Source organism: Ovis aries, chromosome X, assembly GCF_016772045.2.
Source record: "Ovis aries strain OAR_USU_Benz2616 breed Rambouillet chromosome X, ARS-UI_Ramb_v3.0, whole genome shotgun sequence".
Classification (NCBI taxonomy): Eukaryota; Metazoa; Chordata; class Mammalia; order Artiodactyla; family Bovidae; genus Ovis; species Ovis aries.
The window spans coordinates 14,535,217-14,596,164 of NC_056080.1; the positions used below are offsets into that span (position 1 = coordinate 14,535,217).

Consider the following 60,948-nt stretch of genomic DNA (forward strand, 5'->3'; position numbering starts at 1 on the left):
TTGATAGAACAGAATTTTAGAGTAACTTATTAAAAGGACTATGAGGACTGAATGGTGGATGTGGTACTCATGGGTTGGGGGGGAGATTCTCTCAGGACCAGTAACATCTGGTCATTTAAATCTCACTTTTAATGGGGACATTTGAATGGTAAACTAGAGAATGTGGCAGCCAGAGAGAATGTGAAGACTAGCAAGGTCATTGACAGTCTGTCAAGATATCATTGAGGACAGACTGAGTGAGAGTTGAGCTCATAGGGAAGGATATCCAGTACTTCATTGCTGGGTCAAGTCAACCTAGGGGGAAAGTTCTCAATGGCTACTGAAAGGTTGCTGCTGAACCACGAAAGACAGCAGGATTCTTGGCCTCCAGAGGAGAAAAATTCAATCCGGGTCCAGAGACAAGGCTTGATCACTCAGAGCTTTTATATAATGAAGTTTTATTAAAGTATAAAAGAGAGAAGGCTTCTGATATAGACATCAGAAGGGGGCAGAAAGAGTGCTCCCTTGCTAGTGTTAGCAATGGAGTTATATACCTTTTAATTAGTTATTACAGTGAATCAAAAGAATGTCTGGAGGTTGTAAAGACCTTACTAGACCCACTCCCATAATTTATGTTTTAAGATAACAGGATTAGCCAGAAGGTTTTTTCCAGAAACTGTCCTCAAGCAGGATACATTATTGTTATATAATCCTAAGGAATGTAGAGGGAAAAAAAAGTTTGTCCTTTCCTCCTCCTCGAGAATTCCAGACCCCCTCTCTCCTTGGGGACCCCCAGACTTCTTGTCAACCTGCCTAGGAATTGACACTCTCACTACCAAAAGGCTCTGTTCTCACCTCTGACCATTTGACATATTGATCACATATTGAAGGAGAAAATTGCTGGTATACATAGGAATGACAAGAAGCTGGATATATTAAATAGGACATTGGGTGGCATAATGCAGATCCGAAGACGTTTCAGCAGACTAGATTTTCAGTTGTTTCATTATATGGTACCTGTCTTTTGAATTCCTCTAACATGCCATTAAGTTCTCAATGAAAGTGTTATGAATGAACAACAATAGAAAGTATCTAAGAAGATGAGGTTAGTCGTGGAAACTACTAGTTGGCCACCAAGATTTGTCCTTCTTACCTTACACAGAAATGGAGTTGTGGCTGGACACATGATAACTCAACTAGGCTATATTTCCCAGCTTCCCTTGCAGTTAGGTTTGGTCATATAATTGAGTTTTCACTCATTAAATCTTGGCATAGAAGATAAATGCTACTTTCATGTCTGTCTTAAGATGTTGAGGTATCTCCTATGTATTCTCCTACCTTTTCCCAGTGGCTGAAACTGGAATAGACTTGACAGTGGCCCAGCATCAAGAATGCAGTTGAAGACAATGCCCTGAGACAACAGCTGAGCTACAATGTGGAGGGGGCCTGAGTCCCTGGATGACCATATTGAGCAAAGGTTGTCTGATGACTTGGATTGCTCACTTCATAGCTGTTTAGTTCAGTCACTCAGTCGTGTCCAACTCTTCACGACCCCATGGACTGCAGCATGCCAGGCTTCCCTGTCTATCACCATCTCCCAGAGCTTGCTCAAACTCATGTCCATTTAGTCAGTGATGCCATCCAACCATCTCATCCTCTGTCATCCTTCTCCTCCTGCCTTCAATCTTTCCCAGCATCAGGGTCTTTTCTAATGAGTCAGCTGTTTACATCAGGTAGCCAATGTATTTGGAGAAGGCACTGGCGACCCACTCCAGTACTCTTGCCTAGAAAATCCCATGGATGGAGGAGCCTGATGGGCTGCAGTCCATGGGGTCGCTAAGAGTCAGACACAACTGAGCGACTTCCCTTTCACTCTTCACTTTCATGCATTGGAGAAGGAAATGGCAACCCACTCCAGTGTTCTTGCCTGGAGAATCCCAGGGACGGGGAGCTTGGTGGGCTGCCGTCTATGGGGTCACATAGAGTCGGACACGACTGAAGCGACTTAGCAGCAGCAGCAGCCAATGTATTGGAGCTTCAGCATCAGTCCTTCCAATTAATGTTTAGGATTGATTTCCTTTAGGATTGATTAGTTTGATCTCCTTGCTGTCCAAGGGACGCTCAAGAGTCTTCTCCAACACTACAGTTGAAAAGCATCAATTCTTCAGCATTCAGCTTTCTTTATGGTCCAATTCTCAAATCCATACATGACTGCTGGAAAAGCCATAGCTTTGACTATAAGGACCTTTGTTGGCAAAGTAATGTCTCTGCTTTTCATAGCTGTTACACGATATATTGATATAAGCCATTGTATGAAGGCTCTCCTTGTTATGGTTTCTTAGTCTTCACAATGTTCAAGGTGAGAGTGAAACTGCCTAGTATATAAGCAGGGATACATGGGTAAATGTCACAGAGTGACCTTTTGTCAAAAGAAAAATTTAATGGCCACACAAATACAGAACAGAGGAAATCTATATTAACAGCCCCATGTTTGAAAACAGACTTGATGGTTTTATGTTGATGGCTGCTGCTGCTAAGTCTCTTCAGTCATGTCCAACTCTGTGCGACCCCATAGACGGCAGCCCACCAGGATCCCCCATCCCTGGGATTCTCCAGGCAAGAACACTGGAGTGGGTTGCCATTTCCTTCTCCAATGCATGAAAGTGAAAGGGAAGTCGTTCAGTCGTGTCCAACTCTTCGCAACCCCATGGAATGCAGCCTACCAGGCTCCTCCGTCCATGGGATTTTCCAGGCAAGAGTACTGGAGTGGGGTGCCATTGCCTCCTCTGTAGGTTGATGGGAAGATTAATATAACTCAGTGGGCTACGACTGTATAGAGGGGAAAGGGAGGATGTGGAAATGAATGCAGTTCTACAAGGGTGCCATGCAAGATGAAGGCAGTAATGGTCAGATTGAGGTCTTTCTGCCCTTCACAGTGGCAGTTCACAATTCACAGTGTAGACTCATGTTTCGTTGACACAGCTCCTCTGGTACCTTATGGGAATTTGATTATACCTTAGTGTTCCATGGATGCTAGTGAATATGGTTTAAAATATTATTTCTGCATTTAATTTTCTGGTAGACTATATCTGAATCAGGCAATCTGAATGCTTCCAACACAGTATATTCAGAGGAGATGAATTAGAATGATGGACAAAGTTTAAATTATGTTCTATTAGGAGTATTCGTTGGACTTAAGTGGGAAGGCAGTGGTCCACAATAATGAAGAGAAGCCTCAGAGAGACAAAATAGTGGATATCCTCAAATATTGGGGGAACTTTTAGAAGAAGGATGAGATGCATTCTGAATGGGATCTGAAAATCCAGAAATTGAAACTGTACTAAAAAAAAATCATCCCATATAAACCTGATGTATAAACACCTGGATATTTTTTAAAAGTTAATTAAGCAATTCCCATTTAGATTGAAGAATTATCCCCTCTGTAAAAAAAGATCTACCTAAGTGTTCTTTAACAGTAAGTTGTTTTTCAATTGCTAAATTGTGTCTGACTGTTTGTGACCCCATGGACTGCAGCATACCAGGCTTCCCTGTCCTTCACCATCTCCTGGAGCTTGCTCAAACTCACGTCCATTGACTCAGTGGTGCCATTCAACCGTCTCATTCTTGGTCATCTCATTCTCCTCCTGCCTTCAATCTTTCCCAGCATCAGGGTCTTTTCTAATGAGTGAGCTCCTCACATCAGGTGGCCAACGTATTGGAGCTTCAGCTTCAGCATCAGTCCTTCCAATGAATATTCAGGATTGATTTCCTTCAGGATTGACTGGTTTGATCTCCTTGCAGTCCAAGGGACTCTCAAGAGTCTTCTCCAACACCACAGTTCAAAAGCATCAATTCTTCAGCACTCAGCTTTCCTTATGGTCCAACTCTCACATCCATACATGACTACTGGAAAAACCATAGCTTTGACTATATGGATGTTTGTTGGCAAAGTAATGTCTCTGCTTTTTAATACACTGTCTAGGTTTGTCATAGCTTTTCTTCCAAGGAGCAAGCATCTTTTAATTTCATGGCTACAGTCACCAACTGCAGTGATTTGGGAGCCCAAGAAAATAAAGTCTCTCACTGTTTCCATTGTTTCCCCATCTATTTGCCATGAAGTGATGGGCCGGATGCCATGATCTTCATTTTTTGAATGTTGAGTTTTAAGCCAGCTTTTTCACTCTCCTCTTTCACTTTCATCAAGAGGCTCTTTATTTCCTCTCCTCTTTCTGCCATAAGGGTGGTGTCATCTGCATATCCGAGGTTATTGATGTTTCTCCCTGCAATCTTAATTCCAGTCTGTGCTTCATCCAGCCCAGCATGTCACATGATATACTCTGCATATAAGTTAAATAAGCAAGGTGACAACATACAGCCTTGATGTACTCCTTTCCCAATTTGGAACCAGTCTGTTGTTCCATGTCCAGTTCTAAATGTTGCTTCTTGACCTGCATACAGGTTTCTCAGGAGGCAGGTAAGATGGTCTGGTATTCCCATCTCCTTAAGAATTTTCCACAGTTTTGTAATCCACACAAAGGCTTTAGCATAGTCAGTGAAGCAGAAATACATGTTTTTCTGCAACTCTCTTGCTTTTTCGATGATCCAATGGATGTTGGCAATTTGATCTCTGGTTCCTCTGCCTTTTCTAAATCCAGCTTGAACATCTGGAATTTCTCAGTTCACATACTGTTGAAGCCTAGCTTATAGAATTTTGAGGATTAATTTGCTAGGGTGTTAAATGAGTGCAACTGTGTGGTAGTTTGAGCATTCTTTGGCATTGCCTTTCTTTGGGATTGGAATGAACATTGACCTTTTCCAGTCCTGGAGAACTGCTGAGTTCTCCCAATTTGCTGGCGTATTGAGTGCAGCACCTTAACGGCATCATCTTTTAGGATTTGAACTAGCTTAGCTGGAATTCAAGCACCTCCACTAGCTTTGTTCATAGTGATGCTTCCTAAGGCCCACTTGACTTCACATTCCAGGATGTCTGTCTCTAGGTGAGTGATCACACCATCATGATTATCTGGGTCATTAAGATCTTTTTTGTACCGTTTTCTATACAATTCTTGTCACCTTTTCTTAATATCTTCTGCTTCTGTTAGGTTCATACCATTTCTGTCCTTTATGATGCCTTTCTTTTCATGAAATGTTCCCTTGGTATCTCTCATTTTCTTGACAAGATCTCTAGTCTTTCCTATTCTATTGGTTTCCTCCATGTCTTTGCATTATTCATGTAAGAAGGCTTTCTTATCTCTCCTTGCTATTCCTTGGAACTCTGGATTCAGATGGGTGTATCTTTTCCTTTTCTCCATTGCCTATAGATTTTCTTCTTTTCTCAATATTCATAAGGCCTCCTCAGACAACCATTTTGCCTTTTTGCATTTATTTTTCTTGGGGATGGTTTTGATGACCACCTCTTGTACAATGTCACAAACCTCCATCCATAGTTCTTCAGGCACTCAATCAGATCTAATCCCTTGAATCAATTTCAGTGTGTCACTTCCACTGTATAATTGTAAGGGATTTGATTTAGGTCATACCTGAATGGTCTAGTGGTTTTCCCTACTTTCTTCCATTTAATTTTGAATTTGGCAATAAGGAGTTCATTATCTGAGCCACAGTTAGCTCCCAGTCTTGTTTTTACTGACTGTATAGAGCCTCTCCATCTTCGACCGCAAAGAATATAATCAATGTGATTTCGGTATTAACTATGTGGTGACGCCCATGTGTAGAGTCATCTCCTTTGTTGTTGGAAGAGGGTGTTTGCTATGACCAGTGCATTCTCTTGGCAGAATTCAGTTTTCCTTTGCCCTGCTTCGTTTTGTACTCTAAGGCCAAACTTGCCTGTTACTCCAGGTATCTCTTGACTTCCTACTTTCGCATTCCAGTCCTCAGTGATGAATAGAACATCTTTTTTTGGTGTTAGTTCTAGGTCTTCACAGAACTGATTAACTTTGGCTTCTTCGGCATTGGTGGTAGGGGCATAGACTTGAATTAACTGTGATGTTGAATGGCTTGCCTTGGAAATGAACCGAGATCATTCTATCATTTTTGAGGTTGCACCCAAGTACTGTATTTTGGACTGTTTTGTTGATTATGAGGGCTACTCCACTTCTTCTAAGGGATTCTTGCTAGTTAAATTAGCCCATTTCCTTCCATTTTAGTTCACTGAATCCTAAGATGTTGATGTTTATTGTTGCTTTCTCCTGTTTGACCACTTCCAACTTTCCTGATTCATGGGCCTAAATTTCCAGGTTCCTGTGCAATACTGTTCTTTGCAGCATCAGATTTTACTTTCATCACCAAAAAGTGTGTGAGTCACTCAGTTGTGTCTGTATGCAACCCCTTGGACCCTAGCCCTCCAGGCTCTTCTATCCATGGGGTTTTCCAAGCAAGAATACTGCAGTGGGTTGCCATTCCCTTCTCCAGGGGGATCTTCCCAACCCAGGAATCAAGCCCGAGTCTCCTGCACTGCAAGCAGATTGTTTACCATCTGAGCCACCAAGGAAGCCTTCATCACCAGACACATCCACAAGTGAGCAATGTTTCTGCTTTGGCCCAGCTGCTTCAGTCTCTCTGGGGCTATTAGTAGTTATCCTTCGCTCTTCCCCAGTAGCAGTGTACACCTTCTGACCTGGCAGACTCATCTTTCAGTGTCATATCTTTATGTCTTTTTATACAGTTCGTGATGTTCTCACAGCAAGTATACTGGGGTGGTTTGCTGTTCTGTCCTCCAGTAGATCATGTTTTGTATATATACATTAATATACATTATTTGTTTTTCTCTTTCTGACTTCACTGTGTATGACAGACTATAGCTTCATCCACATCTCTACAAATGACCCAATTTCATTCCTTTTAATGGCTGAGTACTATTCCATTGTATATATGTACCAGATCTTCTGTATCCATTCATCTGTCAGTGGACATTTGGTTGCTTCTATATCTTGGCTATTGTGAATAGTGCTGCAGTGAACATTGGGGTACATGTATCTTTTTGTTTTTTTTTTCTTAAATAAATTTATGTATTTTAATTGGAGGTTAATTACTTTACAATATTGTATTGGTTTTGCCATACATCAACATGTATCCACCACAGGTATACACATGTTCCCCATCCTGAACCCCCCTCCCTCTTCCCTCCCTGTACCATCCCTCTGGGTCATCCTAGTGCACCAGCCCCAAGCATCCAGTATCATGCATTGAACCTGGGCTGGTGACTCATTTCATATATGATATTATACATGTTTCAATGCCATTCTCCCAAATCATCCCACCCTCTCCCTCTCCCACAGAGTCCAAAAGACTGTTCTATACATATGTGTCTCATTTGCTGTCTTACATACAGGGTTATCGTTACCATCTTTCTAAATTCCATATATATGTGTTAGTATACTGTATTGGTGTTTTTCTTTCTGGCTTACTTCACTCTGTATAGTAGGTTCCAGTTTCATCCACCTCATTAGAACTGATTCAAATGTATTCTTTTTAATGGCTGAGCAATACTCCATTGCATATATGTACCACAGCTTTCTTACCCATTCATCTGCTGATGGACATCTAGGTTGCTTCCATGTCCTGGCTGTTATAAACAGTGCTGCGATGAACATTGGGGTACACGTGTCTCTTTCACTTCTGGTTTCCTTGGTGTGTATGCCCAACAGTGGGATTGCTGGGTCATAAGGCAGTTCTATTTGCAATTTTTAAGGACTCTCCACACTGTTCTCCATAATGGCTGTACTAGTTTGCATTCCCACCAACAGTGTAAGAGGGTTCCCTTTTCTCCACACCCTCTCCAGCATTTACTGCTTGTAGACTTTTGGATCGCAGCCATTCTGACTGGCGTGAAATGGTACCTCATTGTGGTTTTGATTTGCATTTCTCTGATAATGAGTGATGTTGAGCATCTTTTCATGTCTTTGTTAGTCATCTGTATGTGTTCTTTGGAGAAATGTCTATTTAGTTCTTTGGCCCATTTTTTGATTGGGTCATTTATTTTTCTGGAATTGAGCTGCAGGAGTTGCTTTTATATTTTTGAGATTAGTTGTTTGTCAGTTGCTTCATTTGCTATTATTTTCTCCCATTCTGAAGGCTGTCTTTTCACCTTGCTTATAGTTTCCTTTGTTGTACAGAAGCTTTTAAGTTTAATTAGGTCCCATTTGTTTATTTTTGCTTTTATTTCCAATATTCTTGGAGGTGGGTCATAGAGGATCCTGCTGTGATGTATGTAGGAAAGTGTTTTGCCTATGTTCTCTTATAGGAGTTTTATAGTTTCCGGTCTTACATTTAGATCTTTAATACATTTTGAGTTTATTTTTGTGTATGATGTTAGAAAGTGTTCTAGTTTCATTCTTTTACAAGTGGTTGACCAATTTTCCCAGCACCACTTGTTAAAGAGATTGTCTTTAATCCATTGTATATCCTTGCCTCCTTTGTCACAGATAAGGTGTCCATAGGTGCATGGATATATCTCTGGGCTTTCTATTTTGTTCCATTGATCTATATTTCTGTCTTTGTGCCAGTACCATACTGTCTTGATGACTGTGGCTTTGTAGTAGAGCCTGAAGTCAAGCAGGTTGATTCCTCCAGTTCCATTCTTCTTTCTCAAGATTGCTTTGGCTATTCGAGTTTTTTTTGTATTTCCATACAAATTGTGAAATTATTTGTTCTAGCTCTGTGAAAAATACCGTTGGTAGCTTGATAGGAATTGCACTGAATCTATAGATTGCTTTGGGTAGTACATTCATTTTCACTATATTGATTCTTCCAATCCATGAACATGGTATATTTCTCCATCTATCAATGTCCTCTCTAATTTCTTTCACCAGTGTTTTATAGTTTTCTATATATAGGTCTTTAGTTTCTTTAGGTATATTCCTAAGTATTTTATTCTTTTTGTTGCAATGGTGAATGGAATTGTTTCCTTAATTTCTCTATTTTCTCATTATTAGTGTATAGGAATGTAAGGGATTTCTGTGTGTTGATTTTATATCCTGCAACTTTACTATATTCATTGATTAGCTCTAGTAATTTTCTGGTGGAGTGTTTAGAGTTTTCTATGTGGAGGATCATGTCATCTGCAAACAGTGAGAGTTTTACTTCTTCTTTTCCAATCTGGATTCCTTTTTTTTTTTTTTCCTTCTCTGATTGATGTGGCTAAAACTTCCAAAACTATGTTGAATAGTAGTGGTGAGAGTGGGCACCCTTGTCTTATTCCTGATTTTAGGGGAAATGCTGTGCTAGGGTTCCCTTTAAAGTATGGTTCATTTTCTCTATCTTCCCTGGGGGTGCCAAGAGGTGTGTAGCTTGTAGTCCATCCCTACAGCTGTTATGAGTCTCTGGAGAGATTTTGGAAGTCCAAAAGGAGGACTTATTTATCTTAAAGGGACTTATGGACTTCAATAGTCTTCTCACATCAGGTGGGGAAGGCTTCAGCCCACTGTGTGAAAGTATCCACAAACCTCAGAAGATATTTTTATCCTGATTGTGAGGAATTTGGGTGAAACTGCCAGTCTTCCCCTAGTTGCCCCTTGGCGTAACTAGGGGAATCGTTGTGAGTAACAAAAGGAGGATTGGATGGGTCTGTGCCAGGCACATTAATCACAGGCAAGCATTGCTTGTTTTATTGTTCTTTTGAGCCCCTTCCCTGTAAAAGCCTTTTGCATCAAATCCCATAGTGCATCCTTCCCATAGTGGTTGGCATCATGTAAACTCTTAGTGAGTTTCCATTATTGGGCCTCAGGGATTAGAACCTTTTCCTCCTTTTTATCCAGCTCCCTTCTCATAGCCCCATTTCTCAGCATTTTCTTGTTCTGATGGGGAATACTGGGGAAAGCTTGGGAATTCAGGGGGACCAATCTTTAGAGCCATAACCTGTTCAGGGTCCTGCAGTGGAGCTGCCTGGTTTGCAGTTTGATCAGCTTTGCTATTCCCTTGGCTCACAAAAGACCCATCCCTCTGATGGCCCCTGCAGTGGATTCCTGTTACCTGGGTTGAAAGCTTACTCTAAAAGAGCCAGAACCAAATCTTTATGATTTATGGGGGAATTTCTAGTGGTTAAGATTCTTTCCATGCTAAAGCTGAAGCTCCAGTACTTTGGCCACCTCGTCCGAAGAGTTGACTCATTGGAAAAGACTCTGATCCTGGGAGGGATTGGGGGCAGGAGGAGAAGGGGACGACCAAGGATGAGATGGCTGGATGGCATCACGGACTCAATGGACGTGAGTCTGAGTGAACTCCGGGAGATGGTGTTGGACAGGGAGGCCTGGCGTGCTGTGATTCGTGGGGTTGCAAAGGGTCGGACATGACTGAGCAACTGAACTGAACTGAAGATTCTTTCCAAATGGCAGCACGAGCATGTAGCATGTGGAACCCACATTTAGAGTCAGTAAAAATCTTTAATTTCTTTTCCTTCCCTAATTGCAAAGTTCTCACTAATGCAATTAGCAATGCAGTTAGTTCAGCCTTCTGGGCCGAAATCTGGGGTGGCAGGGCCTTGACTTCTATAAATTCATCTAGACCAACTATGGCATACCCCTCCTTTTGGGTTTCCATTTGTACAAAATGGCTCCCATCAGTAAATCATGCAACCTCAGGGCTGTCAAGTCTCCTCTAGAAGATCAGACCTGCTGGAGTGAGTTCATTTTAGGGTCTCTATACACTGATACAAGAAGTCTCCACTCTTGACTGCTACAAGCAGAGTTGCTGGGTTCAGGGTTTGGGTTACCTTTAAGGTAATGTCGGGGGTGTCCATTAGGAGAGCCTGATATCTTGCTGACTTTCCTCCAGTCAACCAATGATGTCCTTTAACTTCCATCACCTAATGAGGGTTCAGTTCAGTTCAGTCACTCACTTGTGTCCAACTGTTTGCGACCCTATAGACCACAGCACGCCAGGCCTCCCCGTCCATCACCAGTTCCTGGAGTTTACCCAGACTCATGTCCATTGAGTCGATGATGCCATCTAACCATCTCATCTTCTGTTGCCCCTTCTCTTCCTGCCTTCAATCTTTCCCAATCTTTCAAATGAGTCAGCTCTTTGCATCAGGTGGCCAAAGTATTGGAGTTTCAGCTTCAACATCAGTCCTTCCAATGAACACTTAGGACCGATCTCCTTTAGGATGGGCTGGTTGGATCTCCTTGCAGTCCAAGGGACTCTCAAGAGTCTTCTCCAACACCACAGTTCAAAAGCATCAATTCTTCTACACTCAGCTTTCTTTATGGTCCAACTCTCACATCCATACATGACCACTGGAAAAACCATAGCCTTGACTAGACGGACCTTTGTTGGCAAAGTAATGTCTCTGCTTTTTAATATGCTGTCTAGGTTGGTCATAACTTTCCTTCCAAGGAGTAAGCATAATGAGAGTTAACACATCTAAGTGTTGGCCCAGGGTGAGCTTAGAAGCCTCATTATTCTATAGTGCTGTGTCTGCTACTGCCTGCAGGCAGCTTGGCCATCTCAGGACCACTGAGGCCACTTGTTTTGAAAAGCAAGCCACTGGTCTCTGAGCCAGTCCCAGGTTTGGCTCAGGACACCTAGTGCTATCCCTGACTTCTCATGAACATATAGGGTAAAGGGCTCATCCACATTTGAAAGCCCCAGTGCTGCTGCTCTACTCAGCTCAGTCTTTAGAATCTCAAAGGCCAGCTGGTGGTTCCTATTCCATTGAAGGAGTTCCCTTTCTCCTCCCTTTAGAGCCTCATAGAGGGGTTTTGCTATAAGGTCATAATTTAGAATCCAGATACGACAGAACCCAGCCATCCCGAGAAAGCCTCAGAGTTGCCTCTTTGTGGTTGGAGATGGTAATGCACTAATTGCTATTTTTCGATCCATGGCATGTGCCACTGGGCCCCAAACACATCCTTAATATTAAACTCATTGCTGTGAGATCTGAGCCTTGGTTGGAGAAACTTTATATCCCCTTTTTGCCAGAAAATTTAGGACTGTAACAGTATTTTAATCTTAATCTTTTTTGGTCTCAATACTTATCAGTAAGTCATCAACATATGGTAGCAGAGTTCCTGTCTCAAGGCTCAGTTCCTTTGCTAATGCATCTCCAAAAAGATGGGGGCTGTCCTGAAAACCTTGCAGAAACACTGTCCATGTTTATTGGTATCATGTCCATGGACACTGATATCATGTCCATGGTATCGGGATCCCCCCATTCAAAGACAAAAAGATATTGAGAATCTGGATGTAGGGGAACACAGAAAAATGTGTCTTTGAGGTCCAAAACAGAAATACTGGGTGCTCTCTGGCTTTTGCGTGATGAGGGTGTGTGGGTTTGGCACCATTGGGTGAATATGAATGATGGCTTCATTCACTGCTCGTCTTGAACAGCTCTTACTCACTATTGGGCCTCTGAACGGGGAGGCTCGGGCTGTTGTGAGGGGATTGTCAGGGCCTAATGAGACTGGGTTTTAGGAATTGGCCGAGCAGCTGATATATTCCCCTCAGGGCCTCAGGCTTTAAAGGATATTGTCTCTGCGTATTTTCCCCAAAGGCTTAACCTTATTATGGGATCACATTTGGCCCCTCCTGGTACCAGGGTATCTCAGACTGCAGGATCTACCTGTTCTCTAATTTCTTGGGGGATGTTTTGGGGAATATTTTGATGCCCAACAGGTGCATCATCCAGGGTTACTAATAGATGTATTCTCTGCTCAGATTCTTTACCTCCTTGGACTTCACCCTGTCCTAAGAATATACTAGCTCCTGATTCATTTATCAGATCTTTCCTGAGGAGGGGATAGGGCATTCTGGCATGTACAAAAAGGAGTAGGTAAACAATAATGGACCCAATTCTGCAAGCAAGGGGAGATGTAAATCGTCTTCCTTTGGCTGTTTATTGGCTCCCATCACAGTGCAGCCATGGTTGGAGAGGGGAGCCAGCTGGCCAAGTCAGAACAGAGCAGTTGGCTCCAGTGTCAACAGCCATTTGGTGGTATGGATGGGTGGCCCATGGGCCATCTGCGTGTTCCCTGGCCTTACTCAGTATACACTCCTTTTTATCCAGGGAGACCCAAGGCTCTGCTGGAGTAGTGAGGATGGATGAGTGGGATCAGGAACTGGGTAGGCACTCAGGCCCCATCAATTGCTGTGTGGGCCTCTCTAATCCAAGAGTTTCACAAGGAACTGGGGCCATTAGGGTTGCCCCACAAGCGGGCGCTCAGGACATTCCTGCTCCAGGGTCCCTCCTTCCAACAAAAGGTCACACAGGTTTGGGGCAAGCTGGGTTTTCTGCTGTCTGTCCGGCCTTCTCAGCATTCTAGGGTCCCCTCGAGGTGGTGGCTGGATCAGAGCACCCAAAAGCTGCCTCTTATCCTTCTTGGCCTCTGTCGTGATCCATGTGTGGGTTGGAAAAGAATTTCCAGACAAGAGACAAGATGAAAGAGAATAGTTTATTAGAGCAGGATAAAAGTCTTGCTGTCGTTTGCTGATTACATGTGACACATATTCTTTCCTTATACTGGGAAGGAGAGGAACAGGACAAACACCTTTCCTTATATGGGGTAGAAAAGGTACACGCCATGCTGCCCAGGAGGGCTCAGAAATTCTGCAACAGTTGCAACGTGGTGGGAAGGGCAAGCAGTGGTGCTTTCTGGTCCCATATTCTGAGGCCCTTCAGGCTTATCTTGGTTTTTTGTCCCTTGGGCACCAACAGCCTCTTCTGTCAAGTCTTGGTTGTTAGAGACCTTGAAGGCCTCCTCTACCAAATTGACAGTGGGGCTTGGGGCCCAGCCTCAAGCTTCTGTAATTCTCTCCGGCTAGCAGAAGTAGCCTGGTGATAAATGCCTGACCGATAGTGTCCTCCCTTCTGTGGATTCACGGTCTGTTTTGGTGGACTTCCTGAATGCCTCTGTCACCCAGCTCAGGAAGGCTGCCAGGTTTTCATCTTTTTCCTACATAACCTCTTGGACTTTATCGTAATTTTCAGGCTTCCATACACCTTTTCACTCCTTCTGGTGGAAAAGTAATGTCTCATCCTAGCCTGGCCTACATGATCTTCACAGACCCAGTGTGGGTCATGTTCTGGGGTTGCATCCCCACCCATCTGATCAATTTGGTGGTGTGGATGGGTGTCCTGTAGGCCATTGATGTGTTCCCTGGCCTTTCTCAGTATATACTCCTTTTCATCCAGGGTGCAACGATGGGCCAGAATAACCATGATGTCCTGCCAGGGGAGAGAGAATGCCAGCCTCAGCCTGATAAATTTATCCCTAAACTTGTCTCATTCTCAGAGAACCTGGCAAACGTCTTCCTACACAGTAACTCAGTTAGTTTGGAATCTCTCTTTGGGATGTTCCAGCAGCCCCTTGAAGCACCCCAAAGTGAACTGGAAGTCAAGAGAATTTAAATTAGAATTTTATATTTGGAAAGTTTCTTAACAATTTTAAAAAGTTTTAAAACACCCAGTTAAATAGGATCAAAGGTTTCTAGGAAATAATACTTTGAGCTAAGGTGGGGGAAAAAAAATCAAAAGTAAATATAGATCAGTTAGAAGAAACAGGAATTCACAGAATAGTTATTTTTCCTTAATAGTTTTATTTATTTACTTATTTTTGACTCTGCTGGTCTTCATTGCTATGCGGGCTTTGCTCTAGTTACGCTGAATGGGGGCTACTCTGTAGTTGGTGGTGCACAGGCTTCTCATTGCTGTGGCTTCTTTTATTGCAGCACACAAGCTCTAGGGTGTTCAGGCTTCAGTAGTGGGGGTGTGTAGACTCAGCAGTTGTGGCTCCTGGCCTCTAGAGAACAAGAAAATACTCGAAGTGAATGGACACAGTTGCTACATGGCATGTAGGCTCTTCCTGGATCAGGGATCGAACCTGTGTCTCCTGTATTGACAGGTGAGTTCTTTACCATTGAGCCACCAGGGAAGCCCCCCCAATTCAGTCTTACATCATCCTATTCTTAATGAAATCCATTTATCTAATGTAATTAAATCCACATGTTGAAAAGTCCTAACCTCATACAAAATTCTTTTCTCAATGTTATTCTTCAATAACATTCTGCACATTTCTATAACCGTACTTCTTCCCTCATTCTTTCCCCATTCAGAAATAGCCAGCTATAGGACAAAATCAAGCTGTTTCCTTTCAAATATATAAGTATCTGATCTCAGAGAGACAACACTAAAGTTCCTGAGGCAACATAGGAATTCCCAGCCAAGCCATTGAACCTGGGGAGACAGGATACAAACCAGGAATGCTAGCCCAGAGAGCACCAGGGGATTGACGCTACAAGGAAAGAGAACCTGGTTCTTTCACCTTATGAAAGCAGGAATGGTTCAAGGAAGGAAAACATTCAAAAGAGGTAAGACATTTATCATTACAAACACATCACAATGTATGGGAGAGCACGCCAAAAGCTATTTACTGAACACAGAAACATGGAGAAAATTCACACCCAGTGACCAGTGCTGGCATCCTCAATGAGGAGGAGAGCTGTAAGTCAGAAGGTAGACAAAGACATTCATTTGGAGAGGAGTGGGAGGTCTTGAGCGATGAGGAGGGCAGTAAATCAGAAACTAGGAAGAGGTACTCATTTGGAAATGAGAGGAGGTCTTGAGTGATGAGGAGTGCAACTAGAAACTAGTCCGAGATACTTAGTTGGAGAGGACAGGGGCAGGGGGTCCTCACTTAGGAGAAGCTCAGTAAGTTAGAAACTAGCCTGAGATACTCACTTGGAGAGGAAAGAGGGTCTTGAGTGAGGAAGAGCCCATAGGATATTGGGCAGATACTCAGGACAAGAGGTTCCTGATGAGGAGGAGCACAGTGAGTCAAACTAGGCGGAGATTCCACAGGAATGGCGTTCCTGATTGACAAGGAGGGCAGTATGCAAAAGTAGCAAGATGTGAGAGGATCTGAGTAAGCAGGGGCACATTGGTCAGACACTGGGTAGAGATACACACTGGGAGAGAAGTCTTGAGTGAATAGTAGCAGAGTCAGTTAAGTAGGCAGCGATGCTCACTTGGAGAGGAGTGGAGGGACCTGAGTAAGGAGGAGGGAAGGCAGTCAGAAGAGAGATGCTAACTTGAGTCAAGTGGAGGTCCTGAGTGAGGGGAAGCACAGTAAGTCGAAACTAGGCAGATACATGAATTCAACAGGAGTGGACTTGCAGATTTAGAAGGACAACAGTAGAGCAGAGATAGCAAGATGTACTTACTTGGAGAGGAGTGAGGGATTCTTAGTGATGAGCACGTAGATCACATACTGGGTACAGATACTCACTTGGAGAGGAGTGGAGGGTTCTGAGTGAGGAGGAGTGAAAAGATCAGAAACAAGTCAAAAATAAGCACAGTAAGTCGAAAACTAGGAAAGGTACAAAAGCATATAAAATTGAGAAGGGAATATAGGAAGTAAGAAACGAGGAAGAGTGCTCAAATGGAAAACAGTGGGTGTTATGAATGAGGACCAGGACATAGGACAGAAACTGGTCAGAGATACTCATTTGGAGAAAAGTGAAGATCCATGTGAGTAGTAGCACACTGGGTTAGAAGCTAGGCAGAGATACTTCTATGGAGAGGACTGGAGAGTCCTGAGTGGGGAGGAGTATAGAGGTCAGAACATGGACAGACAGGTGAGTGGCCCTGAGATAGCAGCAAAGTCAGCTACAAACTGAGCAGAGAACTCACATGCAGAGGAGTGCAGGGTCCTGAGTAGGGGGACGCATAATTCAAAACTGGATGAGATGCTCACTTCTCTCTTGGAGAGAAGTAGAGATTCTGAGTGAGCAGGAGCACAGTAATTCAGAAACCAGGCAGAAATGCCAAATTCTACAGGTGGGTAGATCCTGACTGAGAAGGAGGAAGTCAGTCAGAAACTAGGAAGAGGTGCTCACTTGGAAAGCAGTGAATGATGGTCAGGCCATAGGTCAGAATCTGGGCAGAGATGCTCACTTGGACAAAAGTGGAGGTCCGGTGTGAGTAGTAGATAGCCAGAGATACTGACAAGGAGAGGAGTGGAGGGTCTTGAGTGAGGAGGAGCACATAGTTCAGATAATGGGAAGAGATACTCACTTGCTTCGAAATGGAGATCCCAAGTGAGCAGGAGAACACTAGGTCAGAAACTAGGGAGAGATACCAAATTCTACAGCTGTGTAGTTCCTGATTGAGAGGGAGGGAAGTCAGTCAGAAACTGAGACAAGGTTCTCAATTGGAAAGGAGTGGGTGTTGTGAAAGGAATCAAGAGAGAGACCAGAACGTGGGCAGAGATACTCGGAGAAAAGTGGAGTTCCTGTGTGTGTAGCAGCACAATCAGTTAGAAGCTAGGCACAGATACTAACATGGAGAGGACTGGAGGGTCTTGAGTGAAGAGGAGGGCATAGTTGAGAAACTGGGTAGGGATACTCACTTGGAGAATAGAAGTCCTGAGGGAAAAAGATCACATAGGTCAGGAACTGGGTGATACTCACTTGGAGAGGAAAAGATGGCCCAGAGTAAGGAGGACAACATGGGTCAGAATACAGGCAGAGATACTCACACCAGACCTCCACGGCTCTCCAAGTGAGTAGTTGTAAACTAATGTAGAAGCTAGGCACAGATACTAACATGGAGAGGACTGGAGGGTCTTGAGTAAGGAGGAAGGTAAGAAAATGGGCAGGGATACTCAGCTTGGAGACGAGAGGAGGTCCTGAGTGAGGAGGAGAACATGGTTCAGAAAATAGGCATAGATATTCAGTTGGAAAATAGTTGAGGTCCTGTGTGAGCAGCAGCGCACTAATTTAGAAACTAGGCAGAGAGAGCAACAGGGAGAGGATGGAGGGTCTTGAGTGAGGAGTTGCACATAGGTGAGAAACGGCTGGGACACTCACCTGGAGAAGAGAGGAATTCCTGAGGGAAGAGGACGGTACAGGTGTGAAACTGCGTAGAGATACTCACTCGGAGAGGAGAGGAGGTCCTCAGTGAGGAGGAGCACATAGGTCGGAACATGGCCAGACAGCCTCACGTGGAAGGGTGAGCAGTAGCACAATCAGTCAGAAACTAGGCAGTGATACACTGGGCAGGTGCGAAGGGCCCTGAGTGAGGAGGAGCACAGAGGTCAAATCTGGGAAGAGGTCCTCACGTGGGAGAACAGAGATCCTGAGTGATCTGAAGAACAGTAAGTCAGAAATTAGGGGGAAACTCAAACTCTATGGCTGCATAGTTCCTGATAGAGAAGGAGGGACGTAAGTCAGAAACTGGGAAGAGGCTCTCCCTTGGAAAGGAGTGGGTCACGTGAAAGAGGACAGGCCACACATCAGAAAGTGGCCGGATACACGCACTTGGAAAACGGGTGTGGTCCTGTGTGAGTAGAGCAGGAAGATAGGCACAGATGCTAGGATGGGCCAGAGGGGTACTGAGTGAGGATTTGGGCATCAGTGAGAAAGTGGACAGATACACTCACTTGGTGAACGGTGGGGGTCTGTGTGAGTCATAGTGCACTAAGTTAAACACTGGGCAGAGATGCTACATGGAGAGGACTGGGAGACTGGAGTGATAGGAGTGAACAGGTGAGGAACTGGGCAGAGATGCTCACTTGGAGAGGAGATGAAGTCCTGAGTGAAGAGGATCACATTGGTGACAATGCGTAGAGAGAGTCCAGAGTCCCTTGCAGAGGCGAGGTGGTCCTGAGTGAATGGAGCACATGGGGCAGAAAGTTAAGAGCTGTTGACTCAGAAAGAGGTGGTGTTGAGGAAGGAGGCGTGCAGGCAGTTACAACTAGGTGGTGATACTGGTTGGAGATGACTGTAGGCCATGAGTGAGAGGAGAACATAGATCAAGTCCAGGAGAGAGACTCACATAGAGAGAATGCAGATCCTGAGACACCAGAAGACCAGTAAGTTAGAATTTAGGCAGAGATTCTAAATTCTACAGGTGTGTCGTTCCTCCCCCCTAAGGAGGGAAGTAAGTCAGGAACAAGGAAGAGGTTGTCACTCGGAAGGGAGTGGTGGTTGTGAAAAGGTGAAGCCATAGGTCAGAAAGTGGGCAGATATACTAACCTGGAGATCAGTCCTGTGTGAGAAGTAGAGCCCTAAGGTAGAAGCCAGGCACATATACTAACATGGGGAGGGCGGAGGAGCGGGTAGGTGAGAGACTGGGCAAGGACACTTAACTTGGAGATAGAGGAGGTCCAGAGGGAGGAAGATCACATAGGTGAGAAACTGGGGAGAAATACTTACTTAGAAGCAAGTAAAGGTCCAGGGTGAGTAGTAACACATTCAGTTAGAACCAGGCACTTATTTATACAGATTGGAGAGATATAAAGGGCCCAAACTGAGGAGGAGCAAAAGTTCAAATCTGAGAAGAGAAACTAACATGAGAGAATGGAGATCCTTGGTCAGCAGGATTACAGTAAGTCAGAAATTAGGTACCAGTAATAAAATCTACAGGTGGGTAGTTCCTGATTGAGAAGGACGAACATAATTTTGAAACAAGGAAAAGATTCTCCTTGGAAAGGAGTGGGGGTTATGAAAAAGGATCAAGCCATACATCAGAAAGTGGGCAGATATACTCACTTGAAAACAGTTGTGGTCCTGTGTGAGTAGTAGCACATTAAGTCAGAAGCTAGGCACAGATACTAACAGGGAGATGACTGGAGCATCTTGAGTAAGGAGGACCGCAAAGGTGAGAAACTGGATGGGCCAACTTACTTGGAGAGGAGAGGAAGGGCTGAGTGAGGAGGATCATATAGGTGAGATGCTAAGTAGAGATAGTGTCTTGGAGAATAGAGGAGGTCCTGGGTGAGGAGGAGAACATAAGACACAAAATGGGTAGAGAGACTGACATGGAATGAAGTGCTGCTCTTGAGACGGAGTAGCACAGTCAGTTAGAAACTAAGCAGAGATACTCACTCGAGAGGAGGAAGGGTCCTGAGTGAGGAAAAGCTCAGATCAAAACTGGAAGAAATATTCACTTGGAGAGAAGTGGAGATCTAAGTGAGCGGGAGCACAGTAACTCAGAAAGTGGGCAGAGGTACAAAATTCTACAGCTGAGTAGTTCCTGACTGCGAAGGAGGGAAGTAAATCAGAAACTTAAGAACAGGCTCTCCTTGGCGAGGCATGGATGTTGTAAATAGGACAGGCCATAGGTGAAAAAGTGTGCAGATTTACACACATAGAGAAAGTGGAGGTCCTGTGTTAGTAGCAGTGCAATGAGTTAAAGCTTGGAAGACATAGTAACATGGAGAGGATGGAGAGTCTTAAGAATGGTGCTGCACATAGGTAAGATACTGGGCAGGGATACTCACCTGGAGACGAAGTCCTGAGGCAGGAGGACACATAGGTGAGAATGCGGCAGAGATACTTCTTGGGAGAAAAAGAAGTCTAGTAAAGAGGAGGCCATAGGTCAGAATATGGGCAAATATATTCATTTTGAGAGTAGATGTGTGTGTGATACTAAGTTAGAAGGTAGGCGCAGATACTAACTTGGAGAGGACTGGACGGTCTTGAGTGATGAGGAGCATATAGGTGAGAAATTTAGCAGGGATACTCACTTGGAGAGGAGAGGAAGTCCTATGGGAAGAGGATCATACAGATGAGAAATGGGGCAAGATAAAGGCTCAGAAAGAAGAGGTCTTGACATAGGAGTAGCGCAGTCAGTTAGAAACTAAGCAGATATACTCATGGGAGAGGAGTGAAGGGTCCTGAGTGAGACAGAGTGTTAGGTCAAAACGGATAGAGATCCCAAGTGAGCAGGAGCACAGTAAGTCAGAAACTAGGCTGAGATACAAAATTCTATAGGTGTGCAGTTCCTGATTAACAAGGAGGGAACGAAGTCAGAAACTAGGAAGAGGTTCTCACTTGGAAAGGTGTGAGTGTTGTATAACTCGGCAGATATACGCCTTGGAAAACAGTGGAGGTCCTGTGTGAGTGGTATCACACTAAGTTAGAAGTGAGGCAGAGATGCTAACACCGAGAGGACTGGAGCATCCTGAATGAGAAGGAGTGCTTGAATAAAATATTGGGCAGGGATCCTCCCTTGGACAGGAGAGGAAGTTTCCCGAGTCAGGAGGATCACATAGATGAGACACTAAGCAGAGATAGTCACTTGGAGAATAGAGGAGGTCCGGAGTGAGGAGGAGAACATAGGACAGAAAATGGGCAGAGAGATCAACAAGGAATGAAGTGCTGCTCTTGAGACAGGAGTAGCACAGTCAATTAGAAACTGAGCAGAGATACTCACTTTGAGAGGAGGGAAGGGTCGTGAGCGAGGAAGAGGGTTATGTCTAAACTGGAAGAGATGCTCACTTGGAGAAGTAGAGATTCTGAGTGAGTAGGAGCACAGTAAGTCGGAATTAGATGGAGATACAAAATTCCGCAGGTGAGTATTTCCTGACTCAGAAGGAGGGAAACACGTCAGAAATTAAGAACAGGGTCTGCTTGGAGAGGAGTGGGTGTTGTAAAGAGGACAGCCTTAGGTCAGAAAGTGTGCAGATTTACTCCCATAGAGAAAGTGAGGTCCTGTGTGAGCAGTAGAGCAATAATTTAAAGCTTGGAAGAAACAGTAACATGGAGAGGATGGAGGGTCCTGAGACCAGTGTTGCACATAGGTAAGAAACTGGGCAGGGATACTCACCTGGAGATGAAGAAAGTCCTGGGGAGGAGGAACACATAGGTCAGAATGTGGACAAATATACTCCCTTCGAGAAAAGTGGAGACCATATGTGTCTAGTAGCACACCAAGTTAGAAGGTAGGCACAGACACTAACATGGAGAGGACTGGGGCATCTTGAGTGAGGAGGAGCATGTAGGTGAGAAAGTGGATAGGGCTACTCACTGGGAGAGGAGAGGAGCTCCTGGGGAGGAGGATCACACAGGTGAGGAACGGGGCAGAGATAATGACTCAGAAAGAAGTGGTTTCATGACATAGGAGTAGTGCAGTCAGTAAGATCCTAAGCAGAGATACTCATTGGAGAGGAGTGAAGGGTCCTGAGTGCGGTACAGTATTAGCTCCAAACTGGAGCGAGATGGAGATCCCAAGTGAGCAGGCAAACAGTAAGTTAGAAAGTATGGGGAGATACACAATTTTGTAGTTATATTCTTCCTGATTAAGAAGGAGCAAAGCAAGTCAGAAACTAAGATGTTCTCATTGGAAAGGAGTGGGTGATGTGAAAGAGGACAGGCCATAGGTCAGAAAGTTTGCAGATATACTCAACTGGAGAGGAGTGGATGGAAGTCCCATGTGAGTCCTAGCAAACTAAGTTAGACGCTTCACATAGATACTAACATGGAGAGAACTGGAGGCTCTGGTGTGAGTGCACACTCACTTGAAGACAAGAGGAAGTCCTGAGGAGGAGGGTCACAAAGGAGAAAACCTGGGCAGAGATATTTACCTGGAGAGGAGTGAGGAGGAGCACATAGATCAGAAAATAGGCAGAGATATTCACTTGGAGAATAGTGGCGGTCTTGTTTGAGTAGTAGCGCACTAAGTTTGAAGCTAGGCACAGATACTAACAGGGAGAAGACTGGAGGGTCTTGAGTGAGGAGGAGTATGAAATTGGGCAGGGATACTCACTTGGCCAGGAGAGGAAGTCCTGAGGGAGCAGGACCACATCAGTAAGAAACTGGGCAAAGAGAGTCCCTTGCAAAGGCGAAGTGGTCCTGAGTGAATGAAGCACATGGGGCAGAAAGTTAAGAGCTGTTGACTCAGAAAGAAGAGGTGGTCTTGAGGAAGGAGGCGTGCAGGCAGTTACAACTAGGTGGTGATACTGGTTGGAGATGACTGTAGGCCATGAGTGAGGAGGAGAACATAGATCAAGTCCAGGAGAGACTCACATAGAGAGAATGCAGATCCTGAGACACCAGAAGACCAGTAAGTTAGAATTTAGGCAGAGATTCTAAATTCTACAGGTGTGTCGTTCCTCCCCCCTAAGGAGGAAGTAAGTCAGGAACAAGGAAGAGGTTGTCACTCGGAAGGGAGTGGTGGTTGTGAAAAGGTGAAGCCATAGGTCAGAAAGTGGGCAGATATACTAACCTGGAGATCAGTCCTGTGTGAGAAGTAGAGCCCTAAGGTAGAAGCCAGGCACATATACTAACATGGGGAGGGCGGAGGAGCGGGTAGGTGAGAGACTGGGCAAGGACACTTAACTTGGAGATAGAGGAGGTCCAGAGGAGGAAGATCACATAGGTGAGAAACTGGGGAGAAATACTTACTTAGAAGCAAGTAAAGGTCCAGGGTGAGTAGTAACACATTCAGTTAGAACCAGGCACTTATTTATACAGATTGGAGAGATATAAAGGGCCCAAACTGAGGAGGAGCAAAAGTTCAAATCTGAGAAGAGAAACTAACATGAGAGAATGGAGATCCTTGGTCAGCAGGATTACAGTAAGTCAGAAATTAGGTACCAGTAATAAAATCTACAGGTGGGTAGTTCCTGATTGAGAAGGACGAACATAATTTTGAAACAAGGAAAAGATTCTCCTTGGAAAGGAGTGGGGTTATGAAAAGGATCAAGCCATACATCAGAAAGTGGGCAGATATACTCACTTGAAAACAGTTGTGGTCCTGTGTGAGTAGTAGCACATTAAGTCAGAAGCTAGGCACAGATACTAACAGGGAGATGACTGGAGCATCTTGAGTAAGGAGGACCGCAAAGGTGAGAAACTGGATGGGCCAACTTACTTGGAGAGGAGAGGAAGGGCTGAGTGAGGAGGATCATATAGGTGAGATGCTAAGTAGAGATAGTGTCTTGGAGAATAGAGGAGGTCCTGGGTGAGGAGGAGAACATAAGACACAAAATGGGTAGAGAGACTGACATGGAATGAAGTGCTGCTCTTGAGACGGGAGTAGCACAGTCAGTTAGAAACTAAGCAGAGATACTCACTCGAGAGGAGGAAGGGTCCTGAGTGAGGAAAAGCTCAGATCAAAACTGGAAGAAATATTCACTTGGAGAGAAGTGGAGATCTAAGTGAGCGGGAGCACAGTAACTCAGAAAGTGGGCAGAGGTACAAAATTCTACAGCTGAGTAGTTCCTGACTGCGAAGGAGGAAGTAAATCAGAAACTTAAGAACAGGCTCTCCTTGGCGAGGCATGGATGTTGTAAATAGGACAGGCCATAGGTGAAAAAGTGTGCAGATTTACACACATAGAGAAAGTGGAGGTCCTGTGTTAGTAGCAGTGCAATGAGTTAAAGCTTGGAAGACATAGTAACATGGAGAGGATGGAGAGTCTTAAGAATGGTGCTGCACATAGGTAAGATACTGGGCAGGGATACTCACCTGGAGACGAAGTCCTGAGGCAGGAGGACACATAGGTGAGAATGCGGCAGAGATACTTCTTGGGAGAAAAAGAAGTCTAGTAAAGAGGAGGCCATAGGTCAGAATATGGGCAAATATATTCATTTTGAGAGTAGATGTGTGTGTGATACTAAGTTAGAAGGTAGGCGCAGATACTAACTTGGAGAGGACTGGACGGTCTTGAGTGATGAGGAGCATATAGGTGAGAAATTTAGCAGGGATACTCACTTGGAGAGGAGAGGAAGTCCTATGGGAAGAGGATCATACAGATGAGAAATGGGGCAAGATAAAGGCTCAGAAAGAAGAGGTCTTGACATAGGAGTAGCGCAGTCAGTTAGAAACTAAGCAGATATACTCATGGGAGAGGAGTGAAGGGTCCTGAGTGAGACAGAGTGTTAGGTCAAAACGGATAGAGATCCCAAGTGAGCAGGAGCACAGTAAGTCAGAAACTAGGCTGAGATACAAAATTCTATAGGTGTGCAGTTCCTGATTAACAAGGAGGGAACGAAGTCAGAAACTAGGAAGAGGTTCTCACTTGGAAAGGTGTGAGTGTTGTATAACTCGGCAGATATACGCCTTGGAAAACAGTGGAGGTCCTGTGTGAGTGGTATCACACTAAGTTAGAAGTGAGGCAGAGATGCTAACACCGAGAGGACTGGAGCATCCTGAATGAGAAGGAGTGCTTGAATAAAATATTGGGCAGGGATCCTCCCTTGGACAGGAGAGGAAGTTTCGAGTCAGGAGGATCACATAGATGAGACACTAAGCAGAGATAGTCACTTGGAGAATAGAGGAGGTCCGGAGTGAGGAGGAGAACATAGGACAGAAAATGGGCAGAGAGATCAACAAGGAATGAAGTGCTGCTCTTGAGACAGGAGTAGCACAGTCAATTAGAAACTGAGCAGAGATACTCACTTTGAGAGGAGGGAAGGGTCGTGAGCGAGGAAGAGGGTTATGTCTAAACTGGAAGAGATGCTCACTTGGAGAGAAGTAGAGATTCTGAGTGAGTAGGAGCACAGTAAGTCGGAATTAGATGGAGATACAAAATTCCGCAGGTGAGTATTTCCTGACTCAGAAGGAGGAAACACGTCAGAAATTAAGAACAGGGTCTGCTTGGAGAGGAGTGGGTGTTGTAAAGAGGACAGCCTTAGGTCAGAAAGTGTGCAGATTTACTCCCATAGAGAAAGTGAGGTCCTGTGTGAGCAGTAGAGCAATAATTTAAAGCTTGGAAGAAACAGTAACATGGAGAGGATGGAGGGTCCTGAGACCAGTGTTGCACATAGGTAAGAAACTGGGCAGGGATACTCACCTGGAGATGAAGAAAGTCCTGGGGAGGAGGAACACATAGGTCAGAATGTGGACAAATATACTCCCTTCGAGAAAAGTGGAGACCATATGTGTCTAGTAGCACACCAAGTTAGAAGGTAGGCACAGACACTAACATGGAGAGGACTGGGGCATCTTGAGTGAGGAGGAGCATGTAGGTGAGAAAGTGGATAGGGCTACTCACTGGGAGAGGAGAGGAGCTCCTGGGGAGGAGGATCACACAGGTGAGGAACGGGGCAGAGATAATGACTCAGAAAGAAGTGGTTTCATGACATAGGAGTAGTGCAGTCAGTAAGATCCTAAGCAGAGATACTCATTGGAGAGGAGTGAAGGGTCCTGAGTGCGGTACAGTATTAGCTCCAAACTGGAGCGAGATGGAGATCCCAAGTGAGCAGGCAAACAGTAAGTTAGAAAGTATGGGAGATACACAATTTTGTAGTTATATTCTTCCTGATTAAGAAGGAGCAAAGCAAGTCAGAAACTAAGATGTTCTCATTGGAAAGGAGTGGGTGATGTGAAAGAGGACAGGCCATAGGTCAGAAAGTTTGCAGATATACTCAACTGGAGAGGAGTGGATGGAAGTCCCATGTGAGTCCTAGCAAACTAAGTTAGACGCTTCACATAGATACTAACATGGAGAGAACTGGAGGCTCTGGTGTGAGTGCACACTCACTTGAAGACAAGAGGAAGTCCTGAGGGAGGAGGGTCACAAAGGAGAAAACCTGGGCAGAGATATTTACCTGGAGAGGAGTGAGGAGGAGCACATAGATCAGAAAATAGGCAGAGATATTCACTTGGAGAATAGTGGCGGTCTTGTTTGAGTAGTAGCGCACTAAGTTTGAAGCTAGGCACAGATACTAACAGGGAGAAGACTGGAGGGTCTTGAGTGAGGAGGAGTATGAAATTGGGCAGGGATACTCACTTGGCCAGGAGAGGAAGTCCTGAGGAGCAGGACCACATCAGTAAGAAACTGGGCAAAGAGAGTCCCTTGCAAAGGCGAAGTGGTCCTGAGTGAATGAAGCACATGGGGCAGAAAGTTAAGAGCTGTTGACTCAGAAAGAAGAGGTGGTCTTGAGGAAGGAGGCGTGCAGGCAGTTACAACTAGGTGGTGATACTGGTTGGAGATGACTGTAGGCCATGAGTGAGGAGGAGAACATAGATCAAGTCCAGGAGAGAGACTCACATAGAGAATGCAGATCCTGAGACACCAGAAGACCAGTAAGTTAGAATTTAGGCAGAGATTCTAAATTCTACAGGTGTGTCGTTCCTCCCCCCTAAGGAGGAAGTAAGTCAGGAACAAGGAAGAGGTTGTCACTCGGAAGGGAGTGGTGGTTGTGAAAAGGTGAAGCCATAGGTCAGAAAGTGGGCAGATATACTAACCTGGAGATCAGTCCTGTGTGAGAAGTAGAGCCCTAAGGTAGAAGCCAGGCACATATACTAACATGGGGAGGGCGGAGGAGCGGGTAGGTGAGAGACTGGGCAAGGACACTTAACTTGGAGATAGAGGAGGTCCAGAGGAGGAAGATCACATAGGTGAGAAACTGGGGAGAAATACTTACTTAGAAGCAAGTAAAGGTCCAGGGTGAGTAGTAACACATTCAGTTAGAACCAGGCACTTATTTATACAGATTGGAGAGATATAAAGGGCCCAAACTGAGGAGGAGCAAAAAGTTCAAATCTGAGAAGAGAAACTAACATGAGAGAATGGAGATCCTTGGTCAGCAGGATTACAGTAAGTCAGAAATTAGGTACCAGTAATAAAATCTACAGGTGGGTAGTTCCTGATTGAGAAGGACGAACATAATTTTGAAACAAGGAAAAGATTCTCCTTGGAAAGGAGTGGGGGTTATGAAAAGGATCAAGCCATACATCAGAAAGTGGGCAGATATACTCACTTGAAAACAGTTGTGGTCCTGTGTGAGTAGTAGCACATTAAGTCAGAAGCTAGGCACAGATACTAACAGGGAGATGACTGGAGCATCTTGAGTAAGGAGGACCGCAAAGGTGAGAAACTGGATGGGCCAACTTACTTGGAGAGGAGAGGAAGGGCTGAGTGAGGAGGATCATATAGGTGAGATGCTAAGTAGAGATAGTGTCTTGGAGAATAGAGGAGGTCCTGGGTGAGGAGGAGAACATAAGACACAAAATGGGTAGAGAGACTGACATGGAATGAAGTGCTGCTCTTGAGACGGGAGTAGCACAGTCAGTTAGAAACTAAGCAGAGATACTCACTCGAGAGGAGGGAAGGGTCCTGAGTGAGGAAAAGCTCAGATCAAAACTGGAAGAAATATTCACTTGGAGAGAAGTGGAGATCTAAGTGAGCGGGAGCACAGTAACTCAGAAAGTGGGCAGAGGTACAAAATTCTACAGCTGAGTAGTTCCTGACTGCGAAGGAGGGAAGTAAATCAGAAACTTAAGAACAGGCTCTCCTTGGCGAGGCATGGATGTTGTAAATAGGACAGGCCATAGGTGAAAAAGTGTGCAGATTTACACACATAGAGAAAGTGGAGGTCCTGTGTTAGTAGCAGTGCAATGAGTTAAAGCTTGGAAGACATAGTAACATGGAGAGGATGGAGAGTCTTAAGAATGGTGCTGCACATAGGTAAGATACTGGGCAGGGATACTCACCTGGAGACGAAGTCCTGAGGCAGGAGGACACATAGGTGAGAATGCGGCAGAGATACTTCTTGGGAGAAAAAGAAGTCTAGTAAAGAGGAGGCCATAGGTCAGAATATGGGCAAATATATTCATTTTGAGAGTAGATGTGTGTGATACTAAGTTAGAAGGTAGGCGCAGATACTAACTTGGAGAGGACTGGACGGTCTTGAGTGATGAGGAGCATATAGGTGAGAAATTTAGCAGGGATACTCACTTGGAGAGGAGAGGAAGTCCTATGGGAAGAGGATCATACAGATGAGAAATGGGGCAAGATAAAGGCTCAGAAAGAAGAGGTCTTGACATAGGAGTAGCGCAGTCAGTTAGAAACTAAGCAGATATACTCATGGGAGAGGAGTGAAGGGTCCTGAGTGAGACAGAGTGTTAGGTCAAAACGGATAGAGATCCCAAGTGAGCAGGAGCACAGTAAGTCAGAAACTAGGCTGAGATACAAAATTCTATAGGTGTGCAGTTCCTGATTAACAAGGAGGGAACGAAGTCAGAAACTAGGAAGAGGTTCTCACTTGGAAAGGTGTGAGTGTTGTATAACTCGGCAGATATACGCCTTGGAAAACAGTGGAGGTCCTGTGTGAGTGGTATCACACTAAGTTAGAAGTGAGGCAGAGATGCTAACACCGAGAGGACTGGAGCATCCTGAATGAGAAGGAGTGCTTGAATAAAATATTGGGCAGGGATCCTCCCTTGGACAGGAGAGGAAGTTTCCCGAGTCAGGAGGATCACATAGATGAGACACTAAGCAGAGATAGTCACTTGGAGAATAGAGGAGGTCCGGAGTGAGGAGGAGAACATAGGACAGAAAATGGGCAGAGAGATCAACAAGGAATGAAGTGCTGCTCTTGAGACAGGAGTAGCACAGTCAATTAGAAACTGAGCAGAGATACTCACTTTGAGAGGAGGGAAGGGTCGTGAGCGAGGAAGAGGGTTATGTCTAAACTGGAAGAGATGCTCACTTGGAGAGAAGTAGAGATTCTGAGTGAGTAGGAGCACAGTAAGTCGGAATTAGATGGAGATACAAAATTCCGCAGGTGAGTATTTCCTGACTCAGAAGGAGGAAACACGTCAGAAATTAAGAACAGGGTCTGCTTGGAGAGGAGTGGGTGTTGTAAAGAGGACAGCCTTAGGTCAGAAAGTGTGCAGATTTACTCCCATAGAGAAAGTGAGGTCCTGTGTGAGCAGTAGAGCAATAATTTAAAGCTTGGAAGAAACAGTAACATGGAGAGGATGGAGGGTCCTGAGACCAGTGTTGCACATAGGTAAGAAACTGGGCAGGGATACTCACCTGGAGATGAAGAAAGTCCTGGGGAGGAGGAACACATAGGTCAGAATGTGGACAAATATACTCCCTTCGAGAAAAGTGGAGACCATATGTGTCTAGTAGCACACCAAGTTAGAAGGTAGGCACAGACACTAACATGGAGAGGACTGGGGCATCTTGAGTGAGGAGGAGCATGTAGGTGAGAAAGTGGATAGGGCTACTCACTGGGAGAGGAGAGGAGCTCCTGGGGAGGAGGATCACACAGGTGAGGAACGGGGCAGAGATAATGACTCAGAAAGAAGTGGTTTCATGACATAGGAGTAGTGCAGTCAGTAAGATCCTAAGCAGAGATACTCATTGGAGAGGAGTGAAGGGTCCTGAGTGCGGTACAGTATTAGCTCCAAACTGGAGCGAGATGGAGATCCCAAGTGAGCAGGCAAACAGTAAGTTAGAAAGTATGGGGAGATACAATTTTGTAGTTATATTCTTCCTGATTAAGAAGGAGCAAAGCAAGTCAGAAACTAAGATGTTCTCATTGGAAAGGAGTGGGTGATGTGAAAGAGGACAGGCCATAGGTCAGAAAGTTTGCAGATATACTCAACTGGAGAGGAGTGGATGGAAGTCCCATGTGAGTCCTAGCAAACTAAGTTAGACGCTTCACATAGATACTAACATGGAGAGAACTGGAGGCTCTGGTGTGAGTGCACACTCACTTGAAGACAAGAGGAAGTCCTGAGGGAGGAGGGTCACAAAGGAGAAAACCTGGGCAGAGATATTTACCTGGAGAGGAGTGAGGAGGAGCACATAGATCAGAAAATAGGCAGAGATATTCACTTGGAGAATAGTGGCGGTCTTGTTTGAGTAGTAGCGCACTAAGTTTGAAGCTAGGCACAGATACTAACAGGGAGAAGACTGGAGGGTCTTGAGTGAGGAGGAGTATGAAATTGGGCAGGGATACTCACTTGGCCAGGAGAGGAAGTCCTGAGGAGCAGGACCACATCAGTAAGAAACTGGGCAAAGAGAGTCCCTTGCAAAGGCGAAGTGGTCCTGAGTGAATGAAGCACATGGGGCAGAAAGTTAAGAGCTGTTGACTCAGAAAGAAGAGGTGGTCTTGAGGAAGGAGGCGTGCAGGCAGTTACAACTAGGTGGTGATACTGGTTGGAGATGACTGTAGGCCATGAGTGAGGAGGAGAACATAGATCAAGTCCAGGAGAGAGACTCACATAGAGAGAATGCAGATCCTGAGACACCAGAAGACCAGTAAGTTAGAATTTAGGCAGAGATTCTAAATTCTACAGGTGTGTCGTTCCTCCCCCCTAAGGAGGAAGTAAGTCAGGAACAAGGAAGAGGTTGTCACTCGGAAGGGAGTGGTGGTTGTGAAAAGGTGAAGCCATAGGTCAGAAAGTGGGCAGATATACTAACCTGGAGATCAGTCCTGTGTGAGAAGTAGAGCCCTAAGGTAGAAGCCAGGCACATATACTAACATGGGGAGGGCGGAGGAGCGGGTAGGTGAGAGACTGGGCAAGGACACTTAACTTGGAGATAGAGGAGGTCCAGAGGGAGGAAGATCACATAGGTGAGAAACTGGGGAGAAATACTTACTTAGAAGCAAGTAAAGGTCCAGGGTGAGTAGTAACACATTCAGTTAGAACCAGGCACTTATTTATACAGATTGGAGAGATATAAAGGGCCCAAACTGAGGAGGAGCAAAAAGTTCAAATCTGAGAAGAGAAACTAACATGAGAGAATGGAGATCCTTGGTCAGCAGGATTACAGTAAGTCAGAAATTAGGTACCAGTAATAAAATCTACAGGTGGGTAGTTCCTGATTGAGAAGGACGAACATAATTTTGAAACAAGGAAAAGATTCTCCTTGGAAAGGAGTGGGGGTTATGAAAAAGGATCAAGCCATACATCAGAAAGTGGGCAGATATACTCACTTGAAAACAGTTGTGGTCCTGTGTGAGTAGTAGCACATTAAGTCAGAAGCTAGGCACAGATACTAACAGGGAGATGACTGGAGCATCTTGAGTAAGGAGGACCGCAAAGGTGAGAAACTGGATGGGCCAACTTACTTGGAGAGGAGAGGAAGGGCTGAGTGAGGAGGATCATATAGGTGAGATGCTAAGTAGAGATAGTGTCTTGGAGAATAGAGGAGGTCCTGGGTGAGGAGGAGAACATAAGACACAAAATGGGTAGAGACTGACATGGAATGAAGTGCTGCTCTTGAGACGGGAGTAGCACAGTCAGTTAGAAACTAAGCAGAGATACTCACTCGAGAGGAGGGAAGGGTCCTGAGTGAGGAAAAGCTCAGATCAAAACTGGAAGAAATATTCACTTGGAGAGAAGTGGAGATCTAAGTGAGCGGGAGCACAGTAACTCAGAAAGTGGGCAGAGGTACAAAATTCTACAGCTGAGTAGTTCCTGACTGCGAAGGAGGAAGTAAATCAGAAACTTAAGAACAGGCTCTCCTTGGCGAGGCATGGATGTTGTAAATAGGACAGGCCATAGGTGAAAAAGTGTGCAGATTTACACACATAGAGAAAGTGGAGGTCCTGTGTTAGTAGCAGTGCAATGAGTTAAAGCTTGGAAGACATAGTAACATGGAGAGGATGGAGAGTCTTAAGAATGGTGCTGCACATAGGTAAGATACTGGGCAGGGATACTCACCTGGAGACGAAGTCCTGAGGCAGGAGGACACATAGGTGAGAATGCGGCAGAGATACTTCTTGGGAGAAAAAGAAGTCTAGTAAAGAGGAGGCCATAGGTCAGAATATGGGCAAATATATTCATTTTGAGAGTAGATGTGTGTGATACTAAGTTAGAAGGTAGGCGCAGATACTAACTTGGAGAGGACTGGACGGTCTTGAGTGATGAGGAGCATATAGGTGAGAAATTTAGCAGGGATACTCACTTGGAGAGGAGAGGAAGTCCTATGGGAAGAGGATCATACAGATGAGAAATGGGGGCAAGATAAAGGCTCAGAAAGAAGAGGTCTTGACATAGGAGTAGCGCAGTCAGTTAGAAACTAAGCAGATATACTCATGGGAGAGGAGTGAAGGGTCCTGAGTGAGACAGAGTGTTAGGTCAAAACGGATAGAGATCCCAAGTGAGCAGGAGCACAGTAAGTCAGAAACTAGGCTGAGATACAAAATTCTATAGGTGTGCAGTTCCTGATTAACAAGGAGGGAACGAAGTCAGAAACTAGGAAGAGGTTCTCACTTGGAAAGGTGTGAGTGTTGTATAACTCGGCAGATATACGCCTTGGAAAACAGTGGAGGTCCTGTGTGAGTGGTATCACACTAAGTTAGAAGTGAGGCAGAGATGCTAACACCGAGAGGACTGGAGCATCCTGAATGAGAAGGAGTGCTTGAATAAAATATTGGGCAGGGATCCTCCCTTGGACAGGAGAGGAAGTTTCCCGAGTCAGGAGGATCACATAGATGAGACACTAAGCAGAGATAGTCACTTGGAGAATAGAGGAGGTCCGGAGTGAGGAGGAGAACATAGGACAGAAAATGGGCAGAGAGATCAACAAGGAATGAAGTGCTGCTCTTGAGACAGGAGTAGCACAGTCAATTAGAAACTGAGCAGAGATACTCACTTTGAGAGGAGGGAAGGGTCGTGAGCGAGGAAGAGGGTTATGTCTAAACTGGAAGAGATGCTCACTTGGAGAGAAGTAGAGATTCTGAGTGAGTAGGAGCACAGTAAGTCGGAATTAGATGGAGATACAAAATTCCGCAGGTGAGTATTTCCTGACTCAGAAGGAGGGAAACACGTCAGAAATTAAGAACAGGGTCTGCTTGGAGAGGAGTGGGTGTTGTAAAGAGGACAGCCTTAGGTCAGAAAGTGTGCAGATTTACTCCCATAGAGAAAGTGAGGTCCTGTGTGAGCAGTAGAGCAATAATTTAAAGCTTGGAAGAAACAGTAACATGGAGAGGATGGAGGGTCCTGAGACCAGTGTTGCACATAGGTAAGAAACTGGGCAGGGATACTCACCTGGAGATGAAGAAAGTCCTGGGGAGGAGGAACACATAGGTCAGAATGTGGACAAATATACTCCCTTCGAGAAAAGTGGAGACCATATGTGTCTAGTAGCACACCAAGTTAGAAGGTAGGCACAGACACTAACATGGAGAGGACTGGGGCATCTTGAGTGAGGAGGAGCATGTAGGTGAGAAAGTGGATAGGGCTACTCACTGGGAGAGGAGAGGAGCTCCTGGGGAGGAGGATCACACAGGTGAGGAACGGGGCAGAGATAATGACTCAGAAAGAAGTGGTTTCATGACATAGGAGTAGTGCAGTCAGTAAGATCCTAAGCAGAGATACTCATTGGAGAGGAGTGAAGGGTCCTGAGTGCGGTACAGTATTAGCTCCAAACTGGAGCGAGATGGAGATCCCAAGTGAGCAGGCAAACAGTAAGTTAGAAAGTATGGGGAGATACACAATTTTGTAGTTATATTCTTCCTGATTAAGAAGGAGCAAAGCAAGTCAGAAACTAAGATGTTCTCATTGGAAAGGAGTGGGTGATGTGAAAGAGGACAGGCCATAGGTCAGAAAGTTTGCAGATATACTCAACTGGAGAGGAGTGGATGGAAGTCCCATGTGAGTCCTAGCAAACTAAGTTAGACGCTTCACATAGATACTAACATGGAGAGAACTGGAGGCTCTGGTGTGAGTGCACACTCACTTGAAGACAAGAGGAAGTCCTGAGGGAGGAGGGTCACAAAGGAGAAAACCTGGGCAGAGATATTTACCTGGAGAGGAGTGAGGAGGAGCACATAGATCAGAAAATAGGCAGAGATATTCACTTGGAGAATAGTGGCGGTCTTGTTTGAGTAGTAGCGCACTAAGTTTGAAGCTAGGCACAGATACTAACAGGAGAAGACTGGAGGGTCTTGAGTGAGGAGGAGTATGAAATTGGGCAGGGATACTCACTTGGCCAGGAGAGGAAGTCCTGAGGGAGCAGGACCACATCAGTAAGAAACTGGGCAAAGAGAGTCCCTTGCAAAGGCGAAGTGGTCCTGAGTGAATGAAGCACATGGGGCAGAAAGTTAAGAGCTGTTGACTCAGAAAGAAGAGGTGGTCTTGAGGAAGGAGGCGTGCAGGCAGTTACAACTAGGTGGTGATACTGGTTGGAGATGACTGTAGGCCATGAGTGAGGAGGAGAACATAGATCAAGTCCAGGAGAGAGACTCACATAGAGAGAATGCAGATCCTGAGACACCAGAAGACCAGTAAGTTAGAATTTAGGCAGAGATTCTAAATTCTACAGGTGTGTCGTTCCTCCCCCCTAAGGAGGGAAGTAAGTCAGGAACAAGGAAGAGGTTGTCACTCGGAAGGGAGTGGTGGTTGTGAAAAGGTGAAGCCATAGGTCAGAAAGTGGGCAGATATACTAACCTGGAGATCAGTCCTGTGTGAGAAGTAGAGCCCTAAGGTAGAAGCCAGGCACATATACTAACATGGGGAGGGCGGAGGAGCGGGTAGGTGAGAGACTGGGCAAGGACACTTAACTTGGAGATAGAGGAGGTCCAGAGGGAGGAAGATCACATAGGTGAGAAACTGGGGAGAAATACTTACTTAGAAGCAAGTAAAGGTCCAGGGTGAGTAGTAACACATTCAGTTAGAACCAGGCACTTATTTATACAGATTGGAGAGATATAAAGGGCCCAAACTGAGGAGGAGCAAAAAGTTCAAATCTGAGAAGAGAAACTAACATGAGAGAATGGAGATCCTTGGTCAGCAGGATTACAGTAAGTCAGAAATTAGGTACCAGTAATAAAATCTACAGGTGGGTAGTTCCTGATTGAGAAGGACGAACATAATTTTGAAACAAGGAAAAGATTCTCCTTGGAAAGGAGTGGGGGTTATGAAAAAGGATCAAGCCATACATCAGAAAGTGGGCAGATATACTCACTTGAAAACAGTTGTGGTCCTGTGTGAGTAGTAGCACATTAAGTCAGAAGCTAGGCACAGATACTAACAGGGAGATGACTGGAGCATCTTGAGTAAGGAGGACCGCAAAGGTGAGAAACTGGATGGGCCAACTTACTTGGAGAGGAGAGGAAGGGCTGAGTGAGGAGGATCATATAGGTGAGATGCTAAGTAGAGATAGTGTCTTGGAGAATAGAGGAGGTCCTGGGTGAGGAGGAGAACATAAGACACAAAATGGGTAGAGAGACTGACATGGAATGAAGTGCTGCTCTTGAGACGGGAGTAGCACAGTCAGTTAGAAACTAAGCAGAGATACTCACTCGAGAGGAGGGAAGGGTCCTGAGTGAGGAAAAGCTCAGATCAAAACTGGAAGAAATATTCACTTGGAGAGAAGTGGAGATCTAAGTGAGCGGGAGCACAGTAACTCAGAAAGTGGGCAGAGGTACAAAATTCTACAGCTGAGTAGTTCCTGACTGCGAAGGAGGAAGTAAATCAGAAACTTAAGAACAGGCTCTCCTTGGCGAGGCATGGATGTTGTAAATAGGACAGGCCATAGGTGAAAAAGTGTGCAGATTTACACACATAGAGAAAGTGGAGGTCCTGTGTTAGTAGCAGTGCAATGAGTTAAAGCTTGGAAGACATAGTAACATGGAGAGGATGGAGAGTCTTAAGAATGGTGCTGCACATAGGTAAGATACTGGGCAGGGATACTCACCTGGAGACGAAGTCCTGAGGCAGGAGGACACATAGGTGAGAATGCGGCAGAGATACTTCTTGGGAGAAAAAAGAAGTCTAGTAAAGAGGAGGCCATAGGTCAGAATATGGGCAAATATATTCATTTTGAGAGTAGATGTGTGTGTGATACTAAGTTAGAAGGTAGGCGCAGATACTAACTTGGAGAGGACTGGACGGTCTTGAGTGATGAGGAGCATATAGGTGAGAAATTTAGCAGGGATACTCACTTGGAGAGGAGAGGAAGTCCTATGGGAAGAGGATCATACAGATGAGAAATGGGGCAAGATAAAGGCTCAGAAAGAAGAGGTCTTGACATAGGAGTAGCGCAGTCAGTTAGAAACTAAGCAGATATACTCATGGGAGAGGAGTGAAGGGTCCTGAGTGAGACAGAGTGTTAGGTCAAAACGGATAGAGATCCCAAGTGAGCAGGAGCACAGTAAGTCAGAAACTAGGCTGAGATACAAAATTCTATAGGTGTGCAGTTCCTGATTAACAAGGAGGGAACGAAGTCAGAAACTAGGAAGAGGTTCTCACTTGGAAAGGTGTGAGTGTTGTATAACTCGGCAGATATACGCCTTGGAAAACAGTGGAGGTCCTGTGTGAGTGGTATCACACTAAGTTAGAAGTGAGGCAGAGATGCTAACACCGAGAGGACTGGAGCATCCTGAATGAGAAGGAGTGCTTGAATAAAATATTGGGCAGGGATCCTCCCTTGGACAGGAGAGGAAGTTTCCCGAGTCAGGAGGATCACATAGATGAGACACTAAGCAGAGATAGTCACTTGGAGAATAGAGGAGGTCCGGAGTGAGGAGGAGAACATAGGACAGAAAATGGGCAGAGAGATCAACAAGGAATGAAGTGCTGCTCTTGAGACAGGAGTAGCACAGTCAATTAGAAACTGAGCAGAGATACTCACTTTGAGAGGAGGGAAGGGTCGTGAGCGAGGAAGAGGGTTATGTCTAAACTGGAAGAGATGCTCACTTGGAGAGAAGTAGAGATTCTGAGTGAGTAGGAGCACAGTAAGTCGGAATTAGATGGAGATACAAAATTCCGCAGGTGAGTATTTCCTGACTCAGAAGGAGGGAAACACGTCAGAAATTAAGAACAGGGTCTGCTTGGAGAGGAGTGGGTGTTGTAAAGAGGACAGCCTTAGGTCAGAAAGTGTGCAGATTTACTCCCATAGAGAAAGTGAGGTCCTGTGTGAGCAGTAGAGCAATAATTTAAAGCTTGGAAGAAACAGTAACATGGAGAGGATGGAGGGTCCTGAGACCAGTGTTGCACATAGGTAAGAAACTGGGCAGGGATACTCACCTGGAGATGAAGAAAGTCCTGGGGAGGAGGAACACATAGGTCAGAATGTGGACAAATATACTCCCTTCGAGAAAAGTGGAGACCATATGTGTCTAGTAGCACACCAAGTTAGAAGGTAGGCACAGACACTAACATGGAGAGGACTGGGGCATCTTGAGTGAGGAGGAGCATGTAGGTGAGAAAGTGGATAGGGCTACTCACTGGGAGAGGAGAGGAGCTCCTGGGGAGGAGGATCACACAGGTGAGGAACGGGGCAGAGATAATGACTCAGAAAGAAGTGGTTTCATGACATAGGAGTAGTGCAGTCAGTAAGATCCTAAGCAGAGATACTCATTGGAGAGGAGTGAAGGGTCCTGAGTGCGGTACAGTATTAGCTCCAAACTGGAGCGAGATGGAGATCCCAAGTGAGCAGGCAAACAGTAAGTTAGAAAGTATGGGGAGATACACAATTTTGTAGTTATATTCTTCCTGATTAAGAAGGAGCAAAGCAAGTCAGAAACTAAGATGTTCTCATTGGAAAGGAGTGGGTGATGTGAAAGAGGACAGGCCATAGGTCAGAAAGTTTGCAGATATACTCAACTGGAGAGGAGTGGATGGAAGTCCCATGTGAGTCCTAGCAAACTAAGTTAGACGCTTCACATAGATACTAACATGGAGAGAACTGGAGGCTCTGGTGTGAGTGCACACTCACTTGAAGACAAGAGGAAGTCCTGAGGGAGGAGGGTCACAAAGGAGAAAACCTGGGCAGAGATATTTACCTGGAGAGGAGTGAGGAGGAGCACATAGATCAGAAAATAGGCAGAGATATTCACTTGGAGAATAGTGGCGGTCTTGTTTGAGTAGTAGCGCACTAAGTTTGAAGCTAGGCACAGATACTAACAGGGAGAAGACTGGAGGGTCTTGAGTGAGGAGGAGTATGAAATTGGGCAGGGATACTCACTTGGCCAGGAGAGGAAGTCCTGAGGAGCAGGACCACATCAGTAAGAAACTGGGCAAAGAGAGTCCCTTGCAAAGGCGAAGTGGTCCTGAGTGAATGAAGCACATGGGGCAGAAAGTTAAGAGCTGTTGACTCAGAAAGAAGAGGTGGTCTTGAGGAAGGAGGCGTGCAGGCAGTTACAACTAGGTGGTGATACTGGTTGGAGATGACTGTAGGCCATGAGTGAGGAGGAGAACATAGATCAAGTCCAGGAGAGAGACTCACATAGAGAGAATGCAGATCCTGAGACACCAGAAGACCAGTAAGTTAGAATTTAGGCAGAGATTCTAAATTCTACAGGTGTGTCGTTCCTCCCCCCTAAGGAGGGAAGTAAGTCAGGAACAAGGAAGAGGTTGTCACTCGGAAGGAGTGGTGGTTGTGAAAAGGTGAAGCCATAGGTCAGAAAGTGGGCAGATATACTAACCTGGAGATCAGTCCTGTGTGAGAAGTAGAGCCCTAAGGTAGAAGCCAGGCACATATACTAACATGGGGAGGGCGGAGGAGCGGGTAGGTGAGAGACTGGGCAAGGACACTTAACTTGGAGATAGAGGAGGTCCAGAGGGAGGAAGATCACATAGGTGAGAAACTGGGGAGAAATACTTACTTAGAAGCAAGTAAAGGTCCAGGGTGAGTAGTAACACATTCAGTTAGAACCAGGCACTTATTTATACAGATTGGAGAGATATAAAGGGCCCAAACTGAGGAGGAGCAAAAGTTCAAATCTGAGAAGAGAAACTAACATGAGAGAATGGAGATCCTTGGTCAGCAGGATTACAGTAAGTCAGAAATTAGGTACCAGTAATAAAATCTACAGGTGGGTAGTTCCTGATTGAGAAGGACGAACATAATTTTGAAACAAGGAAAAGATTCTCCTTGGAAAGGAGTGGGGTTATGAAAAGGATCAAGCCATACATCAGAAAGTGGGCAGATATACTCACTTGAAAACAGTTGTGGTCCTGTGTGAGTAGTAGCACATTAAGTCAGAAGCTAGGCACAGATACTAACAGGGAGATGACTGGAGCATCTTGAGTAAGGAGGACCGCAAAGGTGAGAAACTGGATGGGCCAACTTACTTGGAGAGGAGAGGAAGGGCTGAGTGAGGAGGATCATATAGGTGAGATGCTAAGTAGAGATAGTGTCTTGGAGAATAGAGGAGGTCCTGGGTGAGGAGGAGAACATAAGACACAAAATGGGTAGAGAGACTGACATGGAATGAAGTGCTGCTCTTGAGACGGGAGTAGCACAGTCAGTTAGAAACTAAGCAGAGATACTCACTCGAGAGGAGGGAAGGGTCCTGAGTGAGGAAAAGCTCAGATCAAAACTGGAAGAAATATTCACTTGGAGAGAAGTGGAGATCTAAGTGAGCGGGAGCACAGTAACTCAGAAAGTGGGCAGAGGTACAAAATTCTACAGCTGAGTAGTTCCTGACTGCGAAGGAGGAAGTAAATCAGAAACTTAAGAACAGGCTCTCCTTGGCGAGGCATGGATGTTGTAAATAGGACAGGCCATAGGTGAAAAAGTGTGCAGATTTACACACATAGAGAAAGTGGAGGTCCTGTGTTAGTAGCAGTGCAATGAGTTAAAGCTTGGAAGACATAGTAACATGGAGAGGATGGAGAGTCTTAAGAATGGTGCTGCACATAGGTAAGATACTGGGCAGGGATACTCACCTGGAGACGAAGTCCTGAGGCAGGAGGACACATAGGTGAGAATGCGGCAGAGATACTTCTTGGGAGAAAAAAGAAGTCTAGTAAAGAGGAGGCCATAGGTCAGAATATGGGCAAATATATTCATTTTGAGAGTAGATGTGTGTGTGATACTAAGTTAGAAGGTAGGCGCAGATACTAACTTGGAGAGGACTGGACGGTCTTGAGTGATGAGGAGCATATAGGTGAGAAATTTAGCAGGGATACTCACTTGGAGAGGAGAGGAAGTCCTATGGGAAGAGGATCATACAGATGAGAAATGGGGGCAAGATAAAGGCTCAGAAAGAAGAGGTCTTGACATAGGAGTAGCGCAGTCAGTTAGAAACTAAGCAGATATACTCATGGGAGAGGAGTGAAGGGTCCTGAGTGAGACAGAGTGTTAGGTCAAAACGGATAGAGATCCCAAGTGAGCAGGAGCACAGTAAGTCAGAAACTAGGCTGAGATACAAAATTCTATAGGTGTGCAGTTCCTGATTAACAAGGAGGGAACGAAGTCAGAAACTAGGAAGAGGTTCTCACTTGGAAAGGTGTGAGTGTTGTATAACTCGGCAGATATACGCCTTGGAAAACAGTGGAGGTCCTGTGTGAGTGGTATCACACTAAGTTAGAAGTGAGGCAGAGATGCTAACACCGAGAGGACTGGAGCATCCTGAATGAGAAGGAGTGCTTGAATAAAATATTGGGCAGGGATCCTCCCTTGGACAGGAGAGGAAGTTTCCCGAGTCAGGAGGATCACATAGATGAGACACTAAGCAGAGATAGTCACTTGGAGAATAGAGGAGGTCCGGAGTGAGGAGGAGAACATAGGACAGAAAATGGGCAGAGAGATCAACAAGGAATGAAGTGCTGCTCTTGAGACAGGAGTAGCACAGTCAATTAGAAACTGAGCAGAGATACTCACTTTGAGAGGAGGGAAGGGTCGTGAGCGAGGAAGAGGGTTATGTCTAAACTGGAAGAGATGCTCACTTGGAGAGAAGTAGAGATTCTGAGTGAGTAGGAGCACAGTAAGTCGGAATTAGATGGAGATACAAAATTCCGCAGGTGAGTATTTCCTGACTCAGAAGGAGGGAAACACGTCAGAAATTAAGAACAGGGTCTGCTTGGAGAGGAGTGGGTGTTGTAAAGAGGACAGCCTTAGGTCAGAAAGTGTGCAGATTTACTCCCATAGAGAAAGTGAGGTCCTGTGTGAGCAGTAGAGCAATAATTTAAAGCTTGGAAGAAACAGTAACATGGAGAGGATGGAGGGTCCTGAGACCAGTGTTGCACATAGGTAAGAAACTGGGCAGGGATACTCACCTGGAGATGAAGAAAGTCCTGGGGAGGAGGAACACATAGGTCAGAATGTGGACAAATATACTCCCTTCGAGAAAAGTGGAGACCATATGTGTCTAGTAGCACACCAAGTTAGAAGGTAGGCACAGACACTAACATGGAGAGGACTGGGGCATCTTGAGTGAGGAGGAGCATGTAGGTGAGAAAGTGGATAGGGCTACTCACTGGGAGAGGAGAGGAGCTCCTGGGGAGGAGGATCACACAGGTGAGGAACGGGGCAGAGATAATGACTCAGAAAGAAGTGGTTTCATGACATAGGAGTAGTGCAGTCAGTAAGATCCTAAGCAGAGATACTCATTGGAGAGGAGTGAAGGGTCCTGAGTGCGGTACAGTATTAGCTCCAAACTGGAGCGAGATGGAGATCCCAAGTGAGCAGGCAAACAGTAAGTTAGAAAGTATGGGGAGATACACAATTTTGTAGTTATATTCTTCCTGATTAAGAAGGAGCAAAGCAAGTCAGAAACTAAGATGTTCTCATTGGAAAGGAGTGGGTGATGTGAAAGAGGACAGGCCATAGGTCAGAAAGTTTGCAGATATACTCAACTGGAGAGGAGTGGATGGAAGTCCCATGTGAGTCCTAGCAAACTAAGTTAGACGCTTCACATAGATACTAACATGGAGAGAACTGGAGGCTCTGGTGTGAGTGCACACTCACTTGAAGACAAGAGGAAGTCCTGAGGGAGGAGGGTCACAAAGGAGAAAACCTGGGCAGAGATATTTACCTGGAGAGGAGTGAGGAGGAGCACATAGATCAGAAAATAGGCAGAGATATTCACTTGGAGAATAGTGGCGGTCTTGTTTGAGTAGTAGCGCACTAAGTTTGAAGCTAGGCACAGATACTAACAGGGAGAAGACTGGAGGGTCTTGAGTGAGGAGGAGTATGAAATTGGGCAGGGATACTCACTTGGCCAGGAGAGGAAGTCCTGAGGGAGCAGGACCACATCAGTAAGAAACTGGGCAAAGAGAGTCCCTTGCAAAGGCGAAGTGGTCCTGAGTGAATGAAGCACATGGGGCAGAAAGTTAAGAGCTGTTGACTCAGAAAGAAGAGGTGGTCTTGAGGAAGGAGGCGTGCAGGCAGTTACAACTAGGTGGTGATACTGGTTGGAGACGTGTGTAGGCCATGAGTGAGGAGGAGAACATAGATCAAGTCCAGGAGAGAGGCTCACATAGAGAGAATGCAGATCCTGAGACACCAGAAGACCAGTAAGTTAGAATTTAGGCAGAGATTCTAAATTCTACAGGTGTGTCGTTCCTCCCCCCTAAGGAGGGAAGTAAGTCAGGAACAAGGAAGAGGTTGTCACTCGGAAGGGAGTGGTGGTTGTGAAAAGGATGAAGCCATAGGTCAGAAAGTGGGCAGATATACTAACCTGGAGATCAGTCCTGTGTGAGAAGTAGAGCCCTAAGGTAGAAGCCAGGCACATATACTAACATGGGGAGGGCGGAGGAGCGGGTAGGTGAGAGACTGGGCAAGGACACTTAACTTGGAGATAGAGGAGGTCCAGAGGGAGGAAGATCACATAGGTGAGAAACTGGGGAGAAATACTTACTTAGAAGCAAGTAAAGGTCCAGGGTGAGTAGTAACACATTCAGTTAGAACCAGGCACTTATTTATACAGATTGGAGAGATATAAAGGGCCCAAACTGAGGAGGAGCAAAAGTTCAAATCTGAGAAGAGAAACTAACATGAGAGAATGGAGATCCTTGGTCAGCAGGATTACAGTAAGTCAGAAATTAGGTACCAGTAATAAAATCTACAGGTGGGTAGTTCCTGATTGAGAAGGACGAACATAATTTTGAAACAAGGAAAAGATTCTCCTTGGAAAGGAGTGGGGGTTATGAAAAGGATCAAGCCATACATCAGAAAGTGGGCAGATATACTCACTTGAAAACAGTTGTGGTCCTGTGTGAGTAGTAGCACATTAAGTCAGAAGCTAGGCACAGATACTAACAGGGAGATGACTGGAGCATCTTGAGTAAGGAGGACCGCAAAGGTGAGAAACTGGATGGGCCAACTTACTTGGAGAGGAGAGGAAGGGCTGAGTGAGGAGGATCATATAGGTGAGATGCTAAGTAGAGATAGTGTCTTGGAGAATAGAGGAGGTCCTGGGTGAGGAGGAGAACATAAGACACAAAATGGGTAGAGAGACTGACATGGAATGAAGTGCTGCTCTTGAGACGGGAGTAGCACAGTCAGTTAGAAACTAAGCAGAGATACTCACTCGAGAGGAGGAAGGGTCCTGAGTGAGGAAAAGCTCAGATCAAAACTGGAAGAAATATTCACTTGGAGAGAAGTGGAGATCTAAGTGAGCGGGAGCACAGTAACTCAGAAAGTGGGCAGAGGTACAAAATTCTACAGCTGAGTAGTTCCTGACTGCGAAGGAGGAAGTAAATCAGAAACTTAAGAACAGGCTCTCCTTGGCGAGGCATGGATGTTGTAAATAGGACAGGCCATAGGTGAAAAAGTGTGCAGATTTACACACATAGAGAAAGTGGAGGTCCTGTGTTAGTAGCAGTGCAATGAGTTAAAGCTTGGAAGACATAGTAACATGGAGAGGATGGAGAGTCTTAAGAATGGTGCTGCACATAGGTAAGATACTGGGCAGGGATACTCACCTGGAGACGAAGTCCTGAGGCAGGAGGACACATAGGTGAGAATGCGGCAGAGATACTTCTTGGGAGAAAAAGAAGTCTAGTAAAGAGGAGGCCATAGGTCAGAATATGGGCAAATATATTCATTTTGAGAGTAGATGTGTGTGTGATACTAAGTTAGAAGGTAGGCGCAGATACTAACTTGGAGAGGACTGGACGGTCTTGAGTGATGAGGAGCATATAGGTGAGAAATTTAGCAGGGATACTCACTTGGAGAGGAGAGGAAGTCCTATGGGAAGAGGATCATACAGATGAGAAATGGGGCAAGATAAAGGCTCAGAAAGAAGAGGTCTTGACATAGGAGTAGCGCAGTCAGTTAGAAACTAAGCAGATATACTCATGGGAGAGGAGTGAAGGGTCCTGAGTGAGACAGAGTGTTAGGTCAAAACGGATAGAGATCCCAAGTGAGCAGGAGCACAGTAAGTCAGAAACTAGGCTGAGATACAAAATTCTATAGGTGTGCAGTTCCTGATTAACAAGGAGGGAACGAAGTCAGAAACTAGGAAGAGGTTCTCACTTGGAAAGGTGTGAGTGTTGTATAACTCGGCAGATATACGCCTTGGAAAACAGTGGAGGTCCTGTGTGAGTGGTATCACACTAAGTTAGAAGTGAGGCAGAGATGCTAACACCGAGAGGACTGGAGCATCCTGAATGAGAAGGAGTGCTTGAATAAAATATTGGGCAGGGATCCTCCCTTGGACAGGAGAGGAAGTTTCCGAGTCAGGAGGATCACATAGATGAGACACTAAGCAGAGATAGTCACTTGGAGAATAGAGGAGGTCCGGAGTGAGGAGGAGAACATAGGACAGAAAATGGGCAGAGAGATCAACAAGGAATGAAGTGCTGCTCTTGAGACAGGAGTAGCACAGTCAATTAGAAACTGAGCAGAGATACTCACTTTGAGAGGAGGGAAGGGTCGTGAGCGAGGAAGAGGGTTATGTCTAAACTGGAAGAGATGCTCACTTGGAGAGAAGTAGAGATTCTGAGTGAGTAGGAGCACAGTAAGTCGGAATTAGATGGAGATACAAAATTCCGCAGGTGAGTATTTCCTGACTCAGAAGGAGGGAAACACGTCAGAAATTAAGAACAGGGTCTGCTTGGAGAGGAGTGGGTGTTGTAAAGAGGACAGCCTTAGGTCAGAAAGTGTGCAGATTTACTCCCATAGAGAAAGTGAGGTCCTGTGTGAGCAGTAGAGCAATAATTTAAAGCTTGGAAGAAACAGTAACATGGAGAGGATGGAGGGTCCTGAGACCAGTGTTGCACATAGGTAAGAAACTGGGCAGGGATACTCACCTGGAGATGAAGAAAGTCCTGGGGGAGGAGGAACACATAGGTCAGAATGTGGACAAATATACTCCCTTCGAGAAAAGTGGAGACCATATGTGTCTAGTAGCACACCAAGTTAGAAGGTAGGCACAGACACTAACATGGAGAGGACTGGGGCATCTTGAGTGAGGAGGAGCATGTAGGTGAGAAAGTGGATAGGGCTACTCACTGGGAGAGGAGAGGAGCTCCTGGGGGAGGAGGATCACACAGGTGAGGAACGGGGCAGAGATAATGACTCAGAAAGAAGTGGTTTCATGACATAGGAGTAGTGCAGTCAGTAAGATCCTAAGCAGAGATACTCATTGGAGAGGAGTGAAGGGTCCTGAGTGCGGTACAGTATTAGCTCCAAACTGGAGCGAGATGGAGATCCCAAGTGAGCAGGCAAACAGTAAGTTAGAAAGTATGGGGAGATACACAATTTTGTAGTTATATTCTTCCTGATTAAGAAGGAGCAAAGCAAGTCAGAAACTAAGATGTTCTCATTGGAAAGGAGTGGGTGATGTGAAAGAGGACAGGCCATAGGTCAGAAAGTTTGCAGATATACTCAACTGGAGAGGAGTGGATGGAAGTCCCATGTGAGTCCTAGCAAACTAAGTTAGACGCTTCACATAGATACTAACATGGAGAGAACTGGAGGCTCTGGTGTGAGTGCACACTCACTTGAAGACAAGAGGAAGTCCTGAGGGAGGAGGGTCACAAAGGAGAAAACCTGGGCAGAGATATTTACCTGGAGAGGAGTGAGGAGGAGCACATAGATCAGAAAATAGGCAGAGATATTCACTTGGAGAATAGTGGCGGTCTTGTTTGAGTAGTAGCGCACTAAGTTTGAAGCTAGGCACAGATACTAACAGGGAGAAGACTGGAGGGTCTTGAGTGAGGAGGAGTATGAAATTGGGCAGGGATACTCACTTGGCCAGGAGAGGAAGTCCTGAGGGAGCAGGACCACATCAGTAAGAAACTGGGCAAAGAGAGTCCCTTGCAAAGGCGAAGTGGTCCTGAGTGAATGAAGCACATGGGGCAGAAAGTTAAGAGCTGTTGACTCAGAAAGAAGAGGTGGTCTTGAGGAAGGAGGCGTGCAGGCAGTTACAACTAGGTGGTGATACTGGTTGGAGACGTGTGTAGGCCATGAGTGAGGAGAACATAGATCAAGTCCAGGAGAGAGGCTCACATAGAGAGAATGCAGATCCTGAGACACCAGAAGACCAGTAAGTTAGAATTTAGGCAGAGATTCTAAATTCTACAGGTGTGTCGTTCCTCCCCCCTAAGGAGGGAAGTAAGTCAGGAACAAGGAAGAGGTTGTCACTCGAAAGGGAGTGGTGGTTGTGAAAAGGATGAAGCCATAGGTCAGAAAGTGGGCAGATATACTAACCTGGAGATCAGTGGAGTCCTGTGTGAGAAGTAGAGCCCTAAGGTAGAAGCCAGGCACATATACTAACATGGGGAGGGCGGGAGGGTCTTGAGTGAGGAGGAGCGGGTAGGTGAGAGACTGGGCAAGGATACTTAACTTGGAGGCAAGAGGAGGTCCTGAGTTCGGATGATCACTTGGAAGCAAGTAGAGGTCCTGAGTGAGCAGTAGCACAGTTAGTTAGAAACTAGGCACTTATACTCACTGGAATGGTGTGAAGGGCCCTGAGTGAGGAGGAGTGCAGAGTTCAAATCTGGGAAGAGATCCTCACGTGGAGAGAAAGGAAATCCTGAGTGAGCAGAAGACAGTAAGTCAGAAATCATGTAGAACTACTACATTCTACAGGTGAGTAGTTCCTGACTGAGAAGGAGGAAGTCAGTCAGAAACTAAGGGGAGGATCTCCTTGGAGGGGAGTGGGTGTTGTAGTGAGGACAGGCCATAGGTCAGAAAGTGTGCAGCTGTACTCACATGGAGGAAAGTGGAGGTGCTGTGGAGCACAATAAGTTGAAAGCTACGAAGAAATACTAACGCAGAGAGGACTGAAGGGTCTTGAGAAAGGAGTTGCACATAGGTAAGAAACTGGGCAGGGATACTCACTCGGAGACGAGAGGAGGTGCTGAGGGAAGAGGGTCACATAGGTGAGACACTGAGCAGAGACATCACTTGGAGAATAGAGGAGGTCCTGGGTCAGGAGGATCACATAGGACAGAAAATGGGCAGAGAGACTGACTTTGAAAGAAGTGCTGCTCTTGAGACAGGAGTTGCGCAGTCAATTAGAAACTAAGCAGAGATACTCGCTTGAGAGGAGGGAAGGGTCCTGAGTGAGGAAGAGGGTTAGTTCAAAACTGGAAAGAGATGTTCACTTGGAGACAAGTGGAGAACCTGAGTGAGCAGGAGCACAGTAATTCAGAAACTAGGCTGATACAAAACTCGACAGGTGTGTAGTTCCTGATTGGGAAGGAAGGCAGAAACTAGGAAGAGGTTCTCACTTGGAAAGGAGTGGATTTTGTGAGAAAGGATCAAGCCATGGGTCAGAACGTGGGCAGATATACTCACTTGGAGAGCAGTGGAGGTCCTGTGTGACTAGTTGTGCACTACGTTGGAAGCTAGGCACAGATACTAACATGGGGAGGACTGGAGGGTCTTGAGTGAGGAGGAGGGCATAGTTGAGATCACAGGAAGAGATACTCACTTGGAGAAGGTGAGGGTTCCTGATGAGGAGAAGCACTGTGAGACAAAAGCTATGCAGAGATAGTCCTTGGTGTGGAGTGGAGTTCCTGTGTGAGGAGGATGACAGTAAGTCAGAAGGTGGGAAGGGGTACTGACTTGGAAAGCAGCATGGGGTCCTGAGCTTGGAGGAGCACCGTAAGTCAGAAACTGGAGAATACTGTGAATCATGTATGTGACTCTCTGAGTTCCCTGGACTTGGGTGGCTTTCTCCTTTCCCATGCTAGGGAATTTTTCAGCAGTATCTGTTCAAATAACTTCCAGGCTCTTTCTTTCTCTTATCCTCCTGGTTCTCTCTCCTATCCTTCTGGGAGCTCTGTAATGCAAGTGTTGGTGAATTTTATGTTGTCCCAAAGACTGTCCTCATTCCTTTTCATTCTTTTTTCTTCATTCTGTTCTGCAACAGTGAATTCTACCACTCTGCCTTCCTCATTTGAGCTTCAACATGACAGCAGCCTTAGCAGACAACTACACTGCAACCTGTGGCCACTGCTGAGTTTTCCAAATTTGCTGGCATACTGAGTGCATCATATTTTAGGATTTGAAATAACAACTAGAATTCCATCACCTCCACTAGCTTTGTTTTTAGTGATGCAATGGCCACAGGACTGGAAAAGGTCTGTTTTCATTCCAATCCCAAAGAAAGGTAATGCCAGAGAATGCTTAAACTACCACACAATTGCACTCACCTCACACACTAGCAAAGTAATGCTCAAAATTCTCCATGCCAGGCTTCAACAGTATATAAACTTCCAGATGTTCAAGCTGGATTTAGAAAAGGCAGAGAAACCAGAGATCAAATTGCCAACATCCACTGGATCATCAAAAAGCAAGAGAGTTCCAGAAAAACATCTACTTCTGCTTTATTGACTATGCCAAAGCCTTTGACTGTGTGGATCACAACAAACTGTGGAAAATTCTTCAAGAGATGGGAATACCAGACCACCTGACCTGCCTCCTGAGAAATCTGTATGCAGGTCAGGAAGCAACAGTTAGAACTAGACATGGAACAAGCTGTTCCAAATTGGGAAAGGAAGACATCAAGGCTGTATCTTGTCACCCTGCTTATTTAACTTATATGCAGAGTACATCATGAGAAATGTTGGGCTGGATGAAGCACAAGCTGGAATCAAGACTGCCAGGAGAAAGAGCAAGAACCTCAGATATGCAGATGACACCACCCTTATGGCAGAAAGTGAAGAACTAAAGAGCCTCTTGATGAAACTGAAAGAGGACAGTGAAGAAGTTGGCTTAAAACTCAACATTCAGAAAACTAAATCATAGCATCTGGTCCCACCACTGGGGAAAGAATGGAAACAGTGACAGACTTTGGGCTCCAGAATCACTGCAGATGGTAAGTGCAGCCATGAAATTAAAAGACGCTTACTCCTTGGAAGAAAAGCTATGACCAACCCAGACAGCATATTCAAAAGCAGAGACGTTACTTTGCCAACAAAGGTCCGTCTAAGTCAAGGCATAGGTTTTCCAGTAGTCATGTGTGGTTGTGAGAGTTGGACTATAAAGAAAGCTGAGTGCTGAAGAATTGATGCTTTTGAGCTGTGGTGTTGGAGACGACTCTTGAGAGTCTCTTGGACTGCAGGGTGATCCAACCAGTCCATCCTAAAGGAAATCAGTCCTGAATGTTCATTCGAAGGACTGATGCTAAAGCTGAAACTCCAATACTTTAGCTACCTCATGCAAAAAACTGACTCATTGGAAAAGACTCTGATGCTGGGAAAGATTGAAAGTGGGAGGAGAAGGGGACGACAGAGGATGAGATGGTTGGATGGCATCACCGACTCGATGGACGAGTTTGAGTAAGCTCTGGAAGTTGGTGGTGGACAGGGAAACCTGGCGTGCTGTAGTCCATGGGGTCACAAAGAGTTGAACACGACTGAGCTGAACTGTACTGAACACTGCAACCTGGTGAATAAGTCTGAATCAGAGCCCCTCTGCTAAACCATATCTGGATTTCTGATTCACAGAAACTGAATTGGAAACAAGATGGCAGACTACAAGGACGGTGAACTTACCTCTTCTCATGAGCACACCAAAATCACAAGGAACTGTTGAACAGCTATGAGTAAAAAAAGACTGGAACATTGCAAAAAAGATATTCTATCTCTCAATATATAAAGAAGAAACTACAATGAGATGGTAAGAGGGGCACACTTGCAATATAATCAAATCCCATACCATCTGGGTGGGTGACCCACAAACTGGAGAATAATTATGTTAAGTATGTTCTTCCACAGGAGTGAGAGTTCTAAGCCCCATGTCAGGCTCCCAGCCTAGGGAGCCAGGCTTGGGAAGAGAAGCCCCCAGAGCACTTGGTTTTGAAGGCCAGTAGGACTTAAGTGCATGAACTGCACGTGACTGGGGGAAACAGACTTCACTCTTAGAGGGCACATTCAAGGTCTCACACTCATTGGGACAGAGGGCAAAAGCAGTGACTTCAAAGAAGCCTGGGCTAGACCTATCTGCTGGTCTCATGGGGTTTCCTAGGGAGGGAGGTGGTGGCTGTGGCCTTCCTTGGAGACATGGACGCTGGTGGCGGAGATACTCATGAGTGTTTATCTATATGAACTCCTGCTGCGGGTGGACCTCTTACTTGGGTCATTAGCACTGAAACATGGCCCCACCCAACAGCCTGTAGGCTCCTATGCTGGGGTGCCCCAGGCCAAACAACTGACAGGGTCTGAACACAGCCCCACCAGTCAACAGAGAAGCTGCCTGAAAACTTCCTAAGCCCACAGCCACCTCTTGACACCTGAGGCCCAGCCTCACCGACCAGGGGGCAGACACCAGAAACAAGTAAACAGCAATCATGGAACCCGTGGAACTAAGTCTGCAAACACAGGTCGAACCTACCCTGGACCAGCTGGGCCCCTGGCCCTTGGGTTACAAGAGGGGTCACACAGAATATCCCCTATAGAGGGCCACATCACCAAAGTCGAGAAATGTCACCTGCCACATATGTAAAAATACAGAAATTTAAACAAAATGAGATGGCAATAGAACATATTCCAGGTAAAGGAACAAAATAGAATCCGGGAAGAACAACTCAGTGAAGTGGAGATAGGGAATCCCCACTTCGAGAAAGAGTTCAGAGTAATGACCATAAAAATGATCCAAGAACTCAGGAAAAGAATGGATGCAGAGAGTGAGAAGTTACAAGTTTCTAACAAAGAATCAGAAATATAAAATAGGGCAACCAGAGTTGAAGAATATGACAACTGAAATGAAAAACACTAGAAGGAATCAACAGCAGGATAAATGAGGCAGAAGAACATCTGCCTCAGATGTTCTGGGTGTGAGTGTGCTAGAAGACAAGGTTGTGGAAATCAGTGCTATGGAACAGAGTAAAATTTTTGATTTGTGAAACCTTACAGGAATATACTGCATCGCTCACATCCCTGGCATAGCAGTCAGCTAGGCTAATGTGAGGAGCCAGGACATGGAAACAACCTAGATGTCCATCAGCAGATGAATGGATAAGAAAGCTGTGGTACATATACACAATGGAGTATTACTCAGCCATTAAAAAGAATTCATTTGAATCAGTTCTGATGAGATGGATGAAACTGGAGCCAATTATACAGAGTGAAGTAAGCCAGAAAGAAAAACACCAATACAGTATACTAACACATATATATGGAATTTAGGAAGATGGCAATGACGACCCTGTATGCAAGACAGGAAAAAAGACACAGAAGTGTATAACGGACTTTTGGACTCAGAGGGAGAGGGAGAGGGTGGGATGATTTGGGAGAATGGCATTCTAACATGTATACTATCATGTAAGAATTGAATCGCCAGTCTATGTCTGACACAGGGTGCAGCATGCTTGGGGCTGGTGCATGGGGATGACCCAGAGAGATGTTGTGGGGAGGGAGGTGGGAGGGGGGTTCATGTATGGGAATGCATGTAAGAATTAAAGATTTTAAAATTTAAAAATAAATAAATTAATTAATTTAAAAAAAATAAAAATAAAATGAGAAATACAGAAAAAAAAAAAAAAAGTAATTGCTGACAAATGTGTGGGAGGCGATAGGGAAATCACCAGAAACAATGAAGTACCCCCAGGCCAGTAACAACAGAGCACAGAAAAGCCAATGGAAAGGCAGTTACTGGAACCCGGATACAGTGAGAGTTGAGTGAAACCTGCCCCGTCTTCCCTTCAGCAGAGGGATGCAGCATATCACGATCCTACAGGACAAAGTGGGAAAACAAATACCTGGAACTGCACTCTCTTCCCCTTCATGCGATCAGCCAGGTCTTCTCATTGGCTGAACCCAAGTGGAAGCCAGAGGCCAGAAAGCATATTCATGTAATCCGTGCAGGCCAGCCTTTGAGTCCTGAAAGGAGAGTAGAAAGGGTGGAGAGTTGGTCTGCCGGAGCAGATGGAGGCCATCTAGGAAACGGTGTGATCTGGAACTTTCTCCTCTATGGATGAACTGTCCTATATCTTTGCCATTTGTTTCATATCTGAGCAATACTAAGAAAACCTTGGTTAGAACAGTGTCCAAAACAAGCCATGTGAACTAAAGTGAAAATTAAAATTCAGCACAGGGGAAGTAAAGCCAGTGGTTTCTCACCTCTCTCCATTTGTTTAGGTTTTAAATTAGACAAGTGTTCTTTCACTACCCTCCTTTGCTCAGAAAGAGTAAAACCTGTCTCACTGGCAATTTTTATTTCACCTTGACACCCTTTTGTAAATAACCTCTCTCATGATTTTTTTTACAGGCCTTGGGCAGATTCACACATTTTGTGCGGCTGCTGATGCTCCCACAGCACTTTTCCCTTCTCTTTCTTACAGCACTCATCATTTTGTATCGTAACTGTTTAACATGTCTGACTCCCTTGCCCCCAAGAAGAAGGATCATGCTTTCTTCGTCTCTACATCCTGGAGTCCCTGGAGTACCTTCCCCTGAGTATACACCCAACGAATACTTGTCAGGTAAATTTAAAATGAAGCAATCTTGCTTCCCACTTTTTCTCTTGAGGGGAAGGACTGTCAGACTGAAAAAGAACACCATCCCTCCTATGCATTCTTAGGAGTGAAGCTCATGGTTTGGGTTTTTTTAACTGTTTTGTGCATGTATCTGAGTGTACTATACAAGCATATGTAAGATTTTTTTTAATTGAATCACCTAGAGCTGAGGTTCATAAGCCTTTTTACCCCCCAGGGGCCAGATAGTAATTACTTTAGGTTTTATGGGCCATGTAGTCTCTGTGATAACCACTCAGCTCCTCCCTGTAACACAAAAATAGTCTTTCACCCATATGTAATGTTTGCATGTGGCTGTGTTCCAGTAAAACAGGCCTTTCTCACAACCTAGTGCCCCAGTGTTAGACTCTAGGATGTGAGCAATGCTGCAATAAGTAACCTTCTCCACATGGCCTTTCTTCCATGTACATGTGTATCTGTGTAGCAATGTTAAGAGGTGGAATTACTGGGGCAAAGAATAAATACATCTGGTACCAACTATTATGTATAAAATAAGCTACAAGCATGTATGCTACAACACAAGAAATATAGCTAATACTTTATATTAACTAGATGAAGTGTAACCTTTAGAAACCATGAATCATTATGTTATACACCTGTTACTTATATAATGTTGTATAGCAACTGTACTTCAATATAAATACATACATACATATGTACATAAATAAATAAATCTCTAAGTTTGCTAGATCTGGCCAAATCTGTATTACTGTTTCAAAGAAAATAACAAAAATAAGTACACATGTGTACTTTCAAACTCAAAACTATTTGTAGCTTTAACTCTCAGAATCACAATAGGAATTAAATCATCAAATACTTATTCTCTATCATGCATGCTTATCCTACACAAAATGGAAAAACCAAAATAATAAGACTCTGTCTCTTCATGTAAAAGTTCTAAAACCTGGTCAATAGAGATCACTCAAAATGACTCTGTGACTGCCATGTTTTTTAATGAATTGGGTAGTTAAAGACTTACCTAATAGAAGATCTACCCCAAACTCATCATGATGGCTGAAGACATCCGTGGCTAAAAGTAGTCATCTGGATCTGGACTAATACAATACTTTATTTTTGCATCTTAAGAATCTCCCATTTTCATGGTTTGCTTATATTAAGGATATACATATAAATTTTTATGTCCCCTACCTTGCTACATATGTAGACTCTGAGTCATCTGTCCTTTTTCCTCAAGTCTTGTTTTTGGGAAATGTTTGATAACTCTTGGCCAACCCAGCAACACAAAATCTGCCTAAAGCATGAAGTAAGGGTGGCGGCGGCGCTGAAGTTGGTGGTGCTGGAGGCAGTTGTGGAGGAGGTGGTGGTGGACGAGGAGGCAGTTGATGGTCGATGCTGGTGGCCACAGTGGAAGTGGTGAAAGAGGAAGAAGAAAGGAATAAACTGAATAATTCTATAGTACTGGACCAGCAACCATAACTAGATTTATAATGAGCATATATTTGTAATATCTAAAAGTATTTTATGAAATATCAAAGGAGGAGGAAAATTAAGGGCAATATAGTTTTAATTATATCACATTATCTTCTTAATCCTGGACGTTCAGTTAAATATGTCTTCCAGTACTTTAATGTCTTTATTAAAAGAACATGGTAACATTATAGGATCTACAGGGAACTTGGTGGCCATATGGATTTTTTTGTTTCATTATAACTCACAACCCAGATGTTTAGACATGTACATGTAGTACTGTTGGTAGAAATTACAGAGTAAGATGGTTAATGCTCAAACCAGAAAATTCAGTTAACTAGACTACTAATCCCTTAACATTTCTGGAATAATCAGTTTACCTACATGTGATGGGTGCTCTCTTTAACATATTGAGTTGAGCTAAACTTACTCTTCTTTTCATTTGTATTTGTCTCCTAGGGCTTCTGTAACAGTACCACAAACAACAGACATTTATTCTCTCATGATTCTGGAACCTAGAATTCCAAAATCATGTCAGCAGGGTCATGCTCCCTCTGAGGGCTCTAGGAATTAATCCTTCCTTGTTTCTTCTAGCCTTTGGTGATTGCCAGCAACCATCCACATTCCTGGGTTTATAGATCCATCACTTTACTCTCTGCCTCTTATCTCATGAAGTTCTCTGCCGGGAGCCAGCACGAGGAGTCCCACCCGTGGAAAAGGTCATGAGGTTAAGGGGTCCGACAGGCAAAGGCTAGTCCAGCCTTAAGGGAGCCTTGCTGGATTTTCTTGAGCATCTACCCCCAAACCCAGAGTCTGCCTGCCATACTGCATTATGCTTTTCGCTTACGCTTCTGACATTAACAGGGGCTGTCCCCCACCACCTTCCTCTAAAAGGAATTCACTTAGAGCTCCAGTCAATAAGTCTCCTGGGAGTAAAAAGAATGTCTTGGCTTAAACCCCTCTGATAGCTTTCTAACTTACCTGACCCTTCTGTCTGGATTTTTACAACTGCGCATGTGAATTGTTTACAGCCTCCCAACCGCGAGGGGCACTGAAAGCTTAAGAACTTCTAGGAAAAATCATTAGAATAGGACTGATTAAGGGTTTCATTTGTTGAGCCAATACTTGCTGCCAAATTTTCATATCTTTTATTTGTTGATATAGTTGAAAAACAAGTAGCAACATAGATCTTTGAGTTAAGTACCTTCTTTGTTATAACCCATTGCACCTTTGTTCTATAGGGATGTAACTTTATTTAGTGCTTTAAGGGTGATGCAGATTAAGGAAAAACACTACAGGGAAGATGAGATTAACATTCATTAAGGAAGAGAGCCATAAAATGTTAACAGGCCTTTTGGCCAGAAGATAATGTAAATCACCTGAGACCCTTTGTATACGGAAAGATTTGCAGAAAGAAAGCCTGGTCTTGATAAGGGTCAGGGCTGCTGACCCTGCATAACTTTGTATTATCCACTGATCTGTATGTACAACCAAAAGTATAAAAAGCTTTCCTGGAAAATAAAGGACAGACCAGTTTCTCGGACCAGTTCTTAGAAAGACTGGTTTCCCCTGTGTGGTCTTTTCTTGTTCTCTTCTTTTCTGGCTGAATTCCCATCTGGAGCGTGGAGGCTCGCCATGTCTACTTACTTGCCCTGGCTTCTAAGACCCACGCGAGCGGGAGCCCAAGCCAGGGCACCCTCTGCTATTCAAGCGGGTGCCGGTGGCCTATGTAGGTGGTGCAAACTCTTTGTCTTGGAGTTTTATTGGTTTTCCACGTAAACCAAGTTATTCAGCATCTTTTTCTCCACTAATTTTCCTACTACACTATTCTTTCCTAATGTCTCTTTATATTTCTAATTAAGTAATTCTTTCCTAAGATCCCAACTCCATCCCCCCTTCGAATTCCCTGGATCCACCAGGGCTGGACCCCAGCAGTTCTCCCTGTGTGTCTCTTGTCTCTGTGTCTCCTCTTCTTGTAAGGACACCAGACATACTGGATTAAGGGCCCACCCTACTCCATTATGACCTCATCTCTACCTATTTCATCTATGTGACCCTACTTCCAAATAATATTACATTCTGAGGTACTGGGTAGTTAGGACTTAAACATATCCCAGAGGGGAACATAATTCAACCCTTAATAGCTTTCCATAAGCAGATACCATAATTTAGTCCCAGTGAAAACCTATCCATCCTTAAACTGAAGGAAAAAAAATTTAATTTCGTGGTCACCTGATGCAAGGCAGGAGAATGTGTTAAAAGTGGGATTGGCTCTGGACTTCCTGCAGCAGCAAACACCTCTCTTGCATTTCCCCCAGTTTAGGGTCAAACTGGGAAACAGCATGCACAATTCCAGGCCTCCTAGGGATGACAATCAGAAGAGGAAAGATCCACTGAGTCCTTAATGGCCACAGTAAGCTTGAGCTCCGTTGACTTAGAGATTACTGTAACATGAGTGCAAACACCCTGATGGTACAGATAGTCTTCATTGTGAAATCAGCACCAAGTAACCAGTTCATTTCTTCTAGGTTAGACTAGCCATCTTCCCAACTCTAAGCAGACCATCTTTTGTTTCAAGAGGTAATTTTTTATCACCTTTGGCAAGTGAATAACATTAGTTTTCAAACACCACCCCCTCATCCTTTCCCTTGTCTGTCACCAAGGTAGTGAAGCAAAGTCTATAAAGCATAGGAAAGAAAAAGAAATGAGAATTAGTTTATCAATTAGATATGCCTTATTAAGACAAAAATTATAAAATTGAGTGAAAAAAAGCAAGTTTATATCATGTGCCTCATATAACACCATCTGTGTCAATATAGAGGAAAAACTACCAAAAACAGTACTAATATCATTTGTGAATATATAGGTACATGATGAAAGTGTAAACACAGAGTAAAAAGTGGTTGTGCCCAACTCTGTGACACCATGGACTGTAGCCCTCCAGGCTCCTCTGTCCCTGGGATTTCCCAGGCAAGAATACTGGAGTGGCTTACCATTCCCTTCTCCAGGGGATCTTCCTGACCCAGGGATTGAACCTGGGTCTCCTGCATTGCAGGCAGTGTCTTTACCATCTGAGCCACGATGGAAGCCTATTGCCAAATCCATGGTGGAGGCTGCCTCTGGGGAAGAAGAGAAGTAAAGACAGAGGAAGGAGAATAGCTTTGGGACAAAGATAACAACACTTCAATTTCATGTGGTACAAAGTAACGGAAAAATATGCAAAATGTATCTGTTGATCCAAACTGGCTGGTATTTGTCACATAATCTGTAATTTCTGAATTTTTAAAAATTTTTCAAAAATACATAAATTAAAAAATAATTGTCAGATAACACACAAGTATAAATGAGCAAGAGATCATTTCCTCCCAGTCCTACATTGTGGTTAATCACCTGAAAGGAATTTTCCCAGCTCTAATGAGGATGATCTCAGCAACATATAGTTCCAGGAGCACTATCTTCCAGTCTAAATTAACTGCACAGAAGCTTACCCTATGAAATGGAAAGAAACACAATTTCATTAAAAGTTTGAATTGAGATGACCACAGCCTACTGTCTCTCACCCTAGACTAGCTGTGGTTCTCACATCAGGGTCCCCTTAAAGGCTTCAATCCCTGGTTAGAGAATTGAAATCCTACATGCTGTGTGATAGAGCCAAAAAACCAAAACCAAAACAAAACGATATGACTATAAATCATTGATAAAGGGAACTGAAGATGAGAAGATATCCCACACTTCTAGACTGGAAAAGAACTGTTAAAATGAGCATTCCACCCAAAGCAACCTACAGATTTAATGAGATCCCTGTCAAATTACCCATGACAGTTTTCACAGAACTAGAATAATCCTAAAATTAATATAGAACCATAAAAGATCCAGAATTGCCAAAGAAAATACTAAAGCCCACACATCTAGAGCCTGCACTCTGCAACAAGAGAAGCCATCATAATGAGAAGGGTGAACCACAATGAAGCATAGCCCCCAATTGCTGCAACTAGAGAAAGCCCATGCACAGCACTGAAGACCTAGTGCAGCCAAAAACACAATTTTTTTTAATGGACAGAAGTTCTAAATAGACTTTTTTCCAAAGAAGATATATAGATAAATCAATAGGCACATGAAAAGATGTTCAGCATTATTAGAGAAATGCAAATCAAAACTACAATGAGGTGTCACCACACACCACTCACAATGGCTATCATTAAAAAGTCTACAAGTAACAAATGCTGGAGAGAGTGGAAGGAAAAGTGAACCCTCCTACACTACTGGTGGGAATATAAATCGGTGCAGCCAGTGTGGAAAACAGTATGGATATTCCCTAAAAAACTAAAATAGGGTTGCCATATGATCTAGCAATCCCACTCTTGGGCATATGTCCATTCAAAGAGACACATGCACCTTAGTGTTCATAGCAGCACTATTTACAAGAGCCAAGACATGGAAACAATGTAAATGTCCGTTGACAGAAAGATAGGGTACATACATAAAAGGGAATGCTACTCAGCCATTAAAAAATGAAACGAATCGCCAGTCCAGGTTCAATGCGTGATACTGGATGCTTGGGGCTGGTGCACTGAGCCAACCCAGAGGGATGGTACGGGGAGGGAGGAGGGAGGGGGGTTCAGGATGGGGAACACGTGTATACCTGTGGCAGATTCATGTTGATGTATGGCAAAACCAATACAATATTGTAATTAACCCCCAATTAAAATAAATTTATATTAAAAAAATAAAAATAAAATAATAATGCCATTTGCAGCAAAATGGATGTACCCAGAGATTATTATACTAAGTGAAAGAGAAAGAGAAAGACAAATGCTGTATGATATCACTTATTTGTGGAATCTAAAATATGATACAAATGAACTTATCTACAAAACAGACTCACAGAGAAAACAAAGTTATGGTTACCAAGAGGAAAGGAGTTGGGACTCTCCTCTTTGGTAAACATAACTTAAGGAGTTTGTGGATAGATTAGGAGTTTGGTATTAGCAGATACACACTACTATATATAAAATAAACAACAAGGTCCTAGTGTATAAGACAGGGAACTGTAGTCAATATCTTGTAATAAAGCATATTGGAAATGAAAAGTATATAACTGAATCACTTTGCTGTTCACCAGAAACTAACACAACATTGTAAACAACTACAATAATTTTTTTTTTAAAAAAAGAAGGCCCAAGCCAATCCTATAGAGTGAAGTCAGAAAGAAAAAACAAACAATCATATATTAGCATATATATATGGAACCTAGAAAGATGGTACTGATGAACCTATTTGCAGGGCAGCAATGGAGACGCAGACACAGAGAACAGACTTATGGACACAGGGAAGGAGAAGGAAGGATGAATTAAAAGAGTAATGTTGAAACATACATATTACCATATGTAAAACAGATAGTCAGTGGGAATTTGCTGTATGATGCAAGAAACCCAAATCCAGTTTTCTGTGAAAACCTAGGGGGGGCGGGGAAGGGGTGGGAGGTGGGAGGGAGGTTCAACAGGGAAGGGACATATTTATATACCTGTGGCTTATTCATGTTATGTATGGCAGAAAATAAGAGAATATTATAAAGCAATTATCCTCCAATTAAAAATAAAAGAAGGCCCAGTGTTGGATTTGTTTGATAAAAATAGAAAATATTTCTAGAGAGATGTGTACAATATGCAGTACACACATAAATTAATGGCTAGTTTCCTGGTCATCTGTTTGGGGAGCAAATAGAGAAAACCTCAGTCTCTTGTCTTGCAGCCTCTAGTCCTAGTTAAAGTTAAGTTAAAGTCAAGTCACTCAGTCGTGTATGACTCTTTGCGACCCCATAGACTGTAGCCTACCAGGCTCCTCTGTCCATGGGATTTTCCAGGCAAGAGTACTGGAGTGGGTTGCCATTTCCTTCTCCAGAGGATCTTCCCGACCCAGGGATCAAACCCAGGTCTCCCACATTGTAGGCAGACGCTTTACCATCTGAACCACCAGGGAAGCCACCTGCAATAACTGCTCCCGCCGGATCACCTAGCATTTACTTTGCACACCTGTGACCCCATGGGGTAGCCTTCCAACTCACTGCTGCCAACTTCTCAGATGTTTACATTTTATATTTTGCTGCTGGTTGGCCAAGATTCCTTATCATTATTCAACTGTGATACACAAACTTTGGTGATGCTCTCTGCAAAGAAACATCTTGCTCTTATAGCTCTAAGAGCCCAGTTTCACAATTCATATTTGAGCAGTTATTTTCACAACCATTGGATGGATAAGCCATCTTCCTAAAGTTATGTTTTAGTTTCTCGTTGCAATCCAAAAATCTTTGAAGATGCATGCATGAAAATCCAGGAGTAAAGTCTAAAAGCTAACAATCATCTGCCTTTAAAATGCTCTTTTCTCAAAGCTAAATAAATGGCTTCCAGTGTTTTCCATGAGGAGCAAAGGCAAAGCAACTGTCAATTGAAGAGTA

General features: G+C 44.5%; 1 long non-coding RNA gene across 1 annotated transcript; it reads left to right on the plus strand.

Moving 5' to 3' along the window:
* Window positions 1-46,915: 46,915 nt before the first annotated feature.
* LOC132658775 (uncharacterized) lies at window positions 46,916-56,031 on the plus strand. Its single transcript, XR_009598786.1, has 2 exons — window positions 46,916-53,015; window positions 55,089-56,031. It is a non-coding gene; the product is annotated as an uncharacterized LOC132658775 (long non-coding RNA).
* The last annotated feature ends 4,917 nt before the right edge of the window (window positions 56,032-60,948 follow it).